General features: G+C 43.5%; 3 protein-coding genes across 3 annotated transcripts; 1 reads left to right on the plus strand and 2 right to left on the minus strand.

Moving 5' to 3' along the window:
• Positions 1-27,077: 27,077 nt before the first annotated feature.
• On the minus strand, positions 27,078-36,938 carry LOC105007939 (E3 ubiquitin/ISG15 ligase TRIM25-like). The gene is made up of 6 exons (XM_034292139.1): positions 36,363-36,938; positions 34,394-34,480; positions 33,969-34,202; positions 33,679-33,838; positions 31,522-31,581; positions 27,078-27,686 (listed from the first exon to the last, which is right to left on the minus strand). The coding sequence occupies exons 1-6, from the start codon at positions 36,936-36,938 to the stop codon at positions 27,163-27,165; spliced, it is 1,641 nt and encodes a 546-aa protein (XP_034148030.1). The 3' UTR covers positions 27,078-27,162.
• Positions 36,939-46,961: 10,023 nt separating this feature from the next.
• LOC114840481 lies at positions 46,962-48,279 on the minus strand. Its single transcript, XM_034292400.1, has 4 exons — positions 48,065-48,279; positions 47,666-47,948; positions 47,233-47,520; positions 46,962-47,072 (listed from the first exon to the last, which is right to left on the minus strand). The coding sequence occupies exons 1-4, from the start codon at positions 48,241-48,243 to the stop codon at positions 46,962-46,964; spliced, it is 861 nt and encodes a 286-aa protein (XP_034148291.1). The 5' UTR covers positions 48,244-48,279.
• A 3,099-nt stretch (positions 48,280-51,378) lies between these two features.
• LOC117594494 lies at positions 51,379-52,863 on the plus strand. The gene is made up of 3 exons (XM_034292158.1): positions 51,379-51,647; positions 51,748-52,030; positions 52,161-52,863. Exons 1-3 carry the CDS (start codon positions 51,466-51,468, stop codon positions 52,542-52,544), a joined length of 849 nt encoding a protein of 282 aa, XP_034148049.1. The 5' UTR covers positions 51,379-51,465; the 3' UTR covers positions 52,545-52,863.
• Positions 52,864-72,089: the final 19,226 nt, after the last annotated feature.

Consider the following 72,089-nt stretch of genomic DNA (forward strand, 5'->3'; position numbering starts at 1 on the left):
TTCTTACGTTATTCTTAAGTTCGCTCATCAACGACAGAATAAATAATTCCACAGACAATCTAATCAAGGATCTAAACTCAACACAAATAGTTTAGGTATGGTTGCACCACCAAAACCAAAAGAAATACACAACAAGAAACTTGCTCCCTGGTACACAGACAATACTAGAGCACTCAAGCAAGGCTCCAGAAAATTGGAACAATTGGAGCAAAAGCGCTCCACCAAGTTGTTCAGACTATCCTGGATAAACAGTACACTACAATACCATAAAGTACTCACATTTGCTCGATCAACTTATTTCTCCAACCTGATTGAGGTGAACAAAATAAAATCCAAAATGTCTCTTCGATACAGTTGCAAAGTTAACAACAATGCAACGCTCAACAAGTGAAGTGGGTCAACAAGTGAAGTGGGTCAAAATCTCAGTTGTTCTGAGAATGTCCTGAACCTCCTTGACCAGGTGTCAATGGGGACACTCAAATTTTTTGATCACGTTTCGCTCAACATATTCACTAAATTTGAGTTCTAAACCCACAAATTGTCACCTAGACCCGATTCCAACTAAATTACTTAAGGAGCTATTTCCTTTGCTAGGTCAGCCAATGTTAAACATAATAAATTGCTCCCTTTACATTGGATGTGTACAAAATTCACAAACAAATTCAGAAATTAAACCTCTTCTAAAAAATTAATCTGGATCCAGACATATTAAACAATTATTGGCAAATATCGAACCTCCCATCCTCCCAAAAATCTCAGAAAAATGTGCCTCCCATCAACTGAATGCATTCCTGAAGACAAATAACATTTATGAAATGCTCCAGTCCGATTTCAGACTCCATCATAGTACCGAAACTGCACTCGGGAAGGTAACAAATTACCTTCTAATGGCCTCAGACAAAGGTTCTGCATCCGTCCTGTTGCTTCTTGATCTTAGTGCTGCTTTTGACACTATTGATCACTCCCTTCTCTTATAGAGACTGGAAACCCATATTGGGCTATGTAGACATGTTCTAGCCTGGTTTAAATCTTATTTATCTGAAAGATATCAGTTTCTATGTGTGAATGGCATATCCTCTGACAAATCAAAGGTATGTTTTGGTGTTCCTCAAGGCTCGGTTCTGGTCCCATTATTGTTCTCACTATATATGCCGCCTCTGGGTCATGTAATCCGGAATCACAATGTCAATTTTCACTTTTATGCTAATGAAACAGTTATATATTTCAATGAAACATGGAGAAGCCCCTCAATTAGCTACTTTGGAAGCATGCGTTTCAGATATTATGAAGTGGATGACAGAAAACTTCTTGCTTTTAAACTCAAGAAAAACAAAAATTCCTTTATTAGGACCTAAGAAACAAAAAGCTTTGTTAGCAGATCTCACTGTGAACCTTGACGGCTGCATGGTCGTATCCCAAGAAACAATAAGAAACATTGGCGTTACCCTTGACCCTGACCTCTTATATGTCTCATGAGTTGCTTATTTTCAACTTCGAAACATTGCAAAAATCAGAAATGTTCTATCAAAAACTGATGCACAGAAATTAATCCATGCTTTTCATGCCTTAGAGATGAAAAGAGGTGAAGTGCTCAAAGCAGCTGAGGTGGCTTGGGCATCTGTTCCGGATGCCTCCTGAACGCCTTCCCGGGAAGGTGTTCCAGGCCCGTCCCACTGGGAGGAGACCCCGGGGAAGACCTAGGACACGCTGGAGAGACTATGTCTCCCGGCTGGCCTGGGAACGCTTTGGTGTCCTCCCCGGAAGAGCTGGAGGAAGTGTCTAGGGAGAGGGAAGTCTGGGCATCTCAGATTAGACTGCTGCACCCCGCGACCCGGCCCCAGATAAGCGGAAGAAGATGGCTTTTGTTACTTCTAGATTAGATTACTCTTCTTTCCGGTTACCCTGATGAATCAATAAATAAACTTCAATTAGTTCTGCACATGGCTGCTAGAATCCTAATTTGAAAAAAAAATGTGAACACTCCAGTACTAGCCTCTTTACACTGGCTGCCTGTTAGGGTTAGAGCTGTATAGGGTAACCTATAAATCAATACATGGACTTGCTCCTACTTACCTCGCTGAAATGATCCAGCCATACATACCTACACATAATCTTAGATCGCAAGATGCAGGCCTTTTGATTGTACCTAGAATTTCTACACAAACAGCCGGAGGCAGGGCCTCTCTGTACATCTGAGGAATGCATTTTCAAAATTTTCCCTTTTATACTCAGGAGGACATGAGGTCACATGAGGTACTCCACACCTGAGGAGTACCAGGCTTGAAAGACCCGTTGCTGTCCCTGTCCAAAGTCCTCCTGGTTGTGTTGCAGATCAAGACGATTCCTGACGATTTCAGCTGCCACTGTGCTGACACCTCCTCCCCCGTGTTGTCCCTGTCCTAGTCCATCTGGTCATGCTTCCGACCTGGACTAAGTTTAAATTGACTCTGGACTCACATGCATTTATTAATTATTACAATTTGTACTCTTCAAATGTTTACCCGGCACAGCCAGAAGAGGACTGGTCACCCCTCTAAGCCTGGCCTTCTTAGGGAGTTTTTCCTAGCCACTGAAATTCATCACTACTGTTGTTTGCTCCTTGGGGTTTAAGGCCGGTTGTTGTTTAAAAGCAATTTGTGACAACTGCTGATGTAAAAAATACTTTATAAGTCAATTTGATTAATTTGGTTCAAGAGAGACAAGAACTTCACTGGTTACAACCTTACATATCCAAGTTATAGGAAACCTAAAATGAAACTGTTTACTGTTATAGTGCGACTATTTCTTATGGATTTTCTAATTATGCATTAGGATTTGTTCAGAATAGAAAAAACCTCCCCTGGCTACACGATTCTCTTGTCTTTTCACTTGACAAAAAAGTAAGTTATCGTCACCTACATTGATAGTTATTGTATCAATGTCATTCATGAATGGCAAATAAGCTATTAAAACAGCCAGTGGCAAAAGCCATACAATTCATATATGCTTTTTATGGTGGAGGTAAACTTAATAAGAAACGTTACTCAGTTTAATACAATGCTTAATGGTGTCTAGCAACATATTCCAACTCAGAGTGATAGTAATGCGTGATAAAATGATCTAATGTTGAAAGGCTATGCCAACTATTGACAGGTGTATCGCTCTGTGCCGTAGTGGTTAAAGACACACCCTCTTACACAGGGACGGCAACAACAATCATTGCTTTTTATTCCGGGCCGGCTGAACTAGGCTTGCCTGGTTTCTTGTTTAAATACTGTAAGCATTAACATGTCAATCTATAACATGTCTTTATATTTCAGTAACAGCCCTTAGCCAGACTGGAGTGTGTAATAGAAATGTACTAAGCTGATCTAGTAATTAATTCTACAATTGTATTACGGAGTACAGAATTACTAGTTAACTATTTGGCTGATGGAAAGGATATGCTTAGACATAGTGTTACAGTCAAAGGTATTTGTAAAATGCAGGAGTGCAACCTGCCTTTGGGTTAACCTAGAGTGGAGAGTGAAACTGATAAGATGAACAAGCCTAGACTGGTTTAGACCAGATTAACATGTGTTGATGAAATGTCACTTATTTTGTACGTTGTTGTCACACCTTCTTGCCTATACAAAAAGGAGGATATTCTGAGCTGTACCTCAGAGAGTTTTATACTGATCTTGTGTTGGTGTCTTTCAAAATAAGCTGATTTCTGATATCTATATTACCTGCTAATACAATTTAAACAAAGGGAAACTTATTTCCACCACAAGTGGCTTAAAATCAAAACAGTTATTGTCCAGTCAAAGCCCAGACCTCAATCCAATTGACAATATGTGGTGTGACATGTTTTCATGGCTTTGTTCAAGAACTTAAACGTCCCCTAGTATTTGGCTGTTCACCCAAGGGTTTGGATAGTTAATATTTCTGCTATGAATTATGCTTTGGTACTCTTCTTTTAGGCAGAAGTACAAAAACCAGTGTTTTACTTGTGTGGCAGATAGCTTTTGTTATGTTTTAAATCTATTTAGTCTTCCAACATTGAGCCTGTGGCCTGTCAGTGTGTTGTGGAAATTCTTGCACTGATGTATACTTGGTCGTCCTGTATATGTATAAATGGGTTACTAGTTAAAGATGCCGAGAGGGATCTGGTGTTTGCCTAAGGGACATCCTTGACCAGCATCAGCATATTAGAGGATTACTCGTAAATCTGTATAACCCTTTATTGTCTATCTGTTGATTGTCCAGACATTGTGACTCCTAGAGTTGAAGAAGTTACCCATATGGGGGAGGATAGCTTGCCCCTTGTGTGAAGCCCAGGACATTTGATAGAACAACGGGAAGTGTTTTAATGACTTAGGACAAATGGCAACAACTTACCACACCCCTTTTAACTGTAATAAATACGGATTGTTCATGTGTTACGTAAGAGACTCCTCGGATGATTATGTTTGTAAGCGTTTGACGCGTCTCTCTTATTTGCAAATAATTAATAAAACTGTTAAATTGTGCCAAGAGAATTTCATCTCTGTATTTCCTCATTAAAGAGTTCTGATTGATGGAATTGCCATCACACAGTGTCGTAATTTTTCTATCCTTTTTCTACAGATCCACTTTATCAAGATCAAACATAAAGATGAACAAAAGTACATTGTACATCTAGCCATCAGAATTTGGCCTTTGTCAAAGTCACTCAGATCCTTACACTTGCCCATTTTTCTTGCTTCTAACCTGTGGCATCATTAGGCCTGGGCATCTGGATCTTTTATCTTTTATGAATAGCCCCAGAGCTCAAATTGACCAAAAATAAAAGAAATTGCCCCTGATCTGTTCATCTGTAAATCCGATCCCACATTATGGCAATGTAGATGTAGAATGTTCCTCATGTACATTCAAAACTCTAGGTGGGGGGTGTTAAGCCCCATATGTATTGATCCTAGCGACGCCTCTGTTTCTAACATGTACATTTACGGACAATATTCCCTCGCTGCCTAATATATCCCACCCACTGACAGGTGCCGAGATAATGAGATTATCAGTTATTCAATTGACCTGTCAATGGTCATAATGTTACGACTGATCTGTGTATCAGTGTTATTCACTTCACCTGTCAGTGGTCATAATGTTATGGCTGATCTGTGTATCTGTGTTATTCACTTCACCTGTCAGTGGTCATAATGTCATGGCTGATCAGTGTTATTCACTTCACCTGTCAGTGGTCATAATGTTACGACTGATCTGTGTATCAGTGTTATTCACTTGACCTGTCAGTGGTCATAATGTCATGGCTGATTGGTGTATCAGTGTTATTCACTTCACCTGTCAGTGGTCATAATGTTATGGCTGATCGGTGTATGTTTGACTACAATTTATTACAACTTTGTATTTAAACTACATGCAATAAAAAGCAATAAGCAATATAAACTGACGTGCATCTTTCGGGCAAGCTTGATGTACTGTTGGTCGACTACATAGACTGTAAAAAAAATGGACGACGCCCCTTCGCTCTTTTCCATTGGTGAAAACTGAAGCCGCCAGTGTCCCGATATGGCGCTGACATCTTGGACTTGCGTCTGCGCAGATAGGGATCTTGGGACCAGTTCTGCGCAGTAGTTATGCGCAGTAGCGAGCAGGAAGTAAAGCCGTAAAGCCGCGAAATCAACGGCCCCACTCCTGTGCCCCCCCCTCACTCTCCCTCGCAGAATGCGCATACCGTAATCAATTGCAAGCACACGCTGCACTGTTTTAGAAGTGGAGTTCTGCTCCTGTGAACTATGTCTGCTCCGTTCCACTCCAACCTCATTAAAATAAGGTAAATACAAGTAGCCTACTAAACACACATTTAAACAGAGTTCAATCAAGTCCAAGTACAGTACAACCTTTGCTTGTTAAACCTAGACGATATGTTATAGCCTAAATTACATCATGTTTAACCTTAATTTAGAATAGGCCTAATACAAAAATAATTGGTAACTTCTAGCTAACGATCACCTGCTAGCTATTAACATGGCTATTAACGAGGCTTGTTGTCTTTTAGCTAACTTTAGATAGCCCATTACATTTATTTACTAATTAAATAGCTTATAAATTTAACTTGATTGGAAATGCCAGATCGGTTAGCACAATCTACTGCAGAACAACCCATTATGTCCGTGTGAAATTATATCAATTATAGAAATTTAGAGATTAAATTTAAAGCTCCAATCTCCTTAGTCCTCCGAATATTGCGAAAAAAGCCTGTTGGCGCTTCAGTGGCTCCTCGGCTCAGATAGCTGTGAATCACGACGTCACACCACCGTTTTTATAGCATTAAATAACTAACTAAAAACCAACTTATTTTAAAAACAAACTCTTGAATTTACATTAGCGTGATACAAACTACAGTAAATGACAGAAACCAGCTTCGGAAAAAAGATATTTGAAGGGTAATTCAATTGTTTAGTTGGTCTCACGTCCCATTGAATAACATGGGGAGGCGGGGTTTATGACCTATACTGGGACCACTCACCAGGGGGCGATCAAGACGTTTTGGCTTCACTTTTCAGGGCTTGTGCGGCACGCTTGGTCGACTATGGCTAGGAGTAGGCGGCTCCTCAGCCCTACTCTCTGTACGAGCCGTGAATACGCTTGTGCATTAACACAAATTAGTCTGCCAATACAGAAGCTTCCAACTGAGAGGGCACTTTCTGTTCATTTAGGTAAACAATTTTTTAACTGCACGTTACTTGCAGTAAGCCATTTGTCAAACAGATTTCCCTTGTCTCTAGCAAACTCCACATAAGTCTGGGTAGAAGACTTTTTATGAGACCTAAATCAGGAACAAGCTCGTAGGCACGAAGAACAGTTGCTTAATCCACGTAATAATTCAAAATGTCTTGAAAAGGTAGCGCTGACAAAACCTCTTGGGCTTTGCCTGTCAATTTACACAATAACGCAAAAATCGTAGTAAACTTCTGACGCTCTGAACACTTGTACCAAGGCGATCTGTCTACTAGTATCGAAAGTAGTAGAAGACCCCGCTGGTGAGGATGGCTCACTAGCAGGCACTGCAGGGGCAGAGGCTAACCTCGCTGACTCAACCTCGCAACTCTTGGTCAAGCTTACGCATCTCCCGTTCTTGATCATTGTACGCATTTCCTATTCTGCCTCAAGTTTACGCGTCTCCTGTTCTGCCTCAAGCTCACACATCTGGAGCGTTTCTCGCCTGATATGTGCTCTCTCCTCCGCCTCTACTTGGAGCCGTGTTGAACGGACATCCCTTCTGGCATCACTGTCTGACAGCGAGGAGAGTGGGTCAAAATGGGGCAGAGTGGCTGGAGCCTCGCCCTCCTCCTCAGACATGGACGGGCTTACAGGAGCAGTAGCGACATCACGTAAAGGAGTCGCAGGCTCAGGCAGCGGCAACACAAGCACCTGCTCCTCCAACAAAACATCTAACACAATTTTTCTGACCTCCGCTTTAACTAAACTCTTCGATATGAGAACGGAAAAGGGGTCAGACAGAGCCTGTAGATTCACTCTACAGCATCTATCAAAGTCCTCCCATGTAGGATTATTCAAAAAGGCATCCAAATCAAAGGTAGCCATCGTAAGCCAACAACACAACCTAAACAAACACTGAACCAGACGATCACACACTCAGAGCTGGACAGTTCATCACAAAACTAGACACTCAACCAATTCACATGAGGGGCATCGATATCAATGAGACACGTTATGTTACGAACCCCTGTAACAGTCTAGGGTGGATGGTACAGAGACCCGTAACATAACACTCATGCTAAGTAGGTTAGTGTAAAGGAACAGTGAGAACAAATGTCACAAGGAACCAAAGGTACCGTCAAACATAAAATGTTTATTATAAACACACGGTAAATATGTTAGGGAAAAGGGGCTGAGCTGGACCTAAGTAATGAAATAATAAAGTAAAAAAAAACAGAACTGAATTTGGCTTCCTCAAAACCGCTTAGCTAACTACTAACCTATACAAAAATACAGTGGGTTGTCTATTCAGTTCTAACTAGTGTTTTTAGATAAAGTTGTGTGTGACCAAGGGGGACTTGCTAAAAATCCTCTTCCCCAGGTATGAACAAAACACTCAGGTTAAACAGGGACTAAACAGCAAACAGTAAACAATTGACTAGACAACACAAAACAAAACACCACAGCAATACATACTCACATGTGTGATGTGATTGGGTAAAGGACAAAAGGAATCAGGATGGGTTTCCACTCATTGGTCCACCTCAGCAGTCAGGTGATGCACTCATGACTGCCAGGTGGGATACACCACAAGCACATTCAGGGTCATAAGGCACACCTGCGGAGATGTCAGGAGACGAAAATCACAAACGCACATACAGGGGACCGCCATGCGTAACACAGCTGGACTAATTCTAGTCCTGATGATTTTGCCTTGAGATGAAGAGGGGAACTTACAACCTCCAGAGGGAGGTAAGGAAAGCTCCGGTTCTGAACATTTACTGGGGTGCAAAAGACCAACTGCACAACATCAAACCAAGCTGGTTGCGTCCATACCAGGTGCACCTCATCACACATCTCCTGTCCAGGTAGCTGAGAGAGGAAGCTGGGTCCACGCCACACTACAGGAAGGCTTCATTTAAAGATTAGGCAGGGTGAAGTCACTTAAAGGGCAGAGTGGGTTTTTGGTGCTAGTAACTGTCACTTCTGACCCAGCCTGCAGCCATAGAGCCCTTGGACTAAACGGGTCATCTTGGCATTCACAAAGGAGAGCATACAGATTCTCCTGACCTGGCTGATAAATCAGCTAGAATGGAGACAACTAGAGTTGTGTCATTGTAGCCTGCAGTTGGGCTCTGAAGGACAACACCTTGGAATATACATCTGACTTTTACAGTCTGTTACATTGGTCTGCCAAAAAATGGTTCACAACTGACTGTCTGACATGTGGAGGAGCAGAACAGTTGTGATGACTTTGGAAGTACAAGTTATTGGAACCACGAGAGGACTTTTCAGTGAATCAATCAATTGGCATAAGAGGACCTTGTACCAGTAATACATTGAAGGATGTATTCAGTAAATGGTGTGTACACACCCACGTGTCAATGCAACTTACCCCACACTGTCAGTATATACAGTACCTCACAAAAGTTGAACACAGTTATTTTGAGGGGACAGCAAATTTAAAATGTTATACAAGCTGTACATTTACTACTTTAAATTGTAGCAAAGTGTATTTTCTTCTGTGTTGTCACATGAAAAGATCAATCAAATATTTACAAAAATGTGAGGGGTGTACTACATTTTGTGAGATACTGTATAAGTCAACTGAAATTACCTACTTTGACTATTGTTTTTATCATAAAACCTTTTGCTGTACTATCTTATAGTCCTGTGTAATGAAAATGTGTGGTCTTTAAGTTACAACACAGGTTAAGTTTCAGACTCATGCTGACGAGGATCCAGACATTTTCAGACGTGTTCCATTCTCTAATTATTAGGGTGATGATATAAAATATCATGTTGTTAAAAAGTAATGTTTTGTTGCAGTCTAAATGCTAATGAGTAAATTTTTTAAGGATTGGTACGGAGGATTGCTTCCGCATCAAGAGGACAGAATGTTATGGAATTTTTTGAACTAATGTACATTTTAGAAAAGGTCTGATTTTCAGTTACCTGGTATGCAACTCTGGTCTTTGTTTGTGTCATGTCTGAATGATATCAGTGGATCATTGGGTCCTCTGATCATCTGTTAATCTGCCCAAACCAATAAGGGTATCTGTCCTTTGTTCTTCAGGACTGTGGTTAACTGTCTGAGAGTTACTTTTACGATGTTCCCCAACCCCCTTGAGAGTAAACACTTAAGACAGATAGAGAAAGACACAATTGGAGGCAGGAAGGATAAGGAACAAATGTTGTCTTTAGAGAATGAATGAGCAGTCCGGGCCCAGGCATGTTAACGTTTTGCGCACCAGGTTTTTCTGTTCAATCTGAAGATAGCACCAGTAGTCACACATGCTGCTGTGTTTCACTATGGAAATGAAAATCCATTGCCTAATTCTTTAATTCAGAATGAATGATTTCCTATGTATATTTCAGGCAGAAATGACAAAAGCAATTAGATTATTCTGTTATTAATCAATTAAAGCATATTTATGTGTTACATAACTCGTTAGCTGTCACCACCTGCTGGTTATTCCTGAACAGTAAATGTTCTTCATAGTCATTATAGCATTACTTTTGATTATAAACTTAAGGTAATTCATTTCTAAGAATAACAAGAAAGGATGTATTATGAAAACAAGGTGAACATAATGAGTGTAGTTGGCAATTTATACATCAGAAAGGGGAAGGGAAAACAAAGTTCAACATAAATAACATAAGTTTAACATAAATAAGGATATTGAATAACTATACATTTTATTGTAATTCTACAACAAGGGTGCCGGTGTTTCTTACTGGTCTATGATTATACTGAAGTCTTCATGTACATTCAATGTACATTGAATATTCCTTTGTATGTACCATTCATAGGCATATTAAACTCATACTGTATCTATAATATTGAATAATTCTGCCCATATTGTTCATATTCCCCATCCTGTTCTTTTTAATATTCCTGCTAGTTTACATTTTTGAAATATGTTTACACATTAACAAATAATGTTTTTATTTACAAAATATTTTTTCACATTTATAAATCACAATTTTATTTGTGAGTTGTGTTGAATACACACACAGATTTACAGATATACAGCTCCATAAAAAATTAAGGAACCACTGAACCTTTTTCTTTCCTTTCCAAAAAAGTCAAATTGGAAGGTTGTCAGTGAGGAACAGAAAGGTTCAAATTAAGGAACCACTGCACCTTTTTCTTTCCTTTCCAAAAAAGTTGAAAAGGAAGGTTGTCAGTGAGGAACAGAAAGGTTCAAATTTAGAGACCACTGCAAACTGAACGCCTCTGTTCCTCACTCAGTTCTCTCCCTCTCTGTGCTCCCACCATTTCCCTCATTACCCCCTCTTTCCTTCAACTCCTTTCTCCTCTTCCCCTATCCTCTTGCTTCTTCACTCTCTCCTCCTGCTTCCTTCCTCCTTCTGTCTCCTCTTGATCCCTCTCTCTTCCTCATCCAGTGATCTGCTGAACAGGCCAGGAATCCATCCGGTGGCTTTGAGCTGTCGTGTGTTTGAGAGAATATACTGTAAATACTGTAAAGTAGATCTTCCGCATTTATTTCAGAGTGCGTGACACTTTCTGAATGTTGATTGATACACTTTCTTGTATGCATCTTTGGCTTCTACTGTAGAAACCGAGTTGAGAAATTTACCAGGCCAGCGTTGGTTCACTGGTAGCACAAATTCAGAACTCGCTTATCGCATGAAGTGTCTGGTGTCTGCCCAAATTCACTGACATATTGGCGGTACGAGTACGGAATTGTACCATTACAGAAGTCTGTCAATCTATTTCCAAGAATAAGAATTATAAGATTTTATTGTGTAGCGAGTAACGACAAGAATATTTTTAATGGAACAGAGTTTAGTACATACATATATTTATTTGATGTAGTGAAGTAAAAGTCGACAGAAATATAAAAACTCCAGTAAAGTACAAATACTCCATAAAACTACTTAAGCACTGTAACAAAGTACTATTACTTTGTTACTTTACACCACTGTCTTTTATCACATCATCAATAAACACATGTGACCCATTGCTATTGGAAATCATGCATGTCCATGCCATCACACAGCCTCCACCGTGTTTTACAGATGATGTGGTATGCTTCGGATCATGAGCCGTTCCAAGTCTTCTAAATACTTTTTTCTTCCCATCGTTCTAGTTCAGGTTGGTCTTAGTTTCATCTGTCCAAAAAATACTGTTCCAGAACTGGGCTGTCTATTTTAGATGTTTTCTGGCCTTCTGGCCTTTCTATTCTTGAGGCTTATGAATGGTTTACACCTTGTTTTGAACCTTCTGTATTTGCTCTCTAGTCTTCTCTTTATGGTAGACTTGGAAAATGATATGCCTACCCCCTGGAGAGTGTTCTTCATACAATCATCCACCACTGTTGTCTTCCATGGACGACCAGGCCTTTTTGTGTTGCAGAGCTCAACAGTGTGTTCTTTTTTTTCTCAGAATGTACCAAACTGCCACTCCTAATGTTCCTGCTTTTGTTCTGATGGATTATTTTTTGCAGCTTAAGGATGGCCTGTTCCACTTGCATTAAAAGCTCCTTTGACTGCATATTGTGGGTTCACAGCAAGAGCTTCCAAATGTGAATGCCACACCTGGAACCAAACTTTTACCTGGTTAATTGATGAATAAATAACGAAGAAATATCCCACACCTGTCCATGAAACAGGTTTTGATTCAATTGTCCAATTGCTTTTGGTCCCTTGAAAAAGGGGGGGTAACATATTAAAGAGCTGCAATTCCTAAATCCTTCCTCCAATTATTTACAGTACCATGCCCCTTTTAATCAACTTGCCATAGTTCTTCCTGCAACTCCTTGACTTTACCTCATCCATATACCTCCAATCTGTCTGACAGGCCATGCAGCTGCCACTGCCTTCATTTACATGCAACCTAAATCACAAGACATTTTAAAAATAGGTGTAGGTTCTGTAGTGTCAGATGTTAATCAATCAATCAATCAAATTTATTTATAAAGCCCTTTTTACAACAGCAGTTGTCACAAAGTGCTTTACAGAGACACCCGGCCTTAAACCCCAAGGAGCAAACAACAGTAGTGTTGAATTTCAGTGGCTAGGAAAAACTCCCTAAGGTCGAATTTTAGGAAGAAACCTATAGAGGACCCAGGCTCAGAGGGGTGACCAGTCCTCTTCTGGCTGTGCCGGGTGAGATATTAAGAGTCCAATTGGAATAATAAATACATTTCTCTGGGCTAAATCCAGAGTCTATTTGAATTTAGACTAGGTCAGAAGTATGACCAGGTGGACAAGGACAGGGACAGCAACGGACCCCCCAAACCAGGTAATCCGCAGGTGTGGACCAGGACCTCATCTCCTTCTAAAATTTAAAACTGGAGGAAACTGAAAAAAGTCCCTCATATCCCCCAGCACAATAATATAGCAGCGTAACACCTTGGAACTGAGACGGGGGGTCCGGTGACACTGTGGCCCTACCCGGGGGAGGCCCCGGACAGGGCCCAACAGGCAGGAAATCAATCCAACCACATTGCCAGGCATCAACCAAAGGGACACCCACCAACCGCAACCCCCCTGAATGAGGGCCGAGTATTGCTAGCGGCGTACAGCCCAATTGCACATGTGTGCAACAGAGAGTCAACAACAAGCCAGTGACTCTTCCCCCGAAAGGCATTGGAGGGAGGGCATCCCAGTGGCGAAGAGAGCCCACCTGGCAAGACAGCAAGGGTGGACAGTATCAAGCCTACTGGTCACCTTCACGCCCCCGGGCCAGGCTACACCTAATTATAAACCGTGCTGTAGAGATGAGTTTTTAGTAGACACTTGAAAGTTTGCACTGAATTTGCATTTCTAACCTTAATTGGCAGATCATTCCACAGGAGTGGAGCTCTATGAGAAAAGGCCCTGCCGCCAACTGTTTGTTTAGAAATTCTAGGTACAATTAAAAGGCCTGCATCTTGCGATCTAAGGTTACGTGTAGGTATGTATGGCTGGATCATTTCAGCCAGGTAAGTAGGAGCAAGTCCATGTATTGATTTATAGGTTAAGAGTAAAACCTTAAAATCAGCCCTAACCCTAACAGGCAGCCAATGTAAGGACGCTAGGACAGGAGTAATGTGTTCAAATTTTTTTGTTCTAGTTAGGATTCTAGCAGCCGTGTGCAGCACTAATTGAAGTTTATTTATTAATTTGTCTGGATAACCAGAGAGAAGAGCATTGCAGTAATCTAATCTAGAAGTAACGAAAGCATGGATTAATTTTTCTGCATCAGTTTTTGATAGAAAGTTTATCATTTTTGCGATGTTTCGAAGGTGAAAATAAGCAACTCTTGAGACATATTTTATATGTTCTTCAAAGGAGAGGTCAGGGTCAAGGGTAACGCCAAGGTTTTTTACAGTTTTTTGGGATACGACCATGCAGCCGTCGAGGTTCACAGTGAGATCTGCTAACAACGCTCTTTGTTTTTTGGGTCCTAAAAGGAGCATTTCTGTTTTATTTGAGTTTAAGAGCAAGAAATTCTCTTTCATCCACTTCCTAATATCTGAAACGCATGCTTCCAAAATTGCTAATTTAGGGGCTTCTCCATGCTTCATTGAAATATATAACTGTGTGTCATCAGCATAACAGTGAAAGTTAATATTGTGATTTCGGATTACATCGCCCAGAGGGAGTATGTATAGTGAGAAAAGTAATGGGCCCAGAACCGAGCCTTGAGGAACTCCAAAGCACACCTTTGCCTTGTCAGAGGATATGCCATCCACACTAACAAACTGATATCTTTCAGATAAATAAGATTTAAACCAGGCTAGAACATGTCCACGTAGCCCAATATTGGTTTCCAGTCTCTCTAAGAGAAGGGAGTGATCAATAGTGTCAAAAGCAGCACTAAGATCAAGAAGCAACAGGACGGATGCGGAACCTTTGTCTGAGGCCATTAGAAGGTAATTTGTTACCTTCACGAGTGCAGTCTCAGTACTATGATGGGATCTAAAACCGGACTGGAATATTTCATAAATGTTTTTTGTCTTTAGGAAGGCATTCAGTTGTTGGGAAACACATTTTTCTAAGATTTTTGAGAGGAACGGGAGGTTCGATATTGGCCTATAATTGTTTAATATGTCGGGATCTAGATTAGATTTTTTTAGAAGAGGCTTAATTTCCGCAATTTTTTGTGAGTTTGGTACGCATCCGGAGGAAAGGGAGCAATTTATTATGTTCAGCATTGGCTGACCTAGCACAGGAAATAACTCCTTAAGTAAGTTTAGATCCTCGATTTGATCGTTTACAGATTTATTTACTCTGTCATTTATGAGCGAACTAGTAAGAATATCAAGGAATTTATTTGTAATCCGAGAATTTATAGTACGGCTTTTGAAACTCATTGTTTGGGGGACAAGTGGATTTCTTGTTTTAACGGTAAATGTAATAAGACAGTGATCCGATAATCCAGGATTTTGGGGGTAAATTATTAGATCTACAATATCTATTTCTCGTGACAGGACTAAATCTAATGTGTGATTGTGGCAATGTGTTGGACCTGAGACATGTTGGATGAAACCCATTGAGTCAATTATGGCTTGAAAGGCTTTTTGAAGAGGATCATTGGGGTTTTCCATATGGATATTGAAATCACCAAAAATTAGAATACTATCTGCCCTGACTACAAGGTTAGACAAGAATTCTGGAAACTCATTGAGGAACAATGTGTATGGCCCGGGGGGCCTATAAATAGTAGCTATGTAAAATGATTTATCGGCCTGGTTAACTTTCATGAGTAAAACTTCGAAAGAATGAAACTCTGTGATATGTTTGAGAGTACGTTTATATTTACTGTCATAAATATTAGCGACACCCCCTCCTTTTCTGGACGCACGAGGGATATGATCACTAGTATAGCCAGGAGGAGAGGCCTCATTTAAGGCAGTGAATTCATTAGGCTTTAGCCACGTTTCACATAAACCAATAGCATCTAGTTTATGATCAGAGATTAATTCATTTACTGCAACTGCCTTTGGAGCAAGAGATCTAATATTTAGGAGTCCCATTTTGAGATGCAAAGTGATACAATTATTTTTATTTGTGACCGAGATGGAGGAAGGCTTTATCTTAATAAGGTTGTTTTTGTTAGCACTACCTTGTTTAACTTTTCTCAGCCTGGAACAAGTCACAGTGACAATAGGTAAAGCTGTACTAACTACTCTGGCTATGCTATTGACAGACTCCACTATGCTAGCAGGCTGGCTAACAGCCTGCGGCCTGACCTGCACCCTATCTCATGTTAAGGCTGTAGGAGTGAGACTCCTGTCAATGTTCCTAGACAAAAGAAGAGCACCACTCCAGCTAGGATGGAGTCCGTCGCTCCTCAGCAGATCAGGCCTGGCCCTATTTCTGGGAGAGTCCCAAAAAGAAGGCCAGTTATCTACAAACTCTACCTCATGCGACGGGCAGAACTCCGTTTTCAGCCAGCGATTGAGTTGCGCAAGTCTGCTGTAGAGCTCGTCACCACCCCTAGCTGGGAGGGGGCCAGAGACAATTACTCGATGCCGACACATCTTTCTAGCTAATTTACACGCTGATGCTATGTTCTGCTTCGTAACCTCTGACTGTTTCATCCTAACATCGTTGGTGCCAACGTGGATAACAATATCTCTGTACTCTCTATACTTGCCAGTTTTAGACTTCGCTAGGACCAACCCCAGATTTGCGGCTACGTCGGTGGCTCTGCCTCCCGGTAAACAATGTACGATCGCCGGCTGATTCTTTAGTCTAATACTGCGTGTGATGGAATCGCCAATGACTAAAGTTTTCAGTTTTTCAAGTTCACCGGTAGAACATGCCTGCCGACCATTCCCCTCCGAAGACGGCTCGGGCCTTGACTCCGACTCCAGTGGGGAAAACCTGTTCAAAGTCTCAGTTGGTTTTAGCAACGATTCAGGTTTAACTGGTCGACGGCATTTCTTCCCAGTGACCAAGAGAAAGTTATTGCCCGGCTGCAGGAGCTGTGCCGGGGGGCTAACAAAACTATTGTTTCTACCTGGTGGCACTGACGCAGATTTTTCTATTTCTACACTAGCATAATCCTTGCCTGGCATTTGCGTCAAAAGCCGAGCCTCTAACTCTGCTATCTTTAACTTAAGACGAACATTCTCCTCCGTGTTGTTGCTACAACAATTACAGTGAAAAGGCATTGTAATGATACTTAGCCTCAGGTGTTCAGGGGTGAGTAGTTCTGTTAATTATGTCCAAAAAGAGTCCCGGTGTAGAAAAGTTGGGTAAGAGGTCAACAGATAAATATTGCGTTGGTAAAACTCTAAAATAGATGAGTTTATATCGAGTAAATTCGAAAAAGTTTGGCAGGTAGCCAGGTAGGTAACAGCAGGCAGAGTACAGCACGTCAACAATCCCACAATGCAGTGTCCCTTTTCAGAGTTGAAAAGATTACCCACAAGGGCTTTGGTTATACCCACTGTATTCAGTAATTGTTCAACTGAACCATGAAAATGAATGAGTCAGTCGTTCACGAGTCGTCTGAGATTCCATCTGTGTTTGTCATTACAATAAAAATCAGGTACTACATTAATATTGAATATGAAACATGTCAAGATGAATCCAGAATGCACTGAGCAGTTGTGATGGTGGATGTAAAGTCAAGGAGGGGAGTGAATCAGGAGTGGGAAAAAAACAGGAAATGTGAAATAGTCCAACCAGGATTTGTGTAAAAACAAGGAACTTACTTAGAGTTGTAATAATTCTGGAACCCATCTCAGGGATATGAGAACTAATGGAAATATTTAATCGGAGTTTCTATTTGCACCCGGGTAACAATAGCCAGGCGGCAGCTATTTACACCCACCCAAGTAAATGACGCAATATGGGACGGATGCATCATCGGCAGCTGACTCCAAAGGATACTGGTCACTTGGCGCTGGCAGCGGACTCCTTAGCGCTCCAGGTAGGCACAGGCAGTCTTGTAACGGTCTATGTCGTGAGTTCCATCCTCGCAGGGGACATGGCTTTTGCTGCATTTTGTTGTACTCTACTTGCACTTGCTCAAAGACAAAGTTCAAAAAGATACACAAGTTGATAGCTACGTGCCTCAACGGTTTCAGGTGCCTCGGGAGGATTCAATTCAAAAAAGAAGAAGAGGCTTTGGTCCAAATGAACATTTAACACCAAGATGTATTAATAAAAATGATAAGTCAAAATAGGGGGCCTGGGAATATGGAGGGGGCCTGGGAATATGCCCATCCTGTCTACATGTGTTTTGGGGATCTGGAGAAGGAGTATGACCAGGTCCCCCGGGAGATACTGTGGAAGGTGCTGTGGGAGTATGGGGTGAGGAGGTCCCTTCTGAGGGCTATCCAATCCCTGTACGTCCAAAGTGAGATCTGTGTTTGGGTTCTCAGTAGTAAGTCTGACTCATTCCAGGTGGGGGTTGGCCTTTGTCACCAATCCTGTTGGTAACTTTTGGACAGGATATCGAGGCGTAGTCGGGGTGGGGAGGGGTTGCAGTTTGGTTGGCTAGGGATCTCATTGCTGCTTTTTGTGGATGATGTGGTCCTGATGGCATCAACGGTCTATGACCTTCAGCACTCACTGGACCGGTTTGTGGTTGGAATGAGGATTAACACCTCTAAAGGCCATAGAGCACCTCTAGAGGCCATGGTTCTCAGCAGGAAACCGATGGAGTGCCTCCTCCAGGAAGGGAATGAGGCGTTACCCCAAGTAAAGGAGTTCAAGTATCTTGGGGTCTTGTTCGTGAGTGAGGGGACAATGGAGCGGGAGATTGGCCGGAGAATCGGAGCAGCGGGGGCGGTATTGCATTCGCTTTACCGCACCGTTGAGACAAAAAGAGAACTGAGCAGGAAGGCAAAGCTCTTGATATACCGGTCAATTTTCCATCCTACCCTCACCTATGGTCATTAAGGCTGGGCCATGACCGAATGAACAAGATCGTGAGTACAAGTGGGTTTTCTCAGAAGGGTGGCTGGCTTCTCCCTTAGGGATAGGGTGAGAAGCTCAGCCATCCGTGAGTAACTCGGAGTAGAGCCGCTGCTCCTTTGCATCAAAAGGAGCCAGTTGAGGTGGTTCGGGCATCTGGTAAGGAGGTGTTCCAGGCACGTCCAGCTGGGGGGAGACCTCGGGGTAGGCCCAGGACTATGTGGAGAGATTATATTTCGACACTGGCCTGGGAACGCCTCGGGATCCCCCAGTCAGATAAATAAAGAAATTATAATCCCCTTCTAAATCAAATGTGTTCCGTTGTGCACTCTATAGCATCCAGATGCCATTTCAGACTACACATTAACAGTTAGGTCAAACAAACCTGGTTCTGGGAGGGATCCACTCCAAACATGGGAGGTCCTCCATTCATCTGGCTGGTCAGCTAAGAACACAGAACATCCATTGGAACACTGCTGAACACATTGCAGGATATCTGGTCCAGAGGAATGAGGTGGAGGAGTCCAAACTGGCTCAGATAATGGAGATAGTCTGTTATTATTTGAAATGTGGTGCAGCTAAAGAAAACAAGTAATTGAAAGTTCTGTGACAGGTCCATTGTTAGTGTCTTTAAATGATTCAAGTGATAAAATACTGCTTCCCTTTAGAGTACACTACTTTTGACCATGGCTCTTTGATGACATGACATCAGCATCATAATGGAAGTCTGTGACATCATGTAGTCATGGAGCACCATGTGTTTGCCCAAGCCTAACGAGGTCACTGCTCCTAGATGTGCATGCTTTAAAATAACAAATGGAAAAGCTATTTTAAAGCCAATTTTGCCCGAAGTTCTGTCAGATACGCTATCTGCCATTTTTATTTGATTTGTTTAAAGCTGTAATTCTCCTGCCCTGTGTTATGGAAATGTCTTACACTGATGCATTCTTATTGATTCATGTATTGAGTCCCCATGTTTAGTTAAGAAAATAAATGTTGGTTGTGCTGTGGTAAAGGAAAACCTATAGCAGGATGGGGGTAGATACATAACAATGGGTTTTAGGACAGGATAGAGGAAGATACACAACAGGGGGTAGGATGGATAAGGAACATGTGTTGTTTATGTGGTATGACCATGCAGATTCTTATCTCCACCCATTTTTCTGTAAGTATCAAAAGTATTTCCAAATGCTTTAGAGGCTCCTCGGATGATTATTTTGTAAGCATTTGAAGCGTCTCTCTATTTGCAGATAAACTTTATTATGCCAAGATAATTTTGTCTCTATACTTCCTCCTTTAAAAGTTCTGATTGATGAAATTGCCATCACACCCCCTGGGCCATACACAATGTTCCTCATTGAGTTTCCAGAATTTTTGTCTAATCTTGTAGTCATGGCAGATAGTATTCTAATTTTTGGCAATTTCAATATTCATATGGAAAAGTCCAATCCTCTTCAAAAAGCCTTTGAAGCCATAATTGACTCAATGGGTTTTATCCAACATGTCTCAGCAAGGGCGGAAATCCCAGGGGGGTCGGGGGGGTCAGGACCCCCCCCATCTAAGGGTTGTCCCCCCTAAAAATATCCTTAAAAACAATGCTGTGTATTGTAAATAACAATCATATATACTTAAATATATATATATATATATATATATATATGTCCATAAGTATTAAAACGATACAAACCCCAAATTATGCTTTTTAAGTTTAGAAACATTTTGAGTCCCCCCTCCCGTGCCTCACAGTGGTTTGGTCCAAAGCCTGCCTTACCCGTCCAGCGAGAGCGTGGACGAGAGAACAACACACTGGTAGTAGGATTCGCTACAGTAACGCAGATTGTGGAATGTAGTAAGTAGGCGGTTCAAAGCTATTTTATTCACATTAAACATCGGATGAAGGTTTTCTTTTCTCAAATAGAAATGATGCTGAGTAATTAATAAATTAGTCATGACATAAAAGTTCGCTATGTTTATTGTAATATTATGTAACGTTACGTAGCTTGTTTAATAGCTTGTTGGATAGAAATGCACCTGGCCACTGCAACTAACGTTACCACGTTATCTGTGAACTGATATTAGGGTTAATATTGAAGATCTACAGGTTGTGTTCTGCTCAATATGATGTTAAGTATGGCTGATCAGTGGGTTTGCTGCTATTAAATATATATCCTCTGTCCCAGACGAAACCTAATATTTATGTGGTTGAAGCAAGATCATTTTATAATTATAATATGACCGCGTGGTGAACCTAATGTAGGCCTATACTTAGACATCTGACGTTAAAGATTTGTGTTGCTGCCCAGATAAAATGACGGAGAAGAGAAAAACGGACATAAGATCCTTTTTCAGTACACCAAAACGCAAAGTAAGTACAGTAAGTCGTCATATGGTCAATTTAGTCAGCTTTTTCATTGAATCAAGAGAAACACTGAAAAGAAGGATGATGGTACCATGCTAGCCCACACTAATGATAGTATTAAGGCTTTCCTCTGTGTACAGGTCCTCTACAAGTATAATTGTGGCTGTATTATTTGTGTCCCCTTCAAAAATTGCTCTTCAGAAATGTTATGTTTATTGTCCCCCCCTACTGTTAAATCAGATTTACGCCCTTGTGTCGTAGGTCCAACAATACATTGCCACAATCATACCTTAGATTTAGTCCTGTCACGAGAAATAGATATTGTAGATCTAATAATCCCCCCACCCAAATCCTGGATTATCGGATCACTATCTAATTACATTTACCGTTTAAACAAGAAATCCACTTGCCCCCCAAACAATGAGTTTCAAAAGCCGTACTATAAATTCTCGGACCACAAATAAATTCCTTGATATTACAAGTTCGCTCATCAACGACAGAGTAAATAAATCTGGAAACGATCAAATCGAGGATCTAAACTCAACACTGCAAAATACACTAGTGTAGTGAACACCAGGACCAGAGTAGTGTGGGTCCAATTGCAGAAGTGCAATTGTAGATTTATTGTACGTCGCACAAGGGAGTAGGCTATCACAAGAACGATAAAGACAGGCAGAGAGTCGGTAACCAGAATATCAGTCCTTGAAGGCGAAGGCACAGGCAGGGATGGACAGGGACGCGAAACCAAGAAGCAGGCAAGCAGGTCAGGAAGCCGGGTGATCAATCCGCGGAGGCTAAAGCACAGGCTGGGAGAGACGGGAAGGGTATCCAGGGGCAGGCAGGGAGGTCGGTGTTCCGGGAAGGCAGTCCATACTGGCAACAACACAGGCAGGGTTAGGCGGGGAGAGACGCTACGGGGCAGGCGAACAGGTCAAGACGCAGGGTTCTGTAACAAGGAGATAGGACGGGACAGGAGGGTAGAGACACAACAGGCTGGGAATCAACAAAGCAATGCGAGAGCGCGATAGAAGGCTTGGCAGGTCCACTGAGAACAATACCTCACACTGGAGGGGAGGTAGAGCACGGGCTAAATAGAGGGGTTAACAAGGCACAGGTGTTCAATATTCCGGTGATTGGCATCTGGAGTGTTGGGTGCGTTCATGCGTGTTGGGAAGTGAAACGGTGGCAGGTGCGGAGCGTGGCGGGGAGGAGTTGGACCGGGAGTGACGAGAAAACCTCACAACTAGACACGGTTGCACCACTAAAAACAAAATAAAAATGCAACAAGAAACTTGCTCCCTGGTACACAGACAATAATAGAGCACTTAAACAAGCCTCCAGAAAATTGGAGCGAAAATGGCGCTCCACCAAGTTGGATGTATTCAGACTAGCCTGGATAAACAGTACACTACAATACCAAAAATAACTCACGTCTGCTCGATCAGCTTATTTCTCCAACCTGATAGAGATGAACAAAATCAATCAAAAATGTCTCTTCGATACAGTTGCAAAGTTAACAAAAAAGCAACGCTCAACAAGTGAAGTGGGTCTTTACTTTAGTTGTAATGAATACAAGAACTACTTTGATGAAAAGATCATCACCATTAGAAAACAAATAACTGACTCCTTAAATAGTTACTCCTTAAATATCCTGAACCTCCCTGACCAGGTGTCAATGGGGACACTTGAATTTTTTGATCCTGTATCGCTTCGACACATTCACTAATTTTGTAATGAGTTCTAAACCCACAAACTGTCAGCTAGATCAGATTCCAACAAAATTACTTAAGGAGCTATTTCCTGTGCTAGGTCAGCCAATGCTGATCGTAATAAATTGCTCCCTTTCCTCCGGATGTGTAGTAAACTCACTAAAAATAGCGACAAGTCAAAGGTATGCTTTGGTGTTCCTCAAGGCTCGGTTCTGGGCCCATTATTGTTCTCACTATACAGGTGCTGTCAGCAGCACAATGAATGAATATTATATACAAGTTTAACTTTTTGAAAGGAATTACTGAAATAAGTCAACTTTCTGATGATATTCTAATTATATGATCAGCACCTGTATATGCTGCCTCTGGGCGATGTAATCCGAAATCACAATGTCAATTTTCACTGTTATGCTGTTGACACACAGTTTTATATATTTGAATGAAGCATGGAGAAGCGGCGAAATTAGCTACTTTGGAAGCATGCGTTTCAGATATTAGGAAGTGGATGACAGAGAACTTCTTGCTCTTAAACTCAAGAAAAACAGAAATGCTTGTTTTAGGACCCAAGAAACAAAGAGTGTTGTTAGCAGATCTCACTGTGAACCTTGACGGCTGCATGGTCATATCCCAAAAAACTGTAAGAAACCTCTGCGTTACCCTTGACCCTGAGCTCTCCTTTGAAGAACATGTAAAATATGTCTCAAGAGTTGCTTATTTTCACCTTCGAAACATTGCAAAAATCTGAAACTTTCTATCAAAAACTGATGCAGAAAAACTAATCCTTGTTTTCGTTACTTCTAAACTAGATTACTGCAATGCTCTTCTTTCCAGTTACCCTGACAAATCAATAAATACAATTAAATTAGTGCTGCACACGGCTGCTAGAATCCTAACTAGAACAAAAAAATTGTACTGTACTAGTGTCCTTACACTGGCTGCCTGTTAGGGTTAGGGCTGATTTTAAGGTTTTACTGTTAACCTATAAATCAATACATTGACTTGCTCCTACTTACCTTGCTGAAATGATCCAGCCATACATACCTACACATAATCTTAGATCACAAGATGCAGGCCTTTTAATTGTACCTAGAATTTCTAAACAAACAGCCGGAGGCAGGGCCTTTTCTCCTAGAGCTCCACTCCTGTGGAATGATCTGCCAATTAACCCTTCATGTGTGAGTTTTTTGGCGCGTGACTTCAGTACTCACTACAGCATTTGAACTCACTCCAGCATTTGAATAGTCACCTTGCCAGGTAAGGAACACTAAATACATTGCATTATATGTGTACATGCAGCCCAACCATCATCTTGCCCTTTGTGGGTTCTGTCTTGTCTATTCTTAATTCAGGCCTGTCCAGACTAGGTGTGTGTGTGTGTGTTGTTAATTCAGTTTCCTGTTCGTCTGACACACACAGGCTCCATCTGCTCTCCTTCCCCAGCAACAGCCTAAATAAGATTTCCTGTTTTCTACTTGCAACTTTCAGTTTCAGCTCATGGTACAGACATTCAACATTTTGCTTTAATGCTCACAACAGTATGACAGCTTATACATTCATTATATCCACAGTTTGTTGTCTGTTGGTACTTGTCCTGATTTGAATGCTTTCTATCTGGTAAATATCATAGTGTGGTCTTGAAACAATTACAATCAGGAAATAAAGTTATAAACACTGTTTGAGCTAAATGTGAGTAAATAACAGCGCGGTCTGACCAGCCATTGTTACGTTACTTGTAGCTAGGCATGCTAATGGTGCGTTCTAAACATGACGTTCTAATCACACCAGTGTGATCGTACGCTTCAGGGACCACTCTAGCCTGATCACACTGGTGTGATCATACGCGTCAAACGGTTAAGGTTAGAAATTCAAACTCAGTGCAAACTTTCAAGTGTCTACTAAAAACTCATCTCTTCAGCACGGTTTATGATTAGGTGTAGCCTGGCCCAGGGGTGTGAAGATGACCAGAAAGGCTTGATACTGTCCACCCTTGCTGTCTTGCCAGGTGGACTCTCGTCACCACTTGGATGCCCTCCCTCCAATGCCTTTCGGGGGAAGAGTCACTGGCTTGTTGTTGTCTCTCTGTTGCGCACTTGTGCAGTTGGGCTGTACTCTGCTAGCAATACTCTTCCCTCATTCAGGGTGGTTGCGGTTAATCTTAACCCTGTACTGGGTTGATGCCTGGCAATGTGTGTGATTGATTTCCTGCCTGTTGGGCCCTGTCCGGGGCCTCCCCCTGGGTAGGGCCACAGTGTTACCGGACCCCCCTGTCTCAGTCCCAAGGTCTTAAGCTGCTATACTATTGTGCTGGAGGATTGGGTCAGTTATCCTTCCCCACTAAGTTCTCCTTCTCCACTATAAATCATTGTTGATATGAGGAATGCATTTTCTGAATTTTCCCAGTCTCCTCCCGTTTTAAACTTCAGGACTCCACACCTGTGGAGTACCTGGTTTGGGGGGCCTGTTGCTGTCCCTGTCTTTGTTCATCTGGTCATGCTTCTGACCTAGTGTAAATTTAAATAGACTCTGGATTTAGCCCACATGCATTTATTAATTATTCCAATTGGACTCTTAGTAACTCACAGCCAGAAGAGGACTGGTCACCCCTCTGAGCCTGGGTCCTCTCTGGTTCGCATACTTATGAGCCCAACAGTGTATTGGTCCTATGCATAAGATACAGTGTAACCAGTGTATTCCCTCATATCATATCTAGCAGATTGAATTTACATTATCTGGTCCTACTACAGATAGAGGCTATTTGTTGCCAATCTATTCTCATTTCATAGAAGAAATGACATTTCTGAGGGTTGTGGCCCATTTTCCCCTGAAAACTGATAGATAACAACCGTTAGTACAACAGTTGAGAGGCACCAGTTGGTGTTGGAACTGGACCCGTTGAGGAGTGCTTTACAAATGTAAATGAGAATGTGATCAAAATAATTCAGATGTTGTCTTAGCTGCTGGGGGTTAATCTGACACTCATCACCTCATACAACCCCATGGTTAGATGAGATGGTTGAATGTTGTAACAGAACTCCGGTTGACCAGTTGGCTAAGCTTTACTATGGGGTGAGTGGGACAGTTATATGGAGAAGGTGGCTTTTGCCTATAACATTATAACAGACTCAGACCTTATATCTGACCTCTGTCCTCTGAGCCCATAAGGTTGTGTATTATAACAGACTCAGAATATACATCTTACCTCTGTCCTCTGAGCCCATCAGGCTGTGTATTATAACAGACTGAGACTTTATCTTATCTATTTCCACAACAGAAAATGTCTATTAGAAGGTATTTCATCATGTACATTTATCAAGTATCTTTTTTTATGATACTCTAATAGTTAAAGCGTGTATGGCCAATAACTGAGAGGTTGCTGGTTTGAATCCCTGGACCAGCAAGGTAAAAACTCAATCTGAGTAAAGGTTAGCAAGGCACTAACCCAATCTGCTGTGTTTAGTGGCTTTGGATAAGAGTGTCATAAAGTACCGACAACACCACCTGATGGAGAGTTTGAGCAGCAGGTCTCTAAACTTTAGTAGAAGTAACCAGATGGGAACCACAATAGTGACTAAAAACACACAGAGGTTGGACAAACAGTCTGGATGTAATGGATATAAACTCTTTCATACGTAGGCCATCCATTTGGGTCTTGCCTAACGATAATTATAACTATAGGTTATGAATATGTATTACATTTAAATCAGGATATAATGTATTACATTTATATCCATTTAAAGATCCTGTGTAATCAAATTCTCTTTATAATGATGAAAGTTACAGCAAATCAAGCATTAAGTTTCACTGAAATGTAAAAACTAGTCCCTCTACAACGTGTCCCAAATGTAACATAATTAGATGGACAGTAATTATAAACAAGTACAGGTAGAATTTACTAAAGTAAAACAGACTGTCTACAAATGACTGTTACTGAAAGATTCCCAAATCTATGATCACACATAACATACAGAACCGAAGAATAAATGTTAATTAAATGTGTGAATCAACTCCTTTCTGCCCCATCAATCACACTAGATGACAACAGATAAGAGGTTACTCTGTTTACCTGAAATCACCTCACACAAAAACATTTTACACAGTCAATATAATTTTTATTTTTTTAAACATTTCATAATACCAATAAATTGTGTTTTGTACAACTTTTAATAATGTTTTCAATACACATGCTATACATTTTATCTTTTGACAGATAAACAACCAACTCAAAACAAATCCCGGAAATCAAGAAGAGACTTGATTGTTCAGCAAGGTTCTAGACACTGACTAAACTAAACTCTAAGATGATTGGTTTATTTCAGCTGTCAATCTACTCCCTTCACCATTGAGGGGCATGTCTCGTTATGTGTTCATTCAGGAACCAAGACCTCTGGCTAACTCTATTCCACTTGATTTGATTGAATCCTGTGTACATGCAAATTTGTAACTATATCATGATGTTCTGTGATCTTAAATCAATCTTTAGCCACAGTCAATCAATCATATATTGATAGAAGCAGACTGATAGATGTATCACTGAATAGGCGTCAGTATCTTCACAGATCCATTAACATTGAACCCAGGATAGAGTGGCTGAATGAATGTGGTCTGGACTCTGTGGAGGAGGGTCACTGTGTCAGAGACACTGTAGAAGGACAGAGTTCCTGCCCTGTGGTCCAGATACACTCCTACTCTGGAGGAGCAGGGGACAGGGATATCAGTCTTGAGGTTATTGTGCCAGAAAGAGCATCTGGATTTAGAGCAGAATAACCTCCATGACTGATCATTATGACCAAACCAACACTTATCACCATCTCCTTTCCTGCTGATCCCTTTATATGAGACAGCTACACCAACCCTGTCCCCACTCCACTCTACCTCCCAGTAACAGACTCCAGACAGACCCTCTCTACACAACACCTGTTTATAGGAGGTAAATCTTTCAGGATGGTCAGGATAGGACTTGACCTCATCCCTACATTTCACCTTTCTGTTCCCCTCAGACAGACACAGGTACTGATATGTTGTATTGGGATCCAATGTCAGCTGGCAGGAATCTAAGAGGATGAAAAACAAAGTCAGTGACAGTGTCTCTCCCTTACTGTGTGTGTGTGTGTGTGTGTGTGTGTGTGTGTGTGTGTGTGTGTGTGTGTGTGTGCGCGTGTGTGTGTGTACGTGTGTGTGCGTGCGTGCTCTCTCTCTCTGTGCATCCTGGGAGTGGTGTGAGAGAGTGTGGAGTTTTGGCGGCCCTTTCAATTTATTGGGCTGCATGTGCTTAGTCATGGTACACATTTTAGTGCTGGGGTGGGCATTTTGTTTTACTCTGGTTTGGGGGTGACTGTAATATATATAACTGAAACTGACAAGGGCCGGGTCTTATTGGTCAAGGTGGATGTTATGGGAGTTCTGTTTTATTTTTGAGTGTTTACGCTCCAAATGAGGGAACACAGTGCATTGCTGTATTTGATAAGATAAAGGGTTCTTTATGACAATGTGATCAACAGGGATGTTTGGTTTTGGGGGACTGGAACTGTACAGTGGATTTTACTGTTGATCACACAGGTTTGGAACCTCATCTGAATTCTGTGTCCTGTCTGTCTGGTGTGTTGACTGAGTTGAACTTTCTGATGTATGGATAGCGAGAAATGCCAATGTTTGTCAGTACACATGGTTAAAATTGACTGATGGTCAAATTAGTGCAGCAAGGTTAGACAGGTTATATGTTTCAGAACCCTACTCTGCACTTTTTTCTTTAACCTGGACCAGTCAATATCACCATGTAAAGAGATGCTCTGTCTTCATCTCCCTGATGGGAAAGTGACTACAGACGATGTTGAGATGCGCCGACATGCTGTGGATTTCTACTCTTCACTTAATAAACCAGAGGCCTGTGATCCTCTGTGTGTTGAACACCTGGTTTTATGAGAGGATTTCCTCTGCAGGGGTCAACTGGGAAAAGAGTGAGTCATTTTGGGCAGGTCAGCTTCCTGTGGGGTCTCTTCCTCAGTTACCCAGGGGGCTTCAGTGGGGTAGGGATGGGCTCAGGGGGGTTTTCTAGGCTCTGATGTAGTCCAGGAAAGGATCTGGGAGGGTGTAGTGGTGAAGGTGTGTGCCAGATTGTCTTGGTGGAAATGGTTGTTAGCCCAGCTGTCATATAAGGGAGGGGTTCTGGTAACTAACAACCTGACCCCCTCAACTCTGTGGCACAGACTCATGGTTGTACAGCTGTCTGGGTGCTTGATAAAAACTCTGCAGAGGACACTTGTTAACTTTTACTGGTCTGGACAGGACTGGGTTAAGGCGGCAGCCCTGTATCTACCACTGAATGAGGGTGGGCCTGGTGGACATTACTTCTAGAGTCAAGGCGTTCTGTCTTCAAGCAGCCCAGAGACTGTTGTACAGTGACTATTCCAGCTGGGTGGATACAGCACATACTCTGATGATGAAGGCTGTGTTGTGGAATTTCTTGAACTGTATAATTAGTCCTATACATGTATGAATGGGTTACTAGTTAGAAGTACTGAGTCCCCATCTTAGATAAGAAAAGGAATGTAGGAGAGGGGGATCTGGTATTTGTTAATTGTCATCATTGAATGGTATCAGTAGATCACTGGGTCCTCCGTCAGTCTGTCAATCTGTCCATCTGTTTAAACCATCAGTGTATCTGTTCTTTATCCAGATGGTGTGTGTCCCTTCTGAGTTGAATAGGTAACCTACAGTTTCCTTATTTCCTTGGGATAAGATGAGGGACAGCCCGCCCTTTGGGTAAAACCTATGTATTGTTGACATTTGGGCAGTATCTTACCACACCCTTTTAACTGTAATAAGTACTCTGACTGTTCTGTGCTTCCTCAGAGATTCCTCACAGGTTTATTTTAGAAGCTTTTGACGCATCTCTCTATTTGAAAATAAACTACTAATTATGCCAAGAGAATTTTGTCTCTGTCCTAAAAGAGTTCCTTTTGATGGAATTACCATCACAGCTATCCGGTTGGGTCTGGATAGACATCTCTTTCTCTTGTAGTTGGAGGAGGTTGATTGGTCTGGCCTGACTCCTTTTTATCAGTCTGTTATGCAGGCCTGGAGAATGTTCTGTATGTCCCAGAAGATCAACACACTGCCCAGTATGTTGCTGTTTGAAGAGCCTCTTTTTCACTATTCTATGGTTCAGTCCCGTGCTCTGGATTCAGCCAACCTTCACTCATGCCTTCGGGGAGTGGGGTGTTTGAAGCTGGGGCATCTGATGCAGAGCAGATCATTGGAGGAGTTGGGAGAGAGAGCAGGGATCCGGTCGTATCGTTTGGGGAGGAAGGTCGTGGCTGAGCTCTGTTTGAGAAGTCTCAATCGGAGTCATCTCCTTCTCTGATTGGAGGATGGACAACCTGGATTACGTTTCCCTGAGCTCAATGTCGTGTTGCTGCTGGGACGTTTCAAGAGGATGTAGAACTTCTTTCATTCAAAACCCCAGAGCTGAGGGAGTTCAGGGCTGTGGGGAAGAAGGCCATGTACACTGTGTGTGTGAAGGTGTCCCATGTTTCCTCCCTAGAAGAGGTGAAATCCACGATGTGGGCGGTTGTGTTTGGTCCAGGTGTTTCCCTGAAAGGCAGCTGGTGGTCTTTATATAAACTGTCCATTGATTAGAGGACAGCTGGTCTCCAGTGGAGGATTATACATGGGGATGTAGCCACCAATAGACATCTGGTTCACCTGGATCCAAGTGTTAAGGAGGGGTGTCCTATTTGTTCTGATCCTGAATCATCTGGTTCACCTGGATCCAAGTGTTAAGGAGGGGGGTCCTTTTTGTTCTGATCCTGAATCATCTGGTTCACCTAGATCCAAGTGTTAAGGAGGGGTGTCCTTTTTGTTCTGATCCTGAATCATCTGGTTCACCTGGATCCAAGTGTTAAGGAGGGGTGTCCTTTTTGTTCTGATCCTGAATTGTCTGGTTCACCTAGATCCAAGTGTTAAGGAGGGGTGTCCTTTTTGTTCTGATCCTGAATCTTCTGGTTCACCTGGATCCAAGTGTTAAGGAGGGGTGTCCTTTTTGTTCTGATCCTGAATTATCTGGTTCACCTAGATCCAAGTGTTAAGGAGGGGTGTCCTTTTTGTTCTGATCCTGAATCATCTGGTTAACCTGGACCCAAAATGTTGTGGAGGGGTGTCCATTTTTGTTCTGATCCTGAATCTCTGGTACAGGTGTTTTTATATTGTTCCATATCGGTTGTTGTTTTTGACTAGGTGGTTTATTGTTTTAGGTGAGTTATTCTGTTCTCGGTTGTTTATATTTGGACCCAAGTATAGTTTTAGTAAACGGGGTGTGGTGGTCTTGCTGAATTGTTTTGACAGGGGCTGATAAATTAGCTGTTTGGAAGACTAGGAAACATTTTATTCAAGGACAGGGATCTGTGGATGTGGTGGGTATGTTTGAGGGGATGCTGACAGTGAGATTGAGGGTTGAGTTTGGCTAGTCTGGTACAAAATTTTGAGCTGTTCATAAGTTTATGGGGTGTTCAGGGTGTGTTGTGTGTTGTTTCTGTGGATGATGAATTGCTGTTACATCTTTAAAGTTTATTTTTTGTTTTTAGTTATTTGAGTATCTGTTGTATTTTGGGTTCATGGAACCAATAAACATGTTTTAAAATTCAAACTCTCTCTGTGTGTGTGAGTCTGATTCTCTCTCTGTCTCTCTCTCTCTTTGTGTGTGTGTGTGTGTGTGTGTGTGTATGTGTGTGTGTGTGTAAGATTGTACTTCACATGTAGAGAAACATAATTTACACCTGTGTATGGTTATGAGTGTGTGTGTGCATGTCTATGGGTGTGTGTGTATGTTTACATGAAGTGCAAACAACGATGTGTGATTGTGTCTGTGTGTCTGTGGTTGTATTTGCTCACATGTTAAGAAATCCTGTCTGGTCTTGGGCTCAGCTGGTGGTCCAATCTGAACTGTAGTCACTATGGAAACAAATAGACTTATTCAGTGGGGAGAACAAGTATTTGATACACTAACGATTTTTCAGGTTTTCCCACTTACAAAGCATGTAGAAGTCTGTAATTTTTATCATAGGTACACTTCAACTGTGAGAGACGGAATCTAAAATAAAAATCCAGAAAATCACATTGTATGATTTTAAAATAATTAATTAGCCTTTTACTGCATGACATAAGTATTTGATCACTTACCAACCAGTAAGAATTCCGGCTCTCACAGACCTATTGGTTTTTCTTTAAGAAGCCCTCCTGTTCTCCACTCATTACCTGTATTAACTGCGCCTGTTTGAACTCGTTACCTGCATAAAAGACACCTGTCCACACACTCAATCAAACAGACTCCAACCTCTCTACAATGGCCAAGACCAGAGAGCTGTGTAAGGACATCAGGGATAAAATTGTAGACCTGCATAAGGCTGGGATGGGCTACAGGACAATAGGCACGCAGTTTGGTGTTGGCACAATTATTAGAAAATGGAAGAAATTCAAGATGATGGTCAATCTCCCTCTGTCTGGGACTCCATGCAAGATCTCACTTCGTGGGGCATCAATGATCATGAGGAAGGTGAGGGATCAGCCCAGAACTACACGGCAGGACCTGGTCAATGACCTGAAGAGAGCTGGGACCACAGTCTCAAAGAAAACCATTAGTAACACACAACGCCGTCATGGATTAAAATCCTGCAGCGCACGCAAGGTCCCCCTGCTCAGGCCAGTGCATGTCCAGGCCCGTCTGAAGTTTGCCAATGACCATCTGGATGATCCAGAAGTGGAATGGGAGAAGGTTGTGTGGTCTGATGAGACAAAAATACAGCTATTTGGTCTAAACTCCACTCGCCTTGTTTGGAGGAAGAAGAATGAATACAACCCCAAGAACACCATCCCAACCGTGAAGCATGGAGGTGGAAACATCATTCTTTGGGGATGCTTTTCTGCAAAGGGGACAGGACGACTGCACCGTATTGAGGGGAGGATGGATGGGGCCATGTATCGCGAGATCTTGGCCAACAACCTCCTTCCCTCATTGAAGAGCATTGAAGATGGGTCGTGGCTGAGTCTTCCAGCATGACAACGATCCAAAACAGATAGCCAGGGCAACTAAGGAGTGGCTCCGTAAGAAGCATCTCAAGGTCCTGGAGGTCCTGGAGACTAGCCAGTAGAAAATCTTTGGAGGGAGCTGAAGGTCCAAATTGCCCAGCGACAGCCCTGAAACCTGAAGGACCTGGAGAAGGTCTGTATGGAGGAGTGGGCCAAAATCCCTGCTGCAGTGTGTGCAAACCTGGTCAAGAACTACATATGATCTCTGTAAAAAGTTTCTGTACCAAATATTAAGTTCTGGTTTTCTGATGTATCAAATACTTATTTCATACAATAAAATGCAAATTAATTACTTAAAAATCATACAATGATATTTTCCGGATTTATGTTTTAGATTCTGTCACTCACAGTTGAAAATTACGGACTCCTACATGCTTTGTAAGTGGGAAAACCTGCAAAATCGGCAGTGTATCAAATACTTGTTCTCCCCACTGTATATCACAGGTCCACATTAATCATGTCCACTTGTAATCTACATACAAGTAACTAGAGGAGAGATGAACTATAGATGGACTATGTTTGTATATAAATGTACATGAGTACCAGTGGTTCAGGCCAGTCTGTCATGGCTTTGATTTTGGTCACTGACTAGAACCAAGATGTCATGGTGACAATGATTGTTGACAGATCTCAGATCTCTACTTGATAACTACACTGATTCACTGAAGTTATTGAGGTCATTTATTCTCTTGTTCCTCCCCTTATATCCTTCCCCTTCCTTCTGCTCCTCCTCCTTTTGTCCTTTTGTCCTCTTTTTTATTACAACGTACTGTCTATGGAACATTTCTGTTTAGTCTAATTGTTGCCCACCCAGACAAATCACATATTACAATAATGTCTTAATATTGGGTATTTGCTTTCATAATGTCCTCCCCAAAATAATATTGGCTGTTGTATAACATTAGATGTAGTTCTATGAGTAAAAAACATAACTTCAACGTTCTAAAAATAATTTTGACCAACCTTCCCCAGATATCTTGTCCATTTCCTTTTTGCATACATCCTGTATTTGATCTTTCAGTTTAGAGACTGATATCTTGACATGCTCAAAGGAGATGTGTGGATAGACAGTGATGCTGGGTAAGACCTCAGATCCAGGAGAGAAACAGAGAGACTGGAAACTCTACAGAGAGGGAAAGAAGCAATAGGTTTTGACATAGACAGACAGTGAATTAAGTTCCAATCCATTTCACTGGTAAAGAGGTCAAGAGGTAGCCTTTACAGAGTATTGTAAGGTAAGTTAGTGATGTCACCTGGAGGAAATGGATGTGATCCTCTGTGTGTGAGAGCTGCTTCAACTCAACATCTCTCCTCCTCAGCTCAGCAACCTCCTGCTCCAGTTGTTCCAAGAGTCTTTCAGCCCGACTCACTTCAGTTTTCTCCTGAGCTCTGATCAGCTCCTTCAACTCAGAGCGTCTTTTCTCAATGTAGCAGATCAGCTCAGTAAAGATCCTCTCACTGTCCTCCACTGCTGCCTGTGCAGAGTGCTGTTAGGACACAGAGAGGGAAGTGGGTCTAATTTAAGTTAATTCACTCTGCTATCACCAAGATTACAGACAGCAAGTAAATGTAAACACACAGTGCCAGTCAATAGTTTAGATACACTAATCCATTCAGTGGGTGTGTCCAAACTTTTGATTGGTCCTGTACATGTATTTATATCAGCCACAACACTCACCTTCAGAGTGTCCACAGCCTGTCTCAACTCCTGAATCTTCTTCTCTCTCTCCCCAATTCTCTTCTGGGATTCCAAATGTTTCTGTCTCTGCAGCGAAATACGTCATAAACAAATTGAATTTGCAAAGTGTAGTGATTTTGAATTATGTCATACTTATTAATAAGGATATTTTCTTGTTTCTTACAATTTCGGTTATAGTCGCTATATAGTCGCTACATATAGTTTGTATATATAGTCGCTACATATAGTTTGTATATATAGTCGCTACATATAGTTTGTATATATAGTCGCTACATATTATCACTCAGATTGCAGATCCTTGATCAATATGTTTTTCACTATGTGGAAAAAATTAAGAGACCACTCAGCTTGTCTACATGTATGGCAGCCATTCCATTCCAGGGTGTGTTCAATTCCAACACAGGCACACCTCATTTTACTCAATAAGGTACTGATTAGGTGTTTACCAGATCCAAATTAAATTTAATGAGGAAAAGTATAAAAACCACTGCTGTGGTCATCACTATCCTCTTGCAATAGGACCAGCTGGATGGCAGAAACAGTGCAAGTAGTACCTCAAAGTTAATTTCAATAAATACATTTTTTTTTTTTTAGCATGATAAAGCAGTTGAAAAGAAAAGCTTTGAGGGAGGAATAGAAGGGTTCAATTCTGGCTTTACTGGTAGAGGGATACAGTCAGCATCAGTTTGCTTCCATCCTGAATATTTCAAAGACGGCGGTTCATAAGAACAAGGTCAAAAAGCAGACATTGGGGACAACAAAGCTACAGACTGGCAGAGGGTGAAAACAACTGTCCACTGACCGAGATGACCGTCAACTCATTCGAATGTCACTCAACAACCATAGGATGAAAACAAGTGACCTACAAAAAGAATGGCAAACAGCAGCTGGGGTGAAGTGCACAGTGAGGACAGTTCCAAACAGACTCTTAGGAGCAGGGCTGAACTCATGCAAAGCTAGAAAAAAGCCCTTCATCAATGAGAACCAAAGAAGAGCCAGGCTGAAGTTTACAAATGACCATGAGGATTGGACCGTAGAGGAACGGAGTAAGGTCATCTTCTCTGACGAGTCATATTTTCAGCTTTGACCAACACCTGGTCATCTAACGATTAGATGGAGACCTGGAGAGGCCTACAAGACACAATGACTGACACCCACTGTGACATTTGGTGTAAATCTTGGTGTTGATGATCTGGGGATGCTTCAGCAAGGCTGGAATCGTGCAGATTTGTCTTTGTGAAAAACGCATGCATCAAGCAAAGTACAAGGTTATCCTGGAAGAACACCTGCTTCCTTCTGCTCTGTTCCCCAACTCTGAGAAAAAAAATGTCCAGCAGGACAATGCTCCATGCCTCACAGCCAGGTCAATCAAGGTGTGGATGGAGGACCACCAGATCAAGACCCTGTCATGGCCAGCCCAATCTCCTGACCTGAAACTCATTGAATACCTCTGGAATTTGATCAAGAGGGAGATGGTCACAAGCCATCAAACAAAGCCGAGCTACTTGAATATTTGTGCCAGGAGTGTCATAAAGTCACCAAACAGCAATGTGACAGACTGGTGGAGAGCATGCCAAGAAGCATGAAAGCCGTGATTAGAAATCAGGGTTATTTCACCAAATATTGATTTCTGAACTCTTCCTAAGTTAAAACATTAGTATTTTGTTGTTGAAAAGGAATATGAAATTAGCATTATTTGAGGTCTGAAAACAATGCATATTGTTTTGGTTATTTTTACCAGTTGTTATTTTCTACAAATAAATCCTCTAAATTACAATATTTTGATTTGGAATTTTGGTGTAATCTTCCCAGTAGTTTATAGAATACAACAGCAATGTTAATTTTAGTCATACACATACCTATGAATAGTAAAACCAGAGAAACTGATAATTTTGCAGTGGTCTAATTTTGTTCCAGAGAAAGCTTTATCCTATAGTTCCCATCTTACTTGTTTCTCAGTCCTTTCCGATGCAGCTGAGACTGTATCATGTCCTTTATGTTCATCCAACATACAAAGAAAACAGATACACTGCTGATCAGTACGACAGTAAACCTCCAGCAGTTTGTCATGATGAGAACAGATCTTCTCCTGTAGTTGTTTGGAGGCTTGGACCAACTTGTGCTTTTTAAAGGCAGGACATTCATAGTGAGGCAGGAGGTGAGTCTCACAGTAAGAGGCCAGACACACCAGACAGGACTTGACAGCTTTGAGTTTTCTCCCAGTGCAGGAATCACACTCCACATCTCCAGGTCCAGCATAATAATTATCAGGAGGAGCAGCTTGGAGTCTTGTCTTCTTCAGATTTTCCACCAATTTAGCCAGGATGGTGTTCATGTTTAGAACAGGTCTTGGTATGAATGTCTGTCTGCACTGGGGGCAGCTGTAGATACCCTTGTCATCTTCCTGATCCAAACAGTCCTTAATACAGCCCATACAGTAACTGTGTCCACAGGGAATAGTCACTGGATCTTTCAAGAGATCTACACAGATCGAACAACTGATTGAGCTTACGACCTCCGCCATTATTCACACACATACTAACAGAGAAAAAAGAACAAGAGATTACTTTTGTTTGCCTTTAACATTTTTTTTTCAGAGGAGTGGTTTATTTTCTGTGACTTCCTGGTTCTGTGGTGAACTCAGATGTCAGATATCAGGTCTGGCCAGTAGAGGGCACTAGTGATCTATCATAGCCAGAGTAAATATTCTCAGTTCTCTGTGATTTTCTATACCTGTAACTGGATGTGGATCTGACACAGGGTTGTGGTCCAGCCTCCAGACTCCTACTGATGGACAGTGTGTCTGTAGCTGTGGGGAGCTGGACTGACAGTCTCAACACTCACATGGATGGCAGACTGGACACTCCCAGGAGCACAGCAGGTTCTCATACCAGAGGAGAAAGGAGGTCAGTAGTGAGGGAACAAGGGCGTACCTACTCCTACTCAAAGGTCTCCAATACCAGGGAGAGACTCCTACTGCAGGGAGGAGTCGTGTGTTTTCTCTCCAAAGGGAGGGAGCAGAACGTCTGTGTGAGAGAAGGAGCAGGTGGATACAGTAGGGAGAACAAGTGTTTGATACACTGTCGATTTTGCAGGTTTTCCCACTTACAAAACATGTAGAAGTCTGTAATTTCTATCATAGGTATTCTTCAACTGTGAGGGACGGAATCTAAAACAAAAATCCAGAAAATCACATTGTAATTCATTGGCATTTTATTGCATGACATAAGTATTTGATACATCAGAAAAGCAGAACTTAATATTTTGTACAGAAAGCTTTGTTTGCAATTACAGAGATCATACGTTTCCTGTAGTTCTTGACCAGGTTTAAACACACTGCAGCAGGGATTTTGGCCCACTTCTCCATACAGATCTTCTCCAGATCCTTCAGGTTTCGGGGCTGTCACTGGGCAATATGGACTTTCAGCTCCCTCCAAAGATTTATTGGGTTCAGGTCTGGAGACTGGCTAGGCCACTCCAGGACCTTGAGATGCTTCTTACGGAGCCACTCCTTAGTTGCCCTGGTTGTGTGTTTCGGGTCATTGTTTTGCTGGAAGACCCAGCCACGACCCATCTTCAATGCTCTTACTGAGGGAAGGAGGTTGTTGGCCAAGATCTCGCGATACATGGTCCCATCCATCCTCCCCTCAATACGGTGCAGTCGTCCTGTTCCCTTTGCAGAAAAGCATCCCCAAAGAATGATGTTTCCACCTCCATGCTTCACGGTTGGGATGGTGTTCTTGGGGTTGTTCTCATCCTTCTTCTTCCTCCAAACACGGCGAGTGGAGTTTAGACCAAAAAGCTCTATTTTTGTCTCATCAGACCACATGACCTTCTCCCATTCCTCCTCTGGATCATCCAGATGGTCATTGGCAAACTTCAGACGGGACAGGTGTCTTTTATACAGGTAACGAGTTCAAACAGGCGCAGTTAATACAGGTAATGAGTGGAGAACAGGAGGGCTTCTTAAAGAAAAATGTGATGGTAATTCCATCGATCGACACTCTTAAAGGAGAAAGAAACAGAGACAAAATTCTCTTGGCACAGGTTAACCATTTTATTAATTATTTGCAAATAAGAGAAACGCGTCAAACGCTTACAAACATAATTGTCCGAGGAGTCTCTAACTCAATACATGAACAATACGTATTTATTATAGTTAAAAGGGGTGTGGTAAGTTGTTGCCCATCTGTCTCGTCACATAGGATTTTACCCAAGATCCCCCCACCTTATCCTTCCTGCCATAATGTTTACTATTGCGTTTACCTAAAGGGGCCAACTGACCTCACTTCCCTTTGTTCTATTACTACCTAGGCTTACACAAAGGCCAAGCTCTCCTTCCCCCCATAGGTAACTTCTTCAATTCTAACTGAACCCGGACAGACAATCTGAACCCGGACAGACAATAGATGCCCTGATGAGTTATACAGATGCGCAGATAAAGAGTAACCATTTCATCTGCTGATACCAGTCAAAGATGTCCCTTAGGCAAATACCAGATCCCCCACATTCCTTTTCTAATTTGAATAAGGGGACTCCCTTTAATCAGTGAGAATACATTGGTTAGAGACATTTCCACAACAAAAACTAACAGGTCTGTTAGAGCCGGAATTCTTACTGGTTGGAAGGGGATCAAATACTTATGTCATGCAATAAAATGCAAATTAATTATTTAAATATTATATATATATATATATATATATATATATATATATATATATACATATAATGTGATTTTCTGGATTTTTGTTTAAGATTCCGTCTCTCACACTGTACAAATACTTTTTTTCCCAACGGTATATGAGTAACTGATGTTGAGCCCAGGTTTCATCTTAACCATCCAATCAGATAGACAATACAGGTGAGAGAGTTGACCACTCCTCCAATGTCAGAGCTGTATTTGAATGGACTGTGGTATCAATGTTAGTGGACTCAAGTTCAGATTGCTCCTATATTAGTGCTGATGTCTGTATGTCTGTCCCAGCCCTGCATGAACATCCCCCGAACAAAGACTGTGGTGGATGAAGATGAGTAGTGCAGGCTACTACGGTATTCTCAATGGCAATTTCCTGTGAACACAATCTGGTGAATAGTTGCTTGTCAATATCATTGCAACCAACAATACATAAACAAAAAAAGGATATTAAATTCAATTTGTGATATTGCACCCATGTTGTACATTGAAGAAGTGTGCTCTTCTCAGATTAATCCTGGATTTAACTGGGCAGATGGGAGACAGTGTGTTTGGTGTTGTGTGGGCGAGTGATGATGTCAACGTTGATAACATAGTGCCCTCTGGGTCATGGTAAGAGGTAAAGGCAGAGATTCGGGGCGAAATTAACTGATGTTCCATACATCTGTTGCCTTCACCACATGTTTCAGCAAAACTATGTATGTCATCATGTCACAAGTATCATACAATTCCTGGAAGATGAAAATGTATTGAATGTGTTCTTCCAAGGCTTCCATACTCACCAGGCATGTCACCCTTTGAGCATGTTTGGCAAACTCGGGATCAATGTTGATAAGTGTGCCTAGTTCACGTCCTTATCCAGCAACTTCAGAACAACTGAAGAGAAGTTGGAAAACGTTTCATATGCCACATAAACTGCCTGATCAGCTATATGGAAAGAATATGTCACACTGCATGAGGGGGTTGATCCAGATACTGACTCAGGGTTTTTCCAGGCTCAGAATGGGCCTTTGGGGGGTAACTACACATGGCAGTAAGCATGATCGGTGCAAGTACAGTCTAGGCAATGAGTTACCTTATGACAGAAATCTATGCATTTCTTGTTATTTTTGACCATCTGAAAAATGTCTATCCAGCTTGAATAAATAAAACCCCATTAAAACTGATAAAAAAAAATTTTTTATTACAACATTGGAAAAAGGGGGAGGGGAGTGAGTTTGAAGGACAGAGGTGTGGGGTTGGGATGGGGGAGTGAGTTAGAGGGACAGGAGTGTGGGGTTGGGAGGGGGGAGTGAGTTAGAGGGACAGGAGTGTGGGGTTGGGAGGGGGATGTGAGTTTGAGGGACAGAGGTGTGGGGTTGGGAGGGGGGAGTGATTTTGAGGGACAGAGGTGTGGGGTTGGGAGGGGGGAGTGAGTTTGAGGGACAGGGGTGTGGGGTTGGGAGGGGGGAGTGAGTTTGAGGGACAGGGGTGTGGGGTTGGGAGGGGGGAGTGAGTTAGAGGGACAGGAGTGTGGGGTTGGGAGGGGGGAGTGAGTTTGAGGGACAGGAGTGTGGGGTGGGGGGGGGGAGTGAGTTTGAGGGACAGGGGTGTGGGGTTGGGAGGGGGGAGTGAGTTTGAGGGACAGAGGTGTGGGGTTGGGAGGGGGGAGTGAGTTTGAGGGACAGGGGTGTGGGGTTGGGAGGGGGGAGTGAGTTTGAGGGACAGGGGTGTGGGGTTGGGAGGGGGGAGTGAGTTAGAGGGACAGGAGTGTGGGGTTGGGAGGGGGGAGTGAGTTAGAGGGACAGGAGTGTGGGGTTGGGAGGGGGGAGTGAGTTTGAGGGACAGGAGTGTGGGGTTGGGAGGGGGGAGTGAGTTTGAGGGACAGGGGTGTGGGGTTGGGAGGGGAGAGTGAGTTTGAGGGACAGGGGTGTGAGGTTGGGAGGGGGGAGTGAGTTTGAGGGACAGAGGTGTGGGGTTGGGAGGGGGGAGTGAGTTTGAGGGACAGGGGTGTGGGGTTGGGAGGGGGGAGTGAGTTTGAGGGACAGGGGTGTGAGGTTGGGAGGGGGGAGTGAGTTTGAGGGACAGGGGTGTGGGGTTGGGAGCGGGGAGTGTGATGGCAAATCCATCGATCGACACTTAAAGGAGTAAGAACAGAGACAAAATTATCTTGGCACAATTCAACCATTTATTATTATTAGCAAATAAGAGAGACACATCAAACGCTTACAAACATAATCATCCGAGGAGTCTCTAAAGCATTTGGAAATACATTCGATACTCATAGAAAAATGGGTAGGGATAAGAATCTGCATGGCAACACATGTTCCTTATCCATCCTACCCCCTGTTGTGTATCCTTCTCTATCCTGTCCTAAAACCCATTGTTATGTATCTACCCCCATCCTGCTATGGGTTTACGTTTATCTCAGCACCTCATACTTCCTTTACCACATGTCACGGTCGTGGGGTGGAAAGGACACAGGCGCAGAGTAGAGGTAGGGAAGGTAATCCATGTTTAATCAAACAAAAGAAAGAAGGACTCCAACAAACAAAAAGGCAGCAACCAGTGACGTGGGTCTTCCTTACACAGGATACACAAAACCAAAATGAACCACCCCTTGGGGCCTAACCAACTAAACTTAAATAGGGTCCCCAATTGGAGGCAATAACTAACACCTGCCTCCAATTGGGGAAACCAAAAAAAGGAGTAGAGGTGGCTAAATGCCACCTCCTGTCCTGTCCCGGCTATGCCCCGAGCCCAGCGCAGAGATGGCTAGGGGCACAGCCGGGACGTGACAGTACCCCCCCCCAAAGGCGCGGGCTCCCGACCGCAAGACCGGGACGACCACACCCGGACCGGCGGAGGCTCAGCGCCCGGAGCCGCCGGCACAGGCCGGGGAGGCGGAGCCGCAGGGACAGGCCGGGGAGGCAGAGGTTCAAGAGACGGGAGAGCCGGCGGAGGGACAGGAGCCGGCAGGAGAGCCGGCGGCGGGTCGACAGCCGGCGGAGGAGCAGGAGCCGGGGGAGCCGGCAGAGGGTCGACAGCCGGCGGAGGAGCAGGAGCCGGGGGAGCCGGTGGAGGAACAGGAGACGGGGAAACCGGCGGAGGGTCAGGAGCCGGCGGAAGAGCCGGCGGAGGAGCAGGAGACGGGGGAGCCGGCGGGGGAATAGGAGCCGGCGGAGGAGCAGGAGCCGGGGGAGGCGGCGGAGGGTCCGGAGCCGGGGGAAGAGCCGGCGGAGGAGTAGGAGCCGGCGGAGGAGCAGGAGATGGGGGAGCCGGCGGGGGAATAGGAGCCGGTGGAGGAGCAGGAGGCGGGGGAGCCGGCGGAGGGTCCGGAGCCGGCGGAATAGCCGGCGGAGGAGTAGGAGCCGGGGGAGCCGGCGGAGGGTCAGGAGCCTGCGGAAGAGCCAGCGGAGGAGTAGGAGACGGGGAAACCGGTGGAGGGTCAGGAGCCGGCGGAAGAGCCGGTGGAGGAGTAGGAGCCGGCGGAGGAGCAGGAGCCGGTGGAGGAGAAGGAGCCGGGGGAGCCGGCGGAGGGTCCGGAGCCGGCGGAAGGGCCGGCGGTGGGTCCGGAGCCAGCGGAAGAGCCGGCGGAGGGTCCGGAGCCGGCGGAAGAGCCGGCGGAGGAGTAGGAGCCGGGGGAGCCGGCGGAGGAGTAGGAGCCGGGGGAGCCGGCGGAGGAATAGGAGCCGGCAGAGGAATAGGAGACGGGGGAGCCGGCGGGGGAATAGGAGCCGGTGGAGGAGCAGGAGCCGGGGGAGCCGGCGGAGGGTCCGGAGCCGGCGGAAGAGCCGGCGGAGGAGTAGGAGCCGGGGGAGCCGGCGGAGGAATAGGAGACGGGGGAGCCGGCGGGGGAATAGGAGCCGGTGGAGGAGCAGGAGCCGGGGGAGCCGGCGGAGGGTCCGGAGCCGGCGGGAGAGCCGGCGGAGGAGTAGGAGCCGGGGGAGCCGGCGGAGGAATAGGAGACAGGGGAGCCGGTGGAGGAACAGGAGCCGGCAGAGGAATAGGAGACGGGGGAGCCGGCGGGGGAATAGGAGCCGGCGGCAGGTCGGCAGCCGGCGGCAGGTCGGCAGCCGGCGGCAGGTCGGCAGCCGGCGGCAGGTCGGCAGCCGGCGGCAGGTCGGCAGCCGGCGGAGGAACAGGAGCCGGGGGAGCCGGCGGAGGGTTGACGGCCGGCGGGGGAGCAGGAGACGGGGGAGCCGGGACAGGCGAGGGCGCCGCTGAGACCGGGACAGGCGAGGGCGCCGCTGAGGCCGGGACAGGCGAGGGCGCCGCTGAGGCCGGGACAGGCGAGGGCGCCGCTGAGGCCGGGACAGGCGAGGGCTCCTGGGCAGGTGAAGGCGCTGCGGGACAAGGCGGCCAGTCAACCGCGGGCTCGGGCGGCGGCGGCCAGTCAACCGCGGCCTCGGGCGGCGGCGGCCAGTCATCCGCGGCCTCGGGCGGCCAGTCAACCGCTGGCTCGGGCGGCGGCGGCCAGTCATCCGCGGGCCCGGGCGGCGGCGGCCAGTCATCCGCGGGCCCGGGCGGCGGCGGCCAGTCATCCGCGGGCCCGGGCGGCGGCGGCCAGTCATCCGCGGGCCCGGGCGGCGGCGGCCAGTCATCCGCGGGCCCGGGCGGCGGCGGCCAGTCATCCGCGGGCCCGGGCGGCGGCGGCCAGTCATCCGCGGGCCCGGGCGGCGGCCAGTCATCCGCGGGCCCGGGCGGCGGCCAGTCCACGGCGGGTCCTGGCGGCGGCGAAAACAGGGCAGCGGGAGGAGCTGGCGGCTGAGGCCACTGGGCAGCGGGTGGAGCTGGCGGCTGAGGCCACTGGGCAGCGGGAGGAGCTGGCGGCTGAGACCACTGGGCAGCGGGAGGAGCTGGCGGCTGAGGCCACTGGGCAGCGGGTGGAGCTGGCGGCTGAGGCCACTGGGCAGCGGGAGGAGCTGGCGGCTGAGGCCACTGGGCAGCGGGAGGAGCTGGCGGCTGAGGCCACTGGGCAGCGGGAGGAGCTGGCGGCTGCGGCCACTGGGCAGCGGGAGGAGCTGGCGGCTGCGGCCACTGGGCAGCGGGGGGCGCTGGCGGCTGCGGCCACTGGGCAGCGGGGGGCGCTGGCGGCTGCGGCCACTGGGCAGCGGGGGGCGCTGGCGGCTGCGGCCACTGGGCAGCGGGGGGCCCTGGCGGCTGCGGCCACTGGGCAGCGGGGGGCGCTGGTTGCGGCTCCCGGGCAGCAGGGGGCGCTGGCTGCGGCTCCCAGGCAGCGGGGGGTGCTGGCGGCGCTGGCTGCGGCTCCCAGGCAGCAGGGGGCGCTGGCGGCGCTGGCTGCGGCTCCCAGGCAGCAGGGGGCGCTGGCGGCGCTGGCTGCGGCTCCCAGGCAGCAGGGGGCGCTGGCTGCGGCTCCCAGGCAGCGGGGGGCGCTGGCGGCGCTGGCTGCAGCGCTGGCGGCGGCTCCCAGGCAGCGGGGGGCGCTGGCTGCGGTTCCCAAGCAGCAGGGGGTGCTAGCTGCGCTGGCTGCGGCTCCCAGGCAGCAGGGGGCGCTGGCTGCGGCTCCCAGGCAGCAGGGGGTGCTGGCTGCTGCTCCCAGGCAGCGGGGGGCGCTGGCTGCGGCTCCCAGGCAGCGGGGGGCGCTGGCGGCGGCTCCCAGGCAGCGGGGGGCGCTGGCGGCGGCTCCCAGGCAGCGGGGGGCGCTGGCTGCGGCTCCCAGGCAGCGGGGGGCGCTGGCTGCGGCTCCCAGGCAGCGGGGGGCGCTGGCTGCGGCTCCCAGGCAGCGGGGGGCGCTGGCTGCGGCTCCCAGGCAGCGGGGGGCGCTGGCTGCGGCTCCCAGGCAGCAGGGGGCGCTGGCGACGCTGGCTGCGGCTCCCAGGCAGCAGGGGGCGCTGGCGACGCTGGCTGCGGCTCCCGGGCAGCGGGGGGCGCTGGCGACGCTGGCTGCGGCTCCCGGGCAGCGGGGGGCGCTGGCGGCGCTGGCTGCGGCTCCCAGGCAGCGAGGAGCGCTGGCTGCGGCTCCCGGGCAGCGGGGGGCGCTGGCTGCGGCTCCCGGGCAGCGTGGGGCGCTGGCTGCGGCTCCCGGGCAGCGTGGGGCGCTGGCGGCGCTGGCTGCGGCTCCCGGGCAGCGGGGGGCGCTGGCTGCGAGAACCGGTACGGCGGGTCCCGATAGCCCCACCAGTCCTCACATCTCCCTACACCAGGGAAAGCCCTCATAGGCCCCCCCGGCGTTGTTGCCCGACGCCTAGGAGCTGGCACCGGGCAGGGCTGGGGCACCTGGACTACCCCACACGTGAGCACGGGTGGCACGGCCGCGTCCTTCCATTCCGCCTGCCCCCACAGCACCCCGCCAAGAAATTCTTGGGGCGGACACACGGAGGTTTGCTTACGTCGCCTCCGTCGACGTCTCCTCCGGGGTGGATGCTGTGGAGGCCTGGTGTGCCGCAGAGGACAGTAGGGGTTCTCCTCCTCCTCGGTGTCGCTGTCCGGCCAACCGAGGAGTTCCCCTACCGTCCATTTCTGCTGTGTCTCTTGGTGGTGGTTCATTCTGTCACGGTCGTGGGGTGGAAAGGACACAGGCGCAGAGTAGAGGTAGGGAAGGTAATCCATGTTTAATCAAACAAAAGAAAGAAGGACTCCAACAAACAAAAAGGCAGCAACCAGTGACGTGGGTCTTCCTTACACAGGATACACAAAACCAAAATGAACCACCCCTTGGGGCCTAACCAACTAAACTTAAATAGGGTCCCCAATTGGAGGCAATAACTAACACCTGCCTCCAATTGGGGAAACCAAAAAAAGGAGTAGAGGTGGCTAAATGCCACCTCCTGTCCTGTCCCGGCTATGCCCCGAGCCCAGCGCAGAGATGGCTAGGGGCACAGCCGGGACGTGACAGTACAGCACAACCTACATTTCTTTTCTTATCTAAACATGGGGACTCAATACATGAATCAATAAGAATGCATCAGTGACATTTCCATAACAATCCATCCTCTTGATACCAAATCAACCCTTGGTATCAATCCTTAAACAGTTTACGCATTAGGATGTAGACTGCAACAAAATAGTACTTATTAACAACATGACTTTGTTGATATCATTACCCTAATGATTAGAGAACAGAACAAATCCGAAATGTCTGGATCCTCATTTACAGTTTTTTACAATCGCTATGACAGTTTTTTCAATACATTTAACAAGTTTCCTAAACTCTTAACGCACCAACACACCTAAAACACACAATTGGCAAAACGGTTAATTTCATGCTCAAAATCACACATTGTAAACTAAACTCCAAAACTAATTTACAAAACACAATAATACACTAACACAATACACTATGTCTAACAAAACACTGCAAACATGTTTCAAAATCAAATAATTATTCAAAACACTAACACATGTTCTCTTCCAACAGGAACATTTAGTCAATCATAACACAATGACAAAAAAAACACTATCATCAGCTGAAATTACAGAAACTGCATTATTTTATGTATCAGGTCTGCCCTCATACAATAGACAGTATATTGTATTGATCATAGATTGTGTTTTGCACTGCAGTTTCTTTTGATGCCTCTCTACATTTTTGTTTTGTTGGGTTTAGTAAATGCATGCATTTTGTTTCTTTTGCTGCAGAAATTCAATACAAAAAATGAATGACCATCTTAGAGTAGCTTTATAGAATGTACAGTTTATGAAAAAAAAAAAAAGACAGAGACAGAATTGCTGCAGTAAAGACTTTATTTGCAAAAGGACATTGCTGCAAGAAAAAGCACTGGAATAATAATAACAAAAACAAAGTAATATTCTAATCTGCCCGGTCTTCTGCATTTGGCCACATGTTCTCATCCACATCACACCTGATATCTTCATTGGCAAGGCATCGTGGGAAGAATCGTTTGGCATGCCTTATCCACCCCTGGCAGTGTTCCGCTGTGATGTCTTGGCATGCAGCATCCATTGCATCCAGGAGGGACATTTGGTCATGTGGACGATGGTCAAAAACTTTCCATCTCCAGGCTGAGAAAAACTCCTCAATGGGGTTGAGGAAAGGGGAGTAAGGGACAAGGAAATGGGACATCATCCTTGGATGGGCGTCAAACCAGGCTGTGACTGCCCGGGAATGGTGGAATGCCACATTGTCCCATATGATCACATATATTGGCAAGTGGTCTCCCACCTGTCCCCTTTCTACCTCTGGCACCAGTCTTTCGTGCAGGTCTTTTAAAAACAGGAGAAGGCGGACTGTGTTGTAGGGGCCAATCTCACATTTATACAGGAGTGCACCGTTGTTGGAGATTGCGGCGCACATGGTAATGTTGGCTCCTCTCTGGCCCGGCACGGTAACTGTGGCCCTTTTGCCAATTATGTTTCTCCCACAGCGACGCCTTTTTGCCAAGTTGAAGCCAGCCTCGTCAACATAGATAATTTCATGTGGGACTTGATTGGCCTCCAACTCCATGACTCTCTGAAAGTAATTAGACACAGTGTATGTAAATGCTGTGCTGTACTGTATATCTACTGTATGTCCTAATGTACTCCAGGTTTATAGAGTAGTTTACTGCAAAACACACTGTGTATAGTACAGTAATGACTGTATTGCATAACCTTACCTGGACGTATTGGTGACGGAGTTCTTTGATGCGCTCACTGTTCCTTTCAAAAGGAACTTTGTATAGTTGTTTCATTCGGACTCTGTGTTTAGCTAGAGTCCGAGAAATGGATGTTATGCTGATTGCTGCAATGTTCCCAAAGACAAGGTTGTCCTCTACAACTCTGGACTGAATGTCCTTCAGTTTTATTTCATTGTCAGCAATCACCATGTTGACAATAGCACGTTCCTGTTCTTCATTCAGGAGCTTTCCTCTGCCCCCTGAGGGAGGTAGACGTTGAATCCTTAGAGGGACAAAATACAATTACATTTTAGAGACCGGAGGCATACAGTCACTCTAATACTGTAAATGGTAAAATTACTGTATTTACACTTTGCTGTAGGAAAAGCAATATCCTACCTGTTGGTTTCTCTGAAAATACGGACAATGGATGCCAGTGTGTCCCGGCTGAGATTTGGCTGTACTCGTTCACCAGCCTCTCTGTATGATAGCCCGTGGTTTATGACATGGTCAATGATAGTAGCTCTTATTTGATCAGTTACCCTAGCTCTGGTCCTTCTTTGAGCGCCACCACGCATTCTAACTCCTCTCCCTTGTCCTTGCCCCACTCCTCTCCCTTGTCCTTGCCCCACTCCTCTCCCTTGTCCTTGCCCCACTCCTCTCCCTTGTCCTTGCCCCACTCCTCTCCCTTGTCCTTGTCCCACTCCTCTCCCTTGTCCTTGCCCCACTCCTCTCCCTTGTCCTTGTCCCACTCCTCTCCCTTGTCCTTGTCCTTGTCCCACTCCTCTCCCTTGTCCTTGTCCCACTCCTCTCCCTTGTCCTTGTCCCACTCCTCTCCCTTGTCCTTGTCCCACTCCTCTCCCTTGTCCATGTCCTTGTCCCACTCCTCTCCCTTGTCCTGGTACTCGTCTTCCTCTCCGTCGTGCAGGCATTTTTTTCTTTCTTTCTTTCTTTCTTTCTTTGTGTTGCTCCGTATTGTTCCTTTTCCACACAATATCAGCCCAAAGAGTACTCTTTTAGAACATATGATCATTGAAAGAACCTCAACACCTGAGTGTGCTTCCTAGATGGGAATCAGCTGTGAATTATATATTTGCATAACTTCAATAAACTGTTTCTCATTAGCAATGGAATAAGATACAGGGAATATATTTGTGTTTCAATTCACAATATTACAGTTTTTTACAATCGCTATGACAGTTTTTTCAATACATTTAACAAGTTTCCTAAACTCTTAACGCACCAACACACCTAAAACACACAATTGGCAAAACGGTTAATTTCATGCTCAAAATCACACATTGTAAACTAAACTCCAAAACTAATTTATAAAACACAATAATACACTAACACAATACACTATGTCTAACAAAACACTGCAAACATGTTTCAAAATCAAATAATTATTCAAAACACTAACACATGTTCTCTTCCAACAGGAACATTTAGTCAATCATAACACAATGACAAAAAAAACACTATCATCAGCTGAAATTACAGAAACTGCATTATTTTATGTATCAGGTCTGCCCTTATACAATAGACAGTATATTGTATTGATCATAGATTGTGTTTTGCACTGCAGTTTCTTTTGATGCCTCTCTACATTTTTGTTTTGTTGGGTTTAGTAAATGCATGCATTTTGTTTCTTTTGCTGCAGAAATTCAATACAAAAAATGAATGACCATCTTAGAGTAGCTTTATAGAATGTACAGTTTATGAAAAAAAAAAAGACAGAGACAGAATTGCTGCAGTAAAGACTTTATTTGTAAAAGGACATTGCTGCAAGATATACAAACAGAAAAAGCACTGGAATAATAATAACAAAAACAAAGTAATCTTCTAATCTGCCCGGTCTTCTGCATTTGGCCACATGTTCTCATCCTCTACCTTGCCCCACTCCTCTCCCTTGTCCTTGCCCCACTCCTCTCCCTTGTCCTTGCCCCACTCCTCTCCCTTGTCCTGGTACTCGTCTTCCTCTCCGTCGTGCAGGCATTTTTTTCTTTCTTTCTTTTTCTTTCTTTCTTTCTTTCTTTCTTTCTTTGTGTTGGTCCATATTGTTCCTTTTCCACACAATATCAGCCCAAAGAGTACTCTTTTAGAACATATGATCATGCGATTGAAAGAACCTCAACACCTGAGTGTGCTTCCTAGATGGGAATCAGCTGTGAATTATATATTTGCATAACTTCAATAAACTGTTTCTCATTAGCAATGGAATAAGATACAGGGAATATATTTGTGTTTCAATTCACAATATACACAGCTGTTTACCTTGACTTTAGCCTGTAAGGTTAGGTTTAGAACATGGTGTTATCTGTTCTGACATACAGTTTGAAAGCATTTGTAAATTTGACTGTAAAATTACATTGTTTTGGTCTTGGTTGAGCTTGTGTGTAAAAGAAGTTCAAGCATTTTAAATTTGTGTTAACTGTATGCATTTTGTGTCAAAGCAACAAGAAATGTGTTAAATGTATAGCCTACAAAGATGGATGTTGTGCTAGCTGTGTTAAGAGTTTAGGAAACTTGTTAAATGTATTGAAAAAACTGTCATAGCGATTGTAAAAAACTGTAACAGCTGTTTACCTTGACTTTAGCCTGTAAGGTTAGGTTTAGAACATGGTGTTATCTGTTCTGATATACAGTGTGAAAGCATTTGTAAATTTGACTGTAAAATTACATTGTTTTGGTCTTGGTTGAGCTTGTGTGTAAAAGAAGTTCAAGCATTTTAAATATGTGTTAACTGTATGCATTTTGTGTCAAAGCAACAAGAAATGTGTTAATTGTATAGCCTACAAAGATGGATGTTGTGCTAGCCGTGTTAAGAGTTTAGGAAACTTGTTAAATGTATTGAAAAAACTGTCATAGCAATTGTAAAAAACTGTAATACCTGTGTTGGGGAACATGGTTGCATTTATCATGACTGTGATTCATTATAAATCTATTACAGTTTTTTTCAGTCGCTAACAAGCGTTTGTCCAAACAGTAGTCACATTTTCAAAACTCTAAACACAATTAGCACAGCATCGGTCTTTTGTGGCCATACCATTCACACATTTAATGTCGTTTTCACACAATATGCAGTCAGTGAACACATTTCCACAATGCTTACATTTTCTTAACAGACAAGCTATACCTCCCAACAAAATTATGGATTGTTTTTGTAGTATTTACAAATGTTAACACACAACATCCCACAATAGCAAAAACAATATTCCAAACCTTAAATACAGTATAAAAACCTCTGCTTCTGAAATGATATCAGTTCAAAAACAAAATATATCAAAAATATATCTCAGCTGATAATAAACAAACAATTGAATAATTGACACAGCTGATTTATGTTTGGTGAATTGGGCCAACCACAGCTGATTCCAGTCTGGCTTAGACTCAGTGGCAGGGGCTTATTTTTTCTATTACTATAAAAGGAGGACTTTAAGGAGTGATGTTTTTGGAAACAGTAACAGAAAAAGACAAACATTGTAATGTCTGGACGAGGAAGAGGAAGAGCAAGGGGCCCAGGGAGAAGACCAGGTCCAGTGAGAGATGCAGAAGGAGGTGCAGTGAGAGGTGGAGGTGCAGTAAGAGGTGCAGTGAGAGGAGCAGTAAGAGGTGCAGTGAGAGGAGCAGTTAGAGGTGCAGTGAGAGGTGGAGGTGCAGTGAGTGGAGCAGTAAGAGGTGCAGTGAGAGGTGGAGGTGCAGTGAGAGGAGCAGTAAGAGGTGCAGTGAGAGGAGCAGTGAGAGGAGCAGTGAGAGGTGCAGGTGCAGGCCCAAGGAGAGGGCAAGGTAGAGGTGTAAGAATGCGTGGTGGTGGCATTCCAAGGGCTGCAAGAACAGTAGTCAGTGATGAAATTCGTGCCACTATCATTGACCATGTAATCAACCACGGTCTCTCACTAAGAGAGGCTGGTGAAAGAGTCCAACCCAATTTGAGTCGGTCAACGGTTGCCTCCATTATTCGCATCTTTCAACAAACCAACAGGTAAGTATTGCATTTTACATGGTTTGTTTCTATTCTCATTTGACATGTCAATAAGGTCATACAGTAATGCATATGTTGATATTTTTATTTTTCTCTACAGAATGCAACGTCTTCCACCCTCTGGGGGAAGAGGAAAGCTCCTCAATAATGATCAAGAGCTTGCCATTGTAGAAATGGTTGTTGCAAATAATGCAATTAAACTGCATGAAATCAAAACTAGAATTGTGGAGGACCATGAGATATTTGCCAATATAGAAAGCATCAGCCTCACAACCATTACGCGGACATTGTCCAAACACCGAGTGCGGATGAAGCAGCTCTACACTGTTCCCTTTGAAAGGAACAGTGAGAGAGTCAAGGAGCTACGACGACAATATGTCCAGGTATAGTGTATATTCAATTCAATGTCCAGTTATATAACCTTTGCACTTTGCAAGTAGGTTACCTACACAGTAATAGGTTACAGTACAGTATGGTAGACACAGTAATGACATAACTTAAACTTTGTTTCAGAGAGTTATGGAATTGGAAGCCAACCAGGCCCCTCATGAATTCATTTACATCGATGAGGCAGGATTCAATCTGTCCAAAAGGCGTCGACGTGGACGAAATATAATTGGAAAAAGGGCCACAGTTGATGTGCCAGGACAGAGAGGGGCAAACATTACTATGTGTGCAGCAATGGCAAATACAGGATTACTCCTTCACAGATGCCAGGTTGGACCTTATAATACTGAGCGCCTCCTTGCGTTTCTTAATGATCTCCACCAGCGCCTGGTACCAGAGCAGGGTCAGGAGGGTGAAAACATGAGGACCTTTGTAATTACCTGGGACAATGTTGCTTTCCATCATTCACAAGCAAAACAGCATGGTTTGAAGTCCACCCAGTACTGGTGAGTCTCTTCCTTCCACCCTATTCACCTTTCCTCAACCCCATAGAGGAGTTCTTTTCTGCATGGAGGTGGAAGGTTTATGACCATCAGCCACATGACCAGATGTCCCTACTTGAAGCCATGGATGCTGGATGCAGGGATATCACAGTTCAAGATTGCCAAGGGTGGATCCGACATACCAAGCGGTTTTATCCCAGGTGCATCGCCTTAGATGATATCAGATGTGATGTTGACGAAAACATGTGGCCTAACCCTGAAGATCGCAGGGATTAGATACATAAATTTTGTGCCATTTTTAGTTCCCCCCCTTTTTATTTGGGCTTTTTGCTGGTTTTTTTTGGTCAGAATGCTCTTGTGTTTCATGGATATTTTGTAAATAAACCTTGAAAATAAAATAAACCTTGTCTGTTCTACTGTACCTTCTTTGGTAAACAGTTACTGTAAGAAATAACTGATTTGCTTTTTACTGGAATGCGTTTGAATGTGAACATTACTGTACATGTGCACATACAGTTCCAAACCAATACATTTAGTGTAAACGGTGGATTGCATTTTACCTGAAACATAAAAATCTATGCAGTTTTTATAATTTTAACAATAGCCAGAATTTTGAAACCTGGTATACTTCGTTTGACTGCATGTACCCTGTGAAGTGAAAACAAATGTTACTCTTTGACAGAATGATTTCATTTTGAGTCAGATTTCCAGTGTTTTGGTAAAGTTAGTGTGTGTAGAGAAAAACATGTTCTGTTTTGAAATTAAGAGTTAGTATATATTTAACAAAATGTGTTTTTGAGAAGAAAATGAAACAATTTGGCCAATTGTGTTTTGTAGGTGTGAGTCTGTGTTAAGAGTTTAGAAAAATTATCTAAAGTATGGGCAAGCGCTTGTTAGCGATTGAAAAAAACTGTAATAAATGCATTACTAGAATAAAATGCTGTGTTTCGCAATGAATACTTAACTGTTTCGCCAACATAGGAGTGTGTTTAGTTTACTGTGTTAACTGTTTTGAGAGCAGTTACCTGAATTTGGAGAAATGTGACGATTATCTCAATCGATTTGGTACATCACACCCGGTTTGAGTATTTTGCTTGTCACCGTTAAGCATTGTGTTAAACTGACTAACATTTTTATGAAGTTTACTTCCACCACAAATAGCATCTATGAACTGTATGGCTTTTGCCACTGGCTGTTTTAAAAGCTTATAAGCCAGTAATACTAGTATCTCACTGCTTGGAATCATCATGAGAATTGACCAATTGCTAGCAAGACTGAAGACGAACTTCAGGGCACAACAACATTCGACATTGATGCAGTAACCATCAATATAGGTGACAATAACTGACTGTTTGGTCCAGTGAAGAGACGAGAGACCTGTGAAAACCCCTCCTCTTTCACTGTGCAAGTAGCCTAGTTGTGGTCTACATTACCCCAACAAGCAGATTCTGCACAAAGCGTTTACACCACCAGCCCCATGGATCTTCAGAGACAGAAGTTCTCCACTGGGCTTCAGCCATCCTTTCCCGTACTGTGCGCGGTGACGTACCGTCCATCTAAATTCAATAAGGATTTTTGACAGACTTTGCTGACTGTTTGGTGGCGATTATGTTGGATTATGGTCGTTTTTTAATTGTTGGTGATTTTAATACACGTTTGCTGTGAAAATAGGCCTTCGGTCAAGGATTTTATGAGTCCTATAGACTCCTTAAATCTCGTTCAGTTAGTGACTAGTCCTACACATGAAAAAGGGCACACACCTTGGGTCTTGGGTTGTCTTACGGTTTATGTGTCCATGTCATTGACATTTGTGATATTTGTACATCAGATGCGTCTAATGCTTTAAAAAAAGATGTTGTGTAATCTAAATGACAGCTGTGCTCTTAGCGCTGATGATTTTACTACTCTCATGCATTCTACTTGCAGTGATATCTTAAACTCTGTTGCACCGTTAAAATCTAAATGCTCAAAGCCATCTTAAGAGCCTGGGCTAAACGGCAGTACCTGCACTCGCAGACATTTACTTAGACGAGCTGAAAGAAAATGGAAGAAGGATAAACTCCAGGTTTCCCTAGGAATGCTACGTGACAGCTGTACTATCAGAGAGCTCTTTAGCTGCAAAAGCACAATTTATATCAAACCTTGTTTCCAACAATAATCATAGGCCTCAGGTTCTTTTCAACTGTCTTTAACTCTCTGATAAATCCCAGTAGCGAGGCTTGTATTGTTCTATCAGCCAAACCGTGTGAACAAAGGTAGTTTGTACCAATGCGCCCCACAAATTGTCCACTGGATTCCATTCCGTCTCGTCTTATTTTTCATTTTTTATACAGTTGGGCCCAATTTTCTTATTGTGATGAATACTTGCCTTATTTCTGGGTGTGTTCCAGCTGCTTTAAAACATGCTGTAGCACAGCCTCTTATTTAAAAAATTCTTGGATCCTAATGTCCTTTCAAATTAGTCACCTTTTCTCTGTAAAAGTACTAAAGAGAGTAGTTTTTAACCAACCGACAATTCAAACTCGATAAGCAAATGAGTCTAGTAGTGAAATCAAACTTCTTTCAGCTAAGACTTTTGGCAAAGGTTAAGGTCTATCCTTCTCCAAGGGATTTTGAGAAAGTGATCCATGCATTTATTACGTCTCGGCTGGATTACTGTAATTCCTTGTACCTGGGGGTGGATCAGTAAACCCTAAATCGTCTCTAGCTAGTACAAAATGCCACCGCCCGACGGGAGCACATAAAACCAATTTTGGCCTCCCTCCATTGGCTTCCTGTTCGTTTCAGGATTGACTTTAATGCTTGTCTATTAGGTTTAAATGGGTTGGCCCCTTTAAATCTGTTTGAACCACATAACATCTGTTTGAAGCACTCAACATAGCCAAGCCTTAACCTCTGTTAAGTTGGTCTGCATAGCTCTGCATTTCTTAGCATGTGGGACATTCTTGTACAGTGTTGGTGAGGCAGAAGGTCTTGTGAAGGCAACTGCATGCCAGGAAAAAATGGTATGCCTTGCTCTAAAGCAGTACTTGAATATTTTCATCACTTTCCCTGGTCATCTTGAAACACAAAATGTATTCAATTGCAGGTATATAACAGTTAAAATAAAGGTAAAGTAGCCTACGGGTTGATGTTGAAAATGTTTGCGATTTATACAAGTAAAAACTTCAGTCTGGTATAACAGTTGATTATTTCAAGTTTAATTACGTGGATCCACGGGAATAACCTTTTTCACAAAACAGAGTAGTGTCACAACAATTGTTCTGATTCCATATTATCGCTTCCAGCTCTTTATATTCCCCCTGTCAGCCCCCAAAATATTATATAATGTTATAAGATACATACAAAACAAGTCATACTAATAGAAAACAAGATAGAACCCCATACTGCATCTACTGGGGGCATCTGTCTACAAACAGGCAGAACAGGATTTGGATTGAAATGTGCACATCTGTGAACATAGATCAAATACGTTTGGATGACAACATGAAATCCTGTTACCCTGGGAGTTGTTCACAGAAATGACAATTTAAATGTCTGCCTAACACAAAGTAGTAACTGTACAGGGTTCCTATGTGAGAAAGGCTTCAAGTCTCACCGAATTAGGCTAATTAACAGTAAATGCATTGTAGTTATGTCAGTTCGCATACGTTTACCTAATAATTTGGATTGATCATAAATCTGGTATCATTTAGCCTGATGATTTAGCCAATCTTATCTAGTGATGTGAAAGTTAATGTATTAACCTTTTCACGCATGAGTTTCAAAATAATGTTAGAGCTTCTTAACATTTCCTGGAAGAGCTGACAACTGATCAAACCCATTGTAAAAACCTTCTAGAAGTTACGTTACCCATTGTATGCTTTTTATATAGTTTATTCATTTTCACTGCACTGAATTACTGGTCATGCTTTGTTAGCTAGCGGTTAGCTGAGGTTTGCTAGTGGTTAGCTGACGTTTTCTAGCTAGCTACAGTTATTCATCAACCAACTTTTGCAGCTCTTAGAATTCCAGTTAACGAGAGAAGCTTGCAATGCAATGTATATAGTGTTCCTTACCTGGCAAGGTGACTGTTCAAATGCTGGAGTGAGTTCAAATGCTTGAGAGACTACTGAAATCACGGGCAAGAAAACTCACGCTGGGGGGGGTCGGTAAGGAATATTTGAAACTCACGCGTGAAAAGGTTCAATGCAGGCTGCACCAGCTGCAACCACTGACCAGTTGGCGAACTCAGCTCTCCAATCAGCTGCCACCAGTGATTAGGAAGCCAATTAGCCTGCAACAACCACACAGAGAAACAAAGCACAAACACACACACGAACACAGAGCAACAGAACACACTGTGGACGTAACACGCCCACCCTAAAAGATGCAAACCCCAAGTTTCCAATTATAGCAAACACATCCACATTAAGAGATGGGTAACAGATGGGTTTGCTTTAACTGCCCGCACATCAATGGTACCCAGATCCCGACCTCCAGCGCAAGTGTTGTCTGCATAGGGCGCATGGCATCATCAGGGACCCTTCACATACATGCCAAAAAACTGTTTGTCCTCCTACCATCAGTACAGGTCTCTTCATTCCTGCACCAGCAGGCTCAGGAACAGTTTATTTCCATCCACTGTAACCCTGCTGAACTCCGTACCCAACACTAACCATACCCACCCGTCTGATGAGGACATGTTTCAGTTGCTACATGTACACATTTACCTTGGGAAGCTCGTTGCTACTATCACTGGATTTGCACCTTGAATTTGCCTTCATTGCACATTTAGAATTGCCATTTGTACTTTGCCATTTGTACTTTCATTGCACAACTATACAGTACATTATACTTGTAAATGTTCTGCCCTCTTCTGTTTGCACTTCTGTGTAGTTGTACTTAGTTGTACTGTACTTGTTCTGTTCAATGACAATAAAGTTGAATCTAATCTCAAACTAATCTTTAGGGAGTTTAACTGGATGTGAGAGGAACTGCATGTGGAGGAAGAGGGGTGCAGTAGACAAGTGGGATTGTTGACGTGCTGTATACTGCTTGCTGTTCCCTACCTGGCTACCTGCCAAACTATTTTGAATACTCTATAAAACGAATTGATTAAATTCCACTTTAGGAGTATAACAACGCAATATATTTATAGGTTGACTTTTTACCCAACTTTTCTTTAACCAACTTTATTTGGACATAATTAATGGAACAGCTCCTGCAACCGGGCAATAACTTTCTCTTGGTCACTGGGAAGAAATGCCGTCGACCAGTTAAACCTGTGTCGCTGCTAGAGGCGACAGAGGTTTTCAACAGGTTTTCCCCACTGGAGACGGAGTCAAGGCCTGAGCCGTTTTCGGAGGGGAATGATTGGCAGGCATGTTGTACCGGTGGCCCGGAAATTTTTTTAAACCTTAGACATTGGCGATTCCATTTCCCGCAGTACTAGACTAAAGAATCAGCCGGTGATTGTACACTGTTTACTTGGGGGGAGTGTCCCCGACGTAGCCGAAAATCTGGGGCTGATGCTAGCAAGTCTAAAAAGTATAGAGAGTACAGATATATTGTTATTCACGTTGGCACCGACGACGTTAGGATGAAACAGTCAGAGGTTACGAAGCAGAACATAGCATCAGCGTGTAAACTAGCTAGAAAGATGTGTCGGCATCGAGTAGGTGTTTCTGGCCCTCTCCCAGCTAGGGGTGGTGACGAGCTCTACAGCAGTATTGCGCAACTCAATCGCTGTCTGAAAACAGAGTTCTGCCCATCGCAGGAGGTAGAGTTTATAGATAACTGGCTCTCTTTTTGGGACTCTCCCAGAAATAGGGCCAGGCCTGATCTGCTGAAGAGCGACGGATTCCATCTGTTGAAGTCTAACACTTCCCCAAGTTGGTTTTTTGGAAAGGAGAATAAAACACCAGGAGTCAGGTCAATTACCGTACCGCATATTCCGTTTATTACAGAAGCTTCTGGAGACAGAGTGTCGCCGCACAATGTCTGAAACTCAACAGTCACATCAACATTATTTATACTTCAAACACACCTAAAAGTGGGGGGGGTTGAATATGCCAAGCATGTGTGCCATTGGTCCAGTTTATGTTCTATACCTTATATGTGTAAATGCAGTACAAGCGTCATCTTTGCACTTTGTGGTTTCTGTCTTGTCTATTCTTAATTCAGCCCTGTCCAGAATGTGTGTGCATTATTAATCTGTTTCCTGTTTCCTGTTCGTCTAAGACACACAAGCTAAATCTGCTCTCTCTCTCCCCAGCAACAAGATTTCCTGTTCTTCTACTTGCAACTTTAAGTTTCAGCATATGCTACAGACATGTAATATTTTGCTTCAATGCTCCCAACAGTTTAACAACTTATACATTCAGTATATCCACACATCCTAGCTGGAGTGGTGCTCTTCTTTTATCTAGGAACATTGAAAGGAGTCTCACTCCCATAGCTTCACCATAAGATAGGGTGAAGGTCAAGCTAGCATAGTGGAGTTTGTTGACAGCATAGCCAGCGTAGTTAGTAGTAAGTTGTATCTATTGGCATTGTGATTCGTTCCAGACTGAGAAAAGTTAAACAAGGTAGTGCTAACAATAGCAACCTTATTAAAATAAAGCCTTCCTCCACCTCGGTCATAAATAAAAATTACTGTATCACCTCACATCTCAAAATGGGTTAGATCCCTTGCTCCAAAGGCAGTTGCAGTAAATTAATTAATCTCTGATCATAAACTAGATGTTATTGACTTGTGTGAAACATGGCTAAAGTCTGATTAATTTACTGCCCTAAATGAGACCTCTCCTCCTGGCTATACTAGTGATCATATCCCCTGTGCATCCCGAAAAGGAGGGGGTGTTGCTAATATTTATGACAGTAAATATAAATGTACTCTTAAACACATCACTGGTTTTCTGTAACGAGGACGCGCATGGAGGACGCGCGCCACCCCTCCCGACGTGGTGTTCGGCGCGCGTCATCGCCGGCCTTCTAGCCACGCCGCTCCTCCTCCCACGGCACTGTCCTGTCTTGTTATTGCACACACCTGGTGTCCATTCCCTCATTAGATCGCTTATATAAGTTCCTGTGTTTCTGGCTGTCTTTGTGTGGTATTGTTCTATGTGCGGTGTACGTTTGTATACAGCTGTCTGCATGCTTGTTTTGCGCCTGTGCGCCCGAGAGTTACACGTGCCCTTTTGTTAATATATCTATTGCTATTGAAACTACCTCCCTGCGTTGGCTCCTTATTTCACGCACCTACTACACCGGTTACATTTTCTTTCTTTTGAAGTTTTACTCATGAAAGTTAACCAGGCTGTTAAATCATTCCGCAAACAATCTAATCGAGGATCTAAACTCAACACAAATACTTCAGATATGGTTGCACCACCAAAACGAAAAGAAATACACAACAAGAAACTTGTTCCCTGGTACACAGACAATACTAAAGCACTCAAGCAAGGCTCCAGAAAATTGGAGCGAACGTGCCGCTCCACCAAGTTGTTCAGACTATCCTGGATAAACAGTACACTACAATGCCATAAAGTACTCACATTTGCTCAATCAACTTATTTCTCCAACCTGATTGAGGTGAACAAAAACCATCCAAAATGTCTCTTCGATACAGTTGCAAAGTTAACAACAATGCAACGCTCAACAAGTGAAGTGGGTCAACAAGTGAAGAGGGTCAAAATCTCAGTTGTCCTGAGAATGTCCTGAACCTCCTTGACCAGGTGTCAATGGGGAACCTCACATTTTTTGATCACGTATCGCTCGACATATTCACTAAATTTGAGTTCTAAACCCACAAATTGTCTGCTAGACCCGATTCCAACTAAATTACTTAAGGAGCTATTTCCTGTGCTAGGTCAGCCAATGTTGAACATAATAAATTGCTCCCTTTACTCTGGATGTGTACCAAATTCACAAAAAATTGCAGAAATTAAGCCTCTTCTAAAAAAAAACGAATCTGGATCCAGACATATTAAACAATTATTGACGAATATCGAACCTCCCCGTTCCTCCCAAAAATCTCAGAAAAATGTGCTTCCCAACAACTGAATGCATTACTGAAGACAAATAACATTTATGAAATGCTCCAGTCCGATTTCAGACTCCATCATAGTACTGATACTGCACTCGTGAAGGTAACAATTTACCTTTTAATAGCCTCAGACAAAGGTTCCGCATCCGTTCTGTTGCTTCTTGATCTTAGTGCTGCTTTTGACACTATTGATCACTCCCTTCTCTTATAGAGACTGGAAACCCATATTGGGCTACGTAGACATGTTCTAGCCTGGTTTAAATCTTATTTATCTGAAAGATATCAGTTTGTATGTGTGAATGGCATATCCTCTGACAAATCAAACGTTTGTTTTGGTGTTGCTCAAGGCTCGGTTCTGGTCCCATTATTGTTCTCACTATATATGCTGCCAATTTTCACTTTTATGCTGATGAAACACAGTTATATATTTCAATGAAGCATGGAGAAGCCCCAAAAGTAGCTACTTTGGAAGCATGCGTTTCAGATATTATGAAGTGGATGAATGAAAACTTCTTGCTTTTAAACTCAAGAAAAACAGAAATGCTTGTATTAGGACCCAAGAAACAAAAAGCTTTGTTAGCAGATCTCAATGTGAACCTCGACGGCTGCATGGTCGTATCCCAAGAAACAATAAGAAACATTGGCGTTACCCTTGACCCTGACCACTCCTTTGAAGAACATATAAAATATGTCTCATGAGTTGCTTATTTTCATCTTCGAAACATTGCAAAAATCTGAAACTTTCTATCAAAAACAGATGCACAGAAATGAATCCATGCTTTTCATGCCTTAGAGATGAAAAGAGGTGAAGAGCTCAGAGCAGCTGAGGTGGCTTGGGCATCTGTTCCGGATGCTTCCTGAACGCCTTCCCAGGAAGGTGTTCCAGGCCCGTCCCACTGAGAGGAGACCCCAGGGAAGACCTAGGACATGCTGGAGGGACTATGTCTCCCGGCTGGCCTGAGAACGCCTTGGTGTCCCCCCGGAAGAGCTGGAGGAAGTGTCTAGGGAGAGGGATGTCTGGGCATCTCAGCTTAGACTGCTGCCCCCGCGACCTGGCCCCGGATAAGAGGAAGAAGATGGCTTTTGTTACTTCTAGATTAAAATACTCTTCTTTCCGGTTACCATGATAAATCAATAAATAAACTTCAATTAGTTCTGCACATGGCTGCTAGAATCCTAATTTGAACAAAAAAGTGTGAACACATTATTCCAGTACTAGTCTCTTTACACTGGCTGCCTGTTAGGGTTAGAGCTGTATAGGGTAACCTATAAATCAATACATGGACTTGCTCCTACTTACCTCACTGAAATGATCAAGCCATACATACCTACACATAATCTTAGATCGCAAGATGCAGGCCTTTTGATTGTACCTAGAATTTCTAAACAAACCGCCGGAAGCAGGGCCTCCCTGTACATCTGAGGAATGCATTTTCTAAATGTTCCGTGTCTCCTGCCGTTTTAAACTCAGGAGGACATGAGGTCACATGAGGTACTCCACACCTGAGGAGTACCAGGCTTGAAAGACCCGTTGCTGTCCCTGTCCAAAGTCCTCCTGGTTGTGTTGCAGATCAAAACGATTCCTGAGGATTTCAGCTGCCACTGTGCTGCCACCTCCTCCCCCGTGTTGTCCCTGTCCTTGTCCATCTGGTCATGCTTCCGACCTGGACTAAGTTTAAATAGACTCTGGACTCAGCTCACATGTAATTATTAATTATTACAATTTGTACTCTTCAAATGTTCACCCGGCACAGCCAGAAGAGGACTGGTCACCCCTCTAAGCCTGGGTCCTCTTTAGGTTTCTTCCTAAATTTTGGCCTTCTTAGGGAGTTTTTCCTAGCCACTGAAATTCATCACTACTGTTGTTTGCTCCTTGGGGTTTAAGGCCGGTTGTTGTTTAAAAGCAATTTGTGACAACTGCTGATGTAAAAAAGACTTTATAAATAAATTTGAGAGAAGAACTTCACTGGCTACAACCTTACATATCCAAGTTATAGGAAGCCTAAAATGAAACTGTTTACTGTTATAGTGCGACTATTTCTTATGGATTTTCAAATTATGCATTAGGATTTGTTCAGAATAGAAAAAACCTCCCCTGGCTACACGATTCTCTTGTCTTTTCACTTGACAAAAAAGTCAGTTATCGTTACCTACATTGATAGTTATTGTATCAATGTCATTCATGAATGGCAAATAAGCTATTAAAACAGCCAGTGGCAAAAGCCATACAATTCATATATGCTATTTATGGTGGAGGTAAACTTAATAAGAAACGTTACTCAGTTTAATACAATGCTTAATGGTGTCTAGCAACATATTCCAACTCAGAGTGATGGTAATGCGTAATAAAATGATCTAATGTTGAAATGCTATGCCAACTATTGACAGGTGTATCGCTCTGTGCCGTAGTGGTTAATGACACACCCTCTTACACAGGGACGGCAACAATTATCATTGCTTTTTATTCCAGGCCGGCTGAACTAGGCTTGCCTGTTTTCTTGTTTAAATACTGTAAGCATTAACATGTCAATCTATAACATGTCTTTATATTTTAGCAACAGCCATAGCCAGACTGGAGTGTGTAATAGAATTGTACCAAGCTGATCAAGTAATTAATTCTACAATTGTATAAGGGGGTAGAGAATTACTAGTTAACTATTTGGCTGATGGAAAGGATATGCTTAGACATAGTGTTACAGTCAAAGGTATTTGTAAAATGCAGGAGGGCAACCTGCCTTTGGGTTAACCTAGGGTGGAGAGTGAAACTGATAAGATGAACAAGCCTAGACTGGTTTAGACCAGATTAACATGTGTTGATGAAATGCCACTTATTCCGTACGTTGTTGTCACACCTTCTTGCCTATACAAAAAGGAGGATATAATGAGCTGTACCTCAGAGAGTTTTATACTGATCTTGTGTTGGTGTCTTTCTCTCTCTGCTGATAAGCATAATAAGCTGATTTCTGATCTCTATAGTACCTGCTAATACTATTTAAACAAATGGAAACTTATTTCCACCACAAGTGGCTTAAAATCAAAACAGTTATTGTCCAGTCAAAGCCCAGACCTCATCACAATTGACAATATGTGGTGTGACATGTTTTCATGGCTTTGTTCAAGAACTTAAACGTCTTCTAGTATTTGGCTGTTCACCAAAGGGTTTGGATAGTAAATATTTCTGCTATGAATTATGCTTTGGTACTCTTCTTTTAGGCAGAAGTACAAAAACCTGTGTTTTAATTGTGTGGCAGATGGCTTATGTTATGTTTTAAATCTATTTAGTCTTCCAACATTGAGCCTGTGGCCTGTCAGTGTGTTGTGGAAATTCTTGCACTGATGTATACTTGGTCGTCCTATATATGTATAAATGGGTTACTAGTTAAAGATGCCGAGAGGGATCTGGTGTTTGCCTAAGGGACATCCTTGACCTTGGATGATTATGTTTGTAAGCGTTTGACATGTCTCTCTTATTTGCAAATAATTGATAAAACTGTTAAATTGTGCCAAGAGAATTTCATCTCTGTATTTCCTCATTAAAGAGTTCTGATTGATGGAATTGCCATCACACAGTGTCGTCACTTTTCTATCCTTTTTCTACAAATCCACTATCAAGATCAAACATAAAGAAGAACAAAAGCACATTGTACATCTAGCCATCAGAATTTGGCCCTTGTCAAAGACACTCAGATCCTTACACTTGCCCATTTTTCCTGCTTCTAACCTGTAGCGTCATCAGGGCTGGGCATCTGGATCTTTTATTTTTTATGAATAGCCCCAGAGTTCAAATTGACCAAAAAGAAAATAAATTGCCCCTGATCTGTTCATCTGTAAATCCGATCCCACATTATGGCAAAGTATATGTAGAATGTTCCTCATGTACATTCAAAACTCTAGGTGGGGGGTGTTAGGCCCAGAATGTATTGATCCTAGCGACGCCTCTATTTCTAACATGTACATTTACGGACAATATTCCCTCGCTGCCTAATATATCCCACCCACTGACAGGTGCCAAGATAATGAGATTATCAGTTATTCACTTGACCTGTCAGTTGTCATAATGTTACGGCTGATCAGTGTATCAGTGTTATTCACTTGACCTGTCAGTGGTCATAATGTTATGGCTGATCAGTGTTATTTCCTTGACCTGTCAGTGGTCATAATGTTATGGCTGATCGGTGTATGTTTGACTACAACTTATTACAACTTTGTAAAATATGTTTAAACTACATGCAATAAAAAGCAATAAGCAATAAAAACTGTGGCGTGCATCTTTCAGGCAAGCATGATGTACTGTTGGTCGACTATGGCTAGGAGTATGCGGCTCCGCAGCCCTACTCTCTGTACGAGCCGTGAATACGCTTGTGCATTAACACAAATTAGTCTGCCAATACAGAAGCTTCCAACTGATTCGGCACTTTCTGTTCATTTAGGTAAAACATTTTTTAACTCCTCCAACAAGAGTAACTCCCAGAGAGAATTGAAATCAGTCACGTTACTTGCAGTAAGCCATTTGTCAAACAGATTTCCCTTGTCTCTAGCAAACTCCACATAAGTCTGGGTAGAAGACTTTTTATGAGACCTAAATCAGGAACAAGCTCGTAGGCACGAAGAACAGTTGCTTTGTCCACGTAATAATTCAAAATGTCTTGAAAAGGTAGCGCTGACAAAACCTCTTGGTCTTTGCCCTGACAATTTACACAATAAGCACGATACCTCTTAAGGCCATTTCAATGCCACCGTTACATGATCAAAAACGGAAAAATCTGAGTAAACTTCTGACGCTCTGAACACTTGTACCAAGACGATCTGTCTACTAGTATCGAAAGTAGTAGAAGACCCCGCTGGTGAGGATGTCTCACTAGCAGGCACTGCATGAGCAGAGGCTAACCTCGCTGACTCAACCTCGCAACTCTTGGTCAAGCTTACGCATCTCCAGTTCTTGATCATTGTACGCATTTCCTGTTCTGCCTCAAGTTTCCGTGTCTCCTGTTCTGCCTCAAGCTCACACATCTGGAGCGTTTCTCGCCTGATATGTGCTCTCTCCTCCGCCTCTACTTGGAGCCGTGTTGAACGGACATCCCTTCTGGCATCACTGTCTGACAGCGAGGAGAGTGGGTCAAAATGGGGCAGTGTGGCTGGAGCCTCACCCTCGTCCTCAGACATGGACGGGCTTACAGGAGCAGTAGCGACATCACGTAAAGGAGTCGCAGGCTCAGGCAGCGGCAACACAAGCACCTGCTCCTCCAGCAAAACATCTAACACAATCTTTCTGACCTCCGCTTTAACTAAACTCTTCGATATGAGAACGGAAATGGGGTCAGACAGAGCCTGTAGATCCACTCTACAGCATCTATCAAAGTCCTCCCATGTAGGATTATTCAAAAAGGCATCCAAATCAAAGGTAGCCATCGTAAGCCAGCAACACAACCTAAACAAACACTGAACCAGACGATCACACACTCACAGCTGCACAGTTCAACACAAAACTAGACACTCAACCAATTCACATGAGGGGCATCGATATCAATGAGACACGTTATGTTACGAACCCCTGTAACAGTCTAGGGTGGATGGTACAGAGACCCGTAACATAACACTCATGCAAAGTAGGTTAGTGTAAACGAACAGTGAGAACAAATGACACAAGGAACCAAAGGTACCGTCAGACATAAAATGTTTATTATAAACACACGGTAAATATGTTAGGGAAAAGGGGCTGAGCTGGACCCAAGGAATGAAATAATAAAGTCAAAAACCCCAGAACTGAATTTGGCTTCCTCAAAACCGCTTAGCTAACTACTAACCTATACAAAAATACAGTGGGTTGTCTGTTCAGTTCTAACTAGTGTTTTTAGATAAAGTTGTTCGTGACCAAGGGCGACTTGCTAAATATTCTCTTCCCCAGGTATGAAACACACAGGTTAAACAGGGACTAAACAGCAAACAGTAAACAATTGACTAGACAACACCAAACAAAACACCACAGCAACACATACTCACATGTCTGATGTGATTGGGTAAAGGACAAAAGGAATCAGGATGGGTTTCCACTCATTGGTCCACCTCAGCAGTCAGGTGATGCACTCATGACTGCCAGGTGGGATACACCACAAGCACATTCAGGGTCATAAGGCACACCTGCGGAGATGTCAGAAGACGAAAATCACAAACGCACATACAGGGGACCGGCATGCGTAACACAGCTGGACTAATTCTAGTCCTGATGATTTTGCCTTGAGATGAAGAGGGGAACCTACAACCTCCAGAGGGAGGTAAGGAAAGCTCCGGTTCTGAACATTTACTGGGGTGCAAAAGACCAACTGCACAACATCAAGCCAAGCTGGTTGCGTCCATACCAGGTGCACCTCATCACACATCTCCTGTCCAGGTAGCTGAGAGAGGAACCTGGGTCCACGCCACACTACAGGAAGGCTTCATTTAAAGATTAGGCAGGGTGAAGTCACTTAAAGGGCAGAGTGGGTTTTTGGTGCTAGTAACCATCACTTCTGACCCAGCCTGCAGCCATAGAGCCCTTGGACCTAACTGGTCATCTTGGCATTCACAAAGGAGAGCATACAGATTCTCCTGACCTGGCTGATAAATCAGCTAGAATGGAGACAACTAGAGTTGTGTCATTGTAGCCTGCATTTGGGCCCTGAAGGACAACACCTTGGAATATACATCTGACTTTTACAGTCTGTTACATTGGTCTGCCAAAAAATGGTTCACAACTGACTGTCTGACATGTGGAGGAGCAGAACATTTGTGATGACTTTGGAAGTACATCTTATTGGAACCACGAGAGGACTTTTCAGTGAATCAATCAATTGGCATAAGAGGACCTTGTACCAGTAATACATTGAAGGATGTATTCAGTGATTGGTGTTTACACACCCACGTGTCAATGCAACTTACCCCACACTGTCAGTATATACAGTACCTCACAAAAGTTGAACACAGTTATTTTGAGGGGACAGCAAATTTAAACTGTTATACAAGCTTTACATTTACTACTTTACATTGTAGCAAAGTGTCTTTTCTTCAGTGATGTCACATGAAAAGATAGAATCAAATATTTACAAAAATGTGAGGGGTGTACTAAATTTTGTGAGATACTGTATAAGTCAACTGAAATTACCTACTTTGACCATTGTTTTTATCATAAAACCTTTTGCTGTACTATCTTATAGTCCTGTGTAATGAAAATGTGTGGTCTTTAAGTTACAACACAGGTTAAGTTTCAGACTCATGCTGACGAGGATCCAGACATTTTCAGACGTGTTCCATTCTCTAATTATTAGGGTGATGATATAAAATATCATGTTGTTAAAAAGTAATGTTTTGTTGCAGTCTAAATGCTAATGAGTAAATTTTTTAAGGATTGGTACGGAGGATTGCTTCCGCATCAAGAGGACGGAATGTTCTGGAATTTTTGAACTAATGTACATTTTAGAAAAGGTCTGATTTTCAGTTACCTGGTATGCAACTCTGGTCTTTGTTTGTGTCATGTCTGAATGATATCAGTGGATCATTGGGTCCTCTGATCATCTGTTAATCTGCCCAAACCAATAAGGGTGTCTGTCCTTTGTTCTTCAGGACTGTGGCTAACTGTCTGAGAGTGACTTTTACGATGTTCCACAACCCCCTTGAGAGTAAACACCTAAGACAGATAGATCAATCTGAATTCAATCTGAAGATAGCACCAGTAGTCGCACATGCTGCTGTGTTTCACTATGGAAATGAAAATCCATAGCCTAATTCTTTAATTCAGAATTAATGATTTCCTATTTATATTTCAGGCAGAAATGACAAAAGCAATTAGATTATTCTATTATTAATCAATTAAAGCATATTTATGTGTTACATAACTCGTTAGCGGTCACCACCTTCTGGTTATTCCTGAACAGTAAATGTTCTTCATAGCCATTATAGCATTACTATTGATTATAAACTTAAGGTAATTCATTTCTAAGAATAACAAGAAAGGATGTATTATGAAAACAAGGTGAACATAATGAGTGTAGTTGGCAATTTATACATCAGAAAGGGGAAGGGAAAACAAAGTTTAACATAAATAACATAAGTTTAACATAAATAAGGATGTTGAATAACTATACATTTTATTGTAATTCTACAACAAGGGTGCCGGTGTTTCTTACTGATCTATGATTATACTGAAGTCTTCATGTACATTCAATGTACATTGAATATTCCTTTGTATGTACCATTCATAGGCATATTAAACTCATACTGTATCTATAATATTGAATAATTCTACCCATATTGTTCATATTCCCCATCCTATTCTTTTAAAAATTCCTGCTAGTTTACATTTTTGAAATATGTTTACATATTAACAGACAATGGTTTTATTTACAAAATATTTTTTCACATATATAAATCAAATTTCAATTTGTGAGTTGTGTTGAATACACACACGGATTTACAGATATACAGCTCCAGAAAAAATTAAGAGACCACTGCACCTTTTTCTTTCCTTTCACTCAGTTCTCTCCCTCTCTGTGCTCCCACCATTTCCCTCATTACCCCCTCTTTCCTTCAACTCCTTTTTCCTATTCCCCTATCCTCTTGCTTCTTCACTCTCTCCTCCTGCTTCCTTCCTCCTTCTGTCTCCTCTTGATCCCTCTCTCTTCCTCATCCAGTGATCTGCTGAACAGGCCAGGAATCCATCCAGTGGCTTTGAGCTGTCGTGTGTTTGAGAGAATATACTGTAAATACTGTAAACACTTCTCTAAATCACAGTAAATATGGTGTTATTGAAATAAATGCTAATTCCTCCTAGCTGAGATTTCAAAGGATGAAATAATTGGATATGAGTCAGTGACATTCCATAAACTGAAGCCATTACATAGGCATTACCATACATTAAAATTGACAAAAAAGGCAACTAATAATTCAAACTTACACTGGAACCTTCGAGTCTGCGCAGACAACTCTCAGGGCCACTTCACCTTGTCTTTTATTATCTTGAGGAGTGTTGGCACAGACAGGAACAAGACATTCCAAAGGGTAGCATTTGGGCATAGCAGCTGGAGGGACCAAGAGTCTTCCATGTCTTCAGCTTGCTAAAGTAGATCTTCCGCATTTATTTCAGAGTGCATGACACTTTCTGAATGTTGATTGATACACTTTCTTGTATGCATCTTTGGCTTCTACTGTAGAAACCGAGTTGAGAAATTTACCAGGCCAGCGTTGGTTCACTGGTAGCACAAATTCAGAACTCACTTATCGCATGAAGTGCCACTGGTGTCTGCCCAAATTCACTGACATATTGGCTGTAGGAGTACGGAACGGTACGATTACAGAAGTCTGTCAATCTATTTCCATTAATAAGAATTATAAGATTTTATTGTGTAGCGAGTAACGACGAGTCCATTGTTAATGGAACAGAGTGAAGTACATACATATATTTATTTGTTGTAGTGAAGTAAAAGTGACATAAATATAAAAACTCCAGTAAAGTACAGAAACTCCATAAAACTACTTAAGTACTATAACAAAGTACTATTACTTTGTTACTTTACACCACTGTCACATCATCAATAAACACTAGTGACCCATTGCTATTGGAAATCATGCATGTCCATGCCATCACACAGCCTCCACCGTGTTTTACAGATGAAGTGGTATGCTTCGGATCATGAGCCGTTCCAAGTCTTCTAAATATTTTTTCTTCCCATCATTCTAGTTCAGGTTGGTCTTAGTTTCATCTGTCCAAAAAATGCTGTTCCAGAACTGGGCTGTCTATTTTAGATGTTTTTCTGGCCTTCTGGCCTTTCTATTCTTGAGGCTTATGAATGGTTTACACCTTGTGGTGAACCCTCTGTATTTGCTCTCTAGAGTCTTCTCTTTATGGTAGACTTGGATAATGATATGCCTACCTCCTGGAGAGTGTTCTTCACTTGGCTGGATGCTGTGAAGGAGTTTTTCTTTACCATGGAAAGGATCCTACGATCATCCACCACTGTTGTCTTCCATGGACGACCAGGCCTTTTTGTGTTGCAGAGCTCAACAGTGTGTTCTTTTTTTTCTCAGAATGTACCAAACTGCCATTCCTAATGTTCCTGCTATTGTTCTGATGGATTCTTTTTTGCAGCTTAAGGATGGCCTCTTCCACTTGCATTAAAAGCTCCTTTGACCGCATGTTGTGGGTTCACAGCAAGAGCTTCCAAATGTGAATGCCACACCTGGAACAAACCTGGTTAATTGATGAAGAAATAACGAAGAAATATCCACACCTGTCCATGAAACAGGTTTTGATTCAATTGTCCAATTACTTTTGGTCCCTTGAAAAAGAGGGGGTAACATATTAAAGAGGTGCAATTCGTAAATCCTTCCTCCAATTATTTACAGTACCATGCCCCTTTTAATCAACTTGCCATAGTTCTTCCTGCAACTCCTTGACTTTACCTCATCCATATACCTCCAATCTGTCTGACAGGCCATGCAGCTGCCACTGCCTTCATTTACATGCAACCTAAATCACAAGACATTTTAAAAATAGGTGTAGGTGCTGTAGTGTCAGATGTTACATGGTTGCCAAAATGTTTTATTGAGCTCCTTTACCCATGCTAACCTTGCCAAGTGTTTTATTGAGCTCCTTAACCCATGCTAACCTTGCCAAGTGTTTTATTGAGCTCCTTAACCCATGCTAACCTTGCCAAGTGTTTTATTGAGCTCCTTAACCCATGCTAACCTTGCCAAGTGTTTTATTGAGCTCTTTAACCCATGCTAACCTTGCCAAGCCTCGACTATTGAAGCCACTGTGGATCTGTTTATATTAGGCTGAACTCTGCCCAGCTTCTCTCAGTGAGAGACCATGATTTATGACAAGGTCAATAAGTCTGGTTCTGATTTCATTTGAAACACGTGTGTACCCTCCTTCTACCTCTCCTCCCTCCTCTTAGACCTTGCTCTCCTCTTACACCTTGCTCTCCTCTTAGACCTTGCCCTCCTCTTACACCTTGCCCTCCTCTTACACCTTGCTCTCCTCTTACACCTTGCTCTCCTCTTCCTCTCTGTCCATGTCTTCTTGTATTTTCTACTCTCTCTCTTTCCACTATACCATTGCCCTCCAATCTATCCATCTCTTCTCCCTCTACTCCTCTATATTCTCCTCTTCCTACATCCTCAGCTCTTCTTTCTCTTGCTCCTATATCCTCAGTTCTTCTTGCTCCTTCTCCTACATCTTCAGCTCTTCTTGCTCCTTCTCCTACATATTCAGCTCTTCTTGCTCCTTCTCCTACATATTCAGCTCTTCTTGCTCTTTCTCCATCTCCTCTTCTTCTTCCTCTAACCTGTCCACCACCTCTTTGTTGTTTTTCTCTTCTCCTGTTGTAGTAGTTGTAATTAAGACAGCTGTGTGAACAATTAGGAAATTGGCTTTTTCTGTGTTGAGTGGATTACTAACTAATCAGATATCAATTTGGGGTTAATTAAGGACATAAGGTGTGCAACTAACTATTTTACAATTCACAGAGTTTTATTTGTTGTGTTTTGAAA

Source organism: Esox lucius, chromosome 5 (assembly GCF_011004845.1).
Source record: "Esox lucius isolate fEsoLuc1 chromosome 5, fEsoLuc1.pri, whole genome shotgun sequence".
Taxonomy (NCBI): Eukaryota; Metazoa; Chordata; class Actinopteri; order Esociformes; family Esocidae; genus Esox; species Esox lucius.

Excerpts from the sequence above, each read along its gene's own strand:
- LOC114840481 (XM_034292400.1), bottom strand. The coding sequence starts at position 48,243 with ATGCGTGGTGGCGCTCAAAGAAGGACCAGAGCTAGGGTAACTGATCAA. Across the intron at positions 47,949-48,064 it reads ATTTTCAGAGAAACCAACAG|GATTCAACGTCTACCTCCCT; the intron begins GTAGGATATTGC and ends TGTCCCTCTAAG. Across the intron at positions 47,073-47,232 it reads CAGAGGTAGAAAGGGGACAG|CCTGGAGATGGAAAGTTTTT; the intron begins GTGGGAGACCAC and ends AGTTTTTCTCAG.
- LOC105007939 (XM_034292139.1), bottom strand. The coding sequence starts at position 36,938 with ATGGCGGAGGTCGTAAGCTCAATCAGTTGTTCGATCTGTGTAGATCTC. Across the intron at positions 31,582-33,678 it reads GGACAAGATATCTGGGGAAG|TGACTACAGTTCAGATTGGA; the intron begins GTTGGTCAAAAT and ends TTGTTTCCATAG. Across the intron at positions 27,687-31,521 it reads CAGACAGGATTTCTTAACAT|ATTCCTGCCAGCTGACATTG; the intron begins GTGAGCAAATAC and ends TCATCCTCTTAG.
- LOC117594494 (XM_034292158.1), top strand. The coding sequence starts at position 51,466 with ATGCGTGGTGGTGGCATTCCAAGGGCTGCAAGAACAGTAGTCAGTGAT. Across the intron at positions 51,648-51,747 it reads ATCTTTCAACAAACCAACAG|AATGCAACGTCTTCCACCCT; the intron begins GTAAGTATTGCA and ends TTTTCTCTACAG. Across the intron at positions 52,031-52,160 it reads TACGACGACAATATGTCCAG|AGAGTTATGGAATTGGAAGC; the intron begins GTATAGTGTATA and ends ACTTTGTTTCAG.